The following is a 72,089-nucleotide window of genomic DNA, read 5'->3' as shown; positions in this document are numbered from 1 at the left end:
CAAATCAAATGAACTTCACAGGTGATGATAGCAATTCGTACCAATTCGTACAGAGAGTCCGCGCATGTGCAGATTGCAAGTAAACATATATGGTTAACTGTTCAATATTACAATATTCTACATTTCCCTTCAGGGTGGGTCGGCACAGCCAATCATCTGCCTCCATCTCAACACGCCAACACACACACACACACTTTCCCTCATCCATAAATCCTCCCTGGTCCGGTTCCATTTTAGCTCCTCCTCCTACGGCAGCGTCTTTTTACGGTTCCGTGGAAGCTCATTGGTGATTGGTGGAACTCATAAGCCACGCCCATTATCAGATACTACTAGCAGGGCGCCATCTTTTAAAACTATGGCCGTCACCGGTCAGATGTTTTCTGAGAACCAAAGAGCAGTGGACAGAACCAAGAGTTCGAGCTCTCCCGGCTGCTGCAGAAGGGGTTTCTATAAACACTCCTCCCAAAATAAGTGCAGAGTCGGCAAACGCTGGGGTTCTTCAGTGCAGGGAGAAGATAAAAACACTTCAACTATCTGACAGCCTGTAGTTATTATTCCATAAACACTGCAGCAGCCGCTCCTTCTTTTTGGGCGGGTTGTTTTTGATGGCGTAGCGTAAGGTGCACATCGCTCGTGTCACGCCGGTCCCTACCGAGATGCCTCACTGCCCACGGGAACTCAAGGAGTGCCGTAGTTCCAGGAATCAAGCGCAAATTCTCAGAACTTTTCTAGGAGTATCAGCGGTGACAAACAAAATCTGCCATCTTTACAACTGCAGACTTAAAACTGACAGTCTCACTGTAGTTGCAGCGCCATCTTGACCGTTCAGTGTAAGGCACTAATCTTACCGTCTGTGCAGTCTTAACAGTCTTAGCAGAGTCTTAGTAGAGTCTTTGTCCAGTCTTAGCACAACCTATAGACAAAACTGGTAACAGGAAACCTTGGAGACTAATAATCCCCAGTGTTTGGTGAAAACATGGCTGAAAGAATCTCGTTGTAGTTTTCCACGAGTCTTTAGATGTATGGAGGGCGTTAGCTGAAGACTCTACATGTCTCTACTTGAGTGAATCAACTATTAATAAGGCGCGGGTTATTCTTATTTAACTCGATTCATAAGCAGAGTTGGTCATTAGCACCGCCGCGGAAAAGCAACCTTTTTTTTTTTCGACTACGTGGAGGGATTTTATCTGCTATGAAATGGCCAGATCGCCGAACTCCAAGCAAATAACTGTGAGATCATTTCATTTTTCTTTTTTTTTTTTTTTTTCAAACACGGCTAACCCTGGCGATTAGCATGTAGCGAGGAACCTGTGTGTGCACTGAATAAATCATCCCGTCCTTATTACGCATTTAAAGCTCAAACAGCGGGATCTCGTGTCCGAAGCCGCGACGGGCAGAAACCCGAACCCCTTCCGTCGCCTCCCGTTTGACTCCGTAATGCTTTGTTTTATTTATTTTTTTTCTTTTCGTTATTGTAAAATGGTGAATATTTCAGGAATGGCGCGATGATCAATATCGGAGAGCCGGCTGGTTAATGATGTAGAACCCGAACATCATCGGGGAGAGACAAGGTTGTGGACTCGGCGTTCATTAAAAAAGATGTGATCGATAAGTACAACATGTCTCCTCGCCCAAGGGCGCTGGTTAAAAGATGCCGCCATCTGAAGAAACCGGGTTCGGATGGCGGAGCGGCGGCAGGTGGACGTTCGATTCGAGCCAAAGGAGCGAGGAGATCAGCGGACCCGCATCTCGAAATCGCGCTCCGTCTTACTGAAACATCAGACTTAAGAGATGTTCCTTCACCTCTCTGACAGTAAATCCATCCATCCACTCATCCGCTCATCAGCCGTTTCATATTTTATTCATGCGCCGATCCCGGCTGACGGACGGCAGGAGGCGGAGCCTGAGCGGCGGCCGTCGATGGCAGGGCTCCGCGTCGAGGCCTTTCACCGGAAGCTTTGAGTCGACTGCTAACCGCTAATGCTAACTTTTTTATTTTTCTTTAAATCGTCGTTCCAGCTCACGTGAAGTCGACCGATCGATCACCCGGCGGAAGGAAAAAAAAAAAGACGAATTTGTCAAAAAACAATCGAGTCGTGTTTCTTGCACGCCCTTCCCCGACTGCGGCGGCGATGGCGCCGTTTATCGTCAATTGACGAATCAATGAATGATGAAACTGTATTGTGGTGGTAAATTGCACGTGTGTGTGTGTGTGTGTGTGTGTTATGCCGTCATCAGCTCTGCAATAACGGCAGCCGCGGCGCTGAAGACGAGCGCGGCGCGCGACGCCGCAATTATTTCTGGGCGTAATAACACGGCAGTGCACGTGTTAAATTACCAAACACACACTTCAGACGTTATTTAGCTGCAAATGGCACACACAGTGATTTTTTTTTTTTTTTTTTTTTTGTCCATGTGACAAATGAACGGGTGAGCGATGGTCAGATGCTTCTAGATGACGTGTCGGACTTCCTTCTCCGGCGGCCGCTCAGCGGTTGAACCGGCTTCTCGCCCGTCGCCGATCCGGACAGGCCGCGGAATAAGTAGCGTAGATAATGGCTGCATGAATCCCGCAGGACTTTGGTCGCACGCCGCGAACGTCGTTTGAGTTTAACGCGTTTGTCGGAGCACATGTTCGCCCCCCCCGAAGGATCCGCAGCGTATAATTGGACGACGGGCGGTTTAGCGCCCGCCGCTCGTTGGCTCGGATTAGCTCACGTGCTCACGAGCAAAAGCCGCTCGGCGACGCTGACGGATCGGAAGAAGCGAACCGCCCTCCTTTCTTTTCGCTTCGACGGAGGGGCCGACTGACAACGCCGTACTTTCCACCGAAATGAAATCCGCGTTGATGAAACAGAGTCATGCTCCCGCGCCCACACACACACACACACACACACACACACACAATTCAAACGGCGGACTCTGACTTCTCCGTTTTTTTTGAAGTGACAGCGGAAATCTGGATAATTGCGTGATTGATTCCCGGGTGTCCTTCCACCACTTCACTGGGCTCGCTCTTATTTACAGGCCAATGGGGGGGGTTGGTTCTGGGGCGTCTCGAACCCAAACGCAATATGAAAAAAAAAAAAAAAAAAACACTATTTTTTTGGCGTCTGGTCCACTGCCACTTCTGCCTCAAGGAAGCCGCTGGGAGATCGCGTTAAGTGGAGGCCGCCGTTGCGTAGCTGCGTTCGGGGGTTACGGGTCAGGACGCCGGTTTGACTCCATGACGTCCATGACGATCAGAAATGTCTGGAAATGCAGTGGCGTGTCACGGGTCGGGAGGCGGACTCGAGCAGGGAACCACACCAAGGCTGGACTATGTTCGGATGTTTTATTTTTAACCATGGGATGCGGGGTCTTCGCAGGGTCGGGGTCCGATGTTACACCGGCCGGCTGCGTCCGGTCGTAACGGGGATCTCGCAGGGTCGGGGTCCGGCGGTCCACCAGGGGGTCCCGGTCTACACTCAGGGCTCGGTGGTCCACCAGGGAGTCTCACAAGGTCAGGGTCCGAAGGTCCGGGGGGGGGGGGGGGGGGGCTGGTCCACAAGGGGGTCTCGCAGGGTAAGGGTCCGATGTTACACCGGCCGGCTGGGTCCGGTCATAACGGGGATCTCGCAGGGTCAGGGTCCGGTGGTCCACCAGGGGGTCCCGGTCTACACTCGGGGCTCGGTGGTCCACCAGGGGGTCTCACAAGGTCAGGGTCCGAAGGGGGCCTGGTCCACAAGGGGGTCTCGCAGGGTCAGGGTCTGATGTTACACCAGCCGGCTGTCGTCCGGTCGTAATGGGGTTCTTGCAGGGTCGGGGTCCGGTGGTCCACCAGGGGGTCTCACAAGGTCAGGGTCCGAAGGTCCGGGGGGGGGCTGGTCCACAAGGGGGTCTCGCAGGGTCAGGGTCCAATGTTACATCGGCCGGCTGGGTCCGGTCGTAACGGGGTTCTGGCAGGGTTGGGTGGTCCATCAGGGGGTCCCGGTCTACACTCGGGGTCCGGTGGTCCACCAGGGGGTCACACAAGGTCAGGGTCCGAAGGTCCGGGGCCTGGTCCACAAGGGGGTCTCGCAGGGTCAGGGTCCGATGTTACACCGGCCGGCTGGGTCCGGTCATAACGGGGATCTCGCAGGGTCGGGGTCCGGCGGTCCACCAGGGGGTCCCGGTCTACTCTCAGGGTCCGGTCGTGACAGGGGTCGTGGGGATCCACAAGGTCAGGGTTGTTGGGCAACCACAATCCCCCGGCGCCAGGCAGAGCGTGCCGCTGCCCTTTATAGGGATCTTGATTAGCGGCCGCTGCTGCAGCTGGCGCCGATTACGAATTGGACCCAGGTGTGAAACCCTGACATGGCGGATCGGTACGTTTCACATCCAGGACTTCGGCGGCGTCCTCCCTGGATTGGAGCATCTCCGAATACCAAAACTACGATAAAATTCTACAGACACACAATAACAAGCCGATGCGTCGCAACCGGGTGTCTTATGTAGCAGGAATGCAGAAGCAAGAAATTCGATTTAGTCCATCAAGTCTCTTCTGGCTGCAGCCTCAGCTGTGCCACATCAGCAAAAACATCAATATTAACCCAATAGAACGACAGACCGTATCTTAAGAAATGCAAATAAATTCATTTTATTCACCGAAATGTGATTATTCCAACATTCTGTTTGGTTTCCCCGAGAAGAGCTGAAAGCATTCTAGCTAGCGCAGGGTGCGTTTTGCTAGCTGCGGCAGCTCGGCTCACAAGCCAATCAAAAATATGTGGAAACGCAAGCGTACGATCTGCCAGATCTGATCGGTCCAAGCAACGGCTTCATTACAATTTCTTTCAAAGCCTCGGAGGCAGATGCCCTTTAAAGGCGACGGCTGAAATCTGATTGGATAAAAACCCTGACACGAACAAACGCTGCCGCAAGCTAAGCGGCGCAAAAAAAAAAGTTTGGGAAAAAAAAAATGGAGAGAAGATTAATGTGAATATATTGAACACTTGTGAGTCAGTGATATTGATAGTGTCAAGGCCAGCAGAGAAGGCCTTGCTGGCCCTGAAGGTCCACCACTGCAGAAATGTAATATTGGACAATGTCTTCATTACTCTACATGGAGGATTCCTCTCAGCCTTTCATTGTGTTGGTGTTTATGTGTGTGTGTGTGTGTGTGTGTGATGCTACAGAGCTCACCTTATTAGTGAGGATTAAACAAAGTCTTTCATGTGTGAGTCCAATTAGATTTTCCGGACTTGTTGTTGGATGCAAAGAAGGGACGGGAGAGCGTCTCGTCGCAGGACTCTGAACGGAAGGGCGATTCCTGACGCTGTGATTCCTGCAGGTTGGGTTTGAAAGTGAACCCGGCGAGAAAAAGCCTCACTGAGGCCGTTGAAGGGAAAATGCGAAGCTAGCAGGAGGCAAAGGAACTACAAATCTGATGAGTTTACACTTTTTTTCGCTTTTTGATTTGCCTTTTTCACTTTCACAGACGTTGCATCCCGTGCCGTGGTTGCGCACATCTGCTGGCCAGTTAGGGATGGATGATGGAACAAATATATGGACTGAACAAAGGTTTGAAAAAAAAAATCCTCACACCAAGAAGGCTCCGAAGCAAAGACAGTTTATTTTGGCGTGATGTTTCAATCCACATTCAGCTCTTCTTAAGATCTTTTACTTTTCCTTTGGACTTTTCCCTTCAGGGGTCAATCAAACCTCTCCATCTAACCCTTTTCTCTGGATCCTCCTCTCTCACACCAACTTCAAATCCTCTCTTACTGCGTCCATCAATCTTCTCTTTGGTCTTCTAGACCTCCAGTTCCAGCATCTGTCAACCAATGTATTCACTATAACTACTCTTATAATCATTATTCTTCTTATTATCATTGTTATTACCAGAATGATAATAATGCTAATGCAAATGGGAATGCTAAAAATAATAAAAAATATTATTATTGTACTTATCATTACTTATACTTATACTCATACTTATACTTATTATTATTATTATTATTATCATTATTATTATTGTACTCATTACTTATTTCATACTTATACTTTATTATTATTATTACTATTGTAGTCATTACCTATATTATACTTATACATTATTATTATTATTGTACGCATTACTTATATTATACTTATACTGTGTTATTATTATCATTATTATAATAATTATCATCATTATTATCATTTTACTTATTACTTATATTATACTTAAACTTCATTATTATTATTATTATTATTATTATTATTATTATTATTATCAGTATTATTATTGTTATTGTTATTATTATTACCATCATCATCATTGTTATTATTAACATCATTATCATCATTATAATAATAACAATAATCATCGTCATTATCGCTATTATTATGATTATTATTGTTATTACTGCAAGTCTTATATCATCAATCGCTCCTTTTATCCTGGCTTTTTTTCATATTTGGTTTTGGTGCACTTTACAAAAGGCGCCTCTTATCAAATATATATTCTGAGATAGAGCCCAAAATAAATAAGATAATCTGAAAAATACATAAAGAGATTGAGCTGAACAATATTGATTTATTATTGATTTTGGGAAAAAAAAAACAATAAATAGGAGGACCTAAAACAACAGAGCATGGCAACAACAACAGCAACAACATAGATAAAATCATCTCATATCAAAATCCCCATGTTTTCTTGCAACAAAACGGAAAGGACCAGTGAGAAGCCGAGCGACTAAGAGGTCCCAGCTCTTCTGGGCGGCTGCAGTGGGATTTACATCGACGTTTTGGCCAAAATAAATGCAGAATTAGCGCACGGCAGTGCAGGGAGAAGATATAATCACTTCAGCCCGACTGATAGTCCGTGGTTATTATCCCCGCCATGTAGAACATGAACGCTGCTTTGCGTCATCTTCCTCTCCTTCTTCGGTGGCTTGTTTTGGAGCTTAATGGAATTGAATAGAACTTTATTAATCCCGAAGGAAATTCTTTTGCCGGAAGGCTCCAACGTTACATCCATTCACTCGAAACATGATATTGATTATATTGCTGTCGGGTTTCCTTCTTGCAGGAAGGGGAGGAGTGATAAAGTTTGATGGTCACGGCTGAGTGAGGCCTCGGTAGGAGCTCTGGTAGGACTTCACGGGTTGGAGGCGTCGTCCAGGATGCCGAGCAGCTCCTTCGGCCTCCTCCTCTCGGACACCTCCGCCGACGAATCCGGTTCAACTCCCAGTATGGAGCCGGCCTTCCTGATGATGCTGGATACCCTTCTCTGATCAAACATCTGCAGCTTTGCAGACGCTGAAAGAATCTCCCGAGGAACAACTAGTACAGTCTAGTTTCTTAGACAATTGGACGCCGGGTACTTGTACTCGTCTACAATGTCCCGTTGATGAAGATGGGGTTCGGACAGTGTCAAAGCGGTGGTCCAGACCTGGTCCAGACCCGGTCCCTCACTGCCATCCATCCGTCCAACTTCTGCCGCTTATCCTAAAGGCGGGTTCACCCTGGAACTGAACATCTAGTCAAGACTGAGCTCCGCACAGAGACCTGAACATCACCGTTGACAATACCGTGGTAATGCCAACCCTGACTGGGAGAAACCTGGGTGTGGTCACAGCGGTTGCACGTTCCTGCAGCTTCCTCCTCTACAACATCAGGAAGATCCTCACGGAGGATACGATGCAGATACTCATCTGGGCTCTCGTCATCTTTCTTTGGACGACTGCAACTCCCGCCTTGCCGGTGCCCCAGCGGTGACCATCAGGCCTCTGGAGCTTCTTCAGAAAGCGGCAGCCCTTCTGGTGTTCAACCGGCCCAAATTCTCCCTTCTTATGTCCCTACACCGGCTCACAGTAGCCGCCCACATCAAGTTCAAGTCCCTGGAGCTCGCCTACTAGGCAGTGAATGGTCCAGTCCCTTCTTATCTCCAGGATATGTTCGAGCCACATGTCCCTACTCGTCCCCTTGGATCTGCCACCTCTGGACGACCGTCCTCCATCACTCGGAGCCCCCGGCTGCCGTCGAACTGGTATCGGCTCTTCCCGGCCTCAGCGGTGGAACGAACTCCCGAAAAAGATAAGAACAACGGGGTCGCTGCACATCTTTTGACGTGAGCTGAAAACATACCTCCTCACCAAGCAGTACCCAACTAATCGCACCTAGCTGCCAACCCCAACCCCCCAAAAAAGAGTGTATGTATGTATATGGTTCTGAGATGGCTATTTGGTAGAGTGGTCACTTCGGACTTCCGACAACTGATACTTCGGATCTTCTGTGACGTAATTGCACTTCTTGTAAGTCGCCTTGGTTAAAAGTGTCGACCAAATGACTGGAATGTCATGTAATTTAGGTGGTCGCTCATTTACTCATTCGGGGCGATTTTTCCCCAGTGAACCTGCTACATATTTTTTTGGGGGGACACAGGGAGAACATGCAAACTCCAAACAGGATGAACCCCTTGTCGGACCTGAACCAGGGTCCTTCGTGCCGTGAAGCTGAAGTGCTAACCACTGCGCCGCACGCACAAAATACAAACGTAAAAAAATACAAAACTAAAAAGTGGCAGTTCCTGGAGGGAAATTCGAACGTCTCGGAGTCGGGGTTCCTGCTCGGGGTTCCCTGGGTGACCCGGAGGTTCGTCCTCCCTTCAGCAAAAGTTAGTTTTGCAAACCGCTGTCTGCTAACATGCCGGTTTTCTCACTCCCGTTTCCTGGAAATGAAAATGACGTCTCATATGAATCTCTGACGATTTGTTTTGTTTCCTCACAGGTTCGGACGAAACAAAGGGACATCAAATGCATCTTCATCCACCCTCTTAGTGTTTCGAGAGTCTGATTCCTGAGGTGCAACTTAAAATAGGTGCATTATTATTAAACAGATTAAAATAAACTGCAAGGGTAAAAAAAAAAAAAAAAATCTGAAAAGCTACTTTTAAGTTTTCCATCTGATATGCAAATGCTTCAAACTTGACATGGAACTGACTGGAATATCTTTATCGATTAATACTCCCAGAAAGAAAAGGAAGCGGACTCAACGTCGTAGAAGGAGGAAGTTTTTACAGTTTTGGATCTCCGCTTTGGCTCCGAGAAGATTAAAATCTTCCCTGCAAGGGAAGAACGTGAAGAACGTCGCCGCTGTCCGGGATCCGCGAGGGAAAACTGTGCCCTGGCGTTCGTCTTGCAGGCGCGAGGTCTCGGCCACAGCAACAGGTAGGATCGGCACGTGTTTGCCGACACGCATGTTTATCCAAAGCAGGTGAGTTTATCTTCAACGACACAAAAAATCCACAAATGTTGAATAATCCCGGTGGACCACTGGTGCTTGTAGGGTTTGGAAAACGTATATATCCGCGGTGATATCTTCTTCTGGCCGTGCCGGTCGCTGAAAAAAACCCTGCCGATATTTAACAGATAATGTTTTTTAAACTGTAAATTCAGAGCGAATTTGAATATTACATGAGGAACGGTGGTAAGACGCTGTACGTGTAGGAAAATGTAGTCTTGCAGTCCTAAAAATAAAATAAAATAAGGTCCCATCTGCAGGATAAGCGGTAAAGATAACAAACGAGTTAACGGATGATAAGTATACTGCTCAAAAAAATAAAGGGAACACTTGAACAACACAATGTAACTCCAAGTCAATCACACTTGTGTGAAATCATAGTGTCCACTCAGGAAGCAACACAGATTCATTTGGACTTGTTTTAAGGACATTACATCAAAGTTGGATCAGCCTGGAGTTTGTTTTTACACTTTAATTTTGAGTGTGATTCCTAATCCAGACCTCCATGGGTTGATACAATTGATTTCCATTGATCATTTTGGTGTGATTTTGTTGTCAGCACATTCAACTGTGTAAAGAGCAAAGTATTTCATAAGAATATTTTATTCATTTAGATCTAGGATGTGTTTTTTAAGTGTTCCCTTTATTTTTTTGAGCAGTGTATATAAGCCGATGATGAAATAAAAACATAATAGCTGGAGTCGTGATTCAGCAGACTTTTCCTGAAAACCCTCCCAGATCGGATCCTTCGATGACAAAACCGAAACAACCAAAACCTTCCCGGTTTGGATGTTTACCACTTCACTTTCCACTCCACCCCGTCCTTCGGCCCCCGACTTCCCACTCACTGCGCTTTCATATTTTGTTTTCTTCATAACCGAGCCGTCGGTGGTCCACATCCAGTTAATTCTCAACTCTGTCTGTGTGTGTGTGTGTGTGTGTGTGTGTGTGTGTGTGTGCGCCAATGCTATTAGAGAATAAGCCTTTTGGCCGGTTTCTGCACTCTGGCTGTATCTCTCACGGAAAAAACGCCCAGAGACCGATTCGCTTTCATAATCAGAACAAATGGGTCAAAAGGCTTCGTGTTGTCCCTCGGATTATCGTGAACAAAAAAAAAAAACAACCAGACGGGACGGCCACTTCCCCGCATCCCCGGGGTAACCTCGTAGTTTCACCCCGAAGACGCCGGGCAACGAGGACGGGGGGGGGTTCGGGCAGCCGTCTTGGGGTTTTTCTTGCCTCATCAAAGAGCTTCACCCGGGCTCTGCTTTCCCTCTCGTGAAACATCTGCTGCCAGGCGGCTCAATCAGACGCCGCAGCGCCGGTTATTCCTGAGGGTGTTATACAGTGCATCGGCAATAAGGCCAAACAGATGTAAAGGCTGTCTTTATGCGGGCTTTACACAGACCCAGTGCTACAGGCGCGCACACTGCCAAGGAGAGACAATCATTTACAACATATTTGAAGCGAAAACCGTCGTATAACCATGTGTTATTCCAGAATGAAAAGATAAAGAGTGAATAGAAATCCCCTGGCAGCTCCGCGCGGCGCGGGGCCATTTCAGATACGCCTTTTTTTTTTTTTTTTTTTTTTTAATGGATCGCACAGTGAGTCTTACAGAATACAAGGCACAAAAAAAAAAAAAAAAAAAAAAAAAAAAAGCGGCAAAGCTTGTTAAGGATGTGCGGTGCTGCAGCGCGTTTCCTGTGAAAAAAATAAAAGGGACAAAACAAACAAACAAAAAAAAAAAAAAAATCCTCTTGTTGTCGTTGCAAATTATGGTTATAAATAACAAATAATAGATGCTTGCCTAACACAGTCAGCGCCCTGTACGCTCAATGATCCGCTCGAATTAAAATGGAAATAGGCACGCGGCGAGCTCACCACCACAAACGGGGAGTATCCCCGATTTCTCCGCGCTCCGAACAAATAAACCCCCTCGCTCTTCGAATTATTATTATTATGGAGCGCTTTTTGGGGGGTTTCAGAAGAGCGGAACGGGCACACGCCATCAGACCTCCCACGAGTTACATCCTTACGCTGCGTTCAGCAACGGTTACTTTCATTTTCATGCTATCAGCTGTTCATGGACCAATGAGGAACCGGGTTACTGGTTTGTTTTTGCAACCCACCCGGGTAGTTTTCATGCATTCTCTTGTTATTGAAATCGCTTATCCAGAGTTGGAGCTCATGCCAGCGGAGTTCACCGAGGATCCATCATAGGACCACTCTGATTTGTTATTACTAATATTATTATTATCATCAATATTACTACTACTAGGATTATTATTGTGATTATTGTTACTCTTACTATCTTCTTTTCCTTTCGACTTTTGCCTTCAGCCAATCAATTTTCTCTATGTAATTCTATTCTCCGTGTCCTCCTCTCTCACACCGACTCACTTCATATCCTCCTCTCAATACGTCCATAAATCTTCTCTTTGCTCGTCCTCTAGACCTCCGATTCCTGCACCCGTCTACCATATATTCATTGTAATTAATCGTTTTATTATTACTACAATAATAATATCATATTAATAATAATATGCAAGTGATAACAGTAATAATAAATATCATGTACTTATTATTATCATCATCATCATTATCATCATCATTGTTATTGTTATCTATTGTTGTTTTTTGTTGTTATTACTATAATAATAGTTATTATTGTTGTCATTATTATTATCATAATAGTCATTATCATCATTATCACTCTTATTTTTATTATTGTTTTTATTACTGCAACTCTTATATCAATAACCCTTTTTTATTTCATTATCATTATTACTATTATTGTGTCTATTATTATTATCAGTATTATTATTATTATTATTATTATTATTAGTATTATTAGCATTGTTATCATTATAATTATAAATAATAATAATGGTGATAATAATGCTGATATTATGAATGGTATTATTATTATTATTATTATTATTATTATTATTATTATTATTATTATTTGTATTATTAGCATTGTTATCATTATAATTATAAATAATAATAATGGTGATAATAATGCTGATATTATGAATGGTATTATTATTATTATTATTATTATTATTATTATTATTATTAGTATTATTAGCATTGTTATCATTATAATTATAAATAATAATAATGGTGATAATAATGCTGATATTATGAATGGTATTATTATTATTATTATTATTATTATTATTATTATTATTATTATTATTATTATTATTATTATTATTATTATGATTATTAGCATTGTTATCATTATAATTATAAATAATAATAATGGTGATAATAATGCTGATATTATGAATGGTATTATTATTATCATTATTATTATTATTATTATTATTACGATTATTACAACTATTATTATTATTATGATCATAAGTATTATTAGCATTGTTATCATTATAATTATAAATAATAATAATGGTGATAATAATGATGATATTATTACTGGTATCATTATTATTATTATTATTATTGTTATTACTATTATTATTTCAATCTTTATTGCTATTATTATTAATACTATTATTATTACCAGTAGAAGTATGGTGATTGTTGCTGTTGTTGTGATGTATCGAACCCACCGTCGTGTAAAATTAATTTTGTTCTTCTTGAAATGCAGTCCAATCTCACTTAACACATTTTCCCAGTGAACTTTAAAACAAGAAAAACAAAGAAGCCTTACCTCGCTCTCCTCCCGGAGAGCAGCGACTCACTTTTTGGTCGAGATGCGTTTTTTTCGCTAAAACTGTGCTAAAACGGGCTAATGGTGGAAAAAAGGGAAGAGGAGTTATTTTGTGCATGAGATAAAAGGACTCATGTGAAGGTAGAGCGATCTTAGATTTATTTTCCTTTTGCCACTTTGCATTGGCTTAATGAGGGACTTCAAGAGTCGACATGAAACCCGGCATTAGTGAAGGGAAGTGGATAAGCGCCATCTCTTCCTTTTGATCTCCCCCCTCCCTCCGTTATATCGCGGGGAAACCGCCGGACTGTAAAGCTCAGGCTTTGGTCTCCTCGTTGCGTCAGGTGATTATTTTCACGCTCCCCCGGTCGTCTCACACCGCTTCTAATTTCCCCGTGCACTAACCGCGGCGTAATTAAGATTAATACGTCTTGTTCTATTTAAATATTTATTGACAGGTCCGGTTTCAGGGGCCGAGGAACCCCTGCGAATTAATAACGCCGATATGTTCTGTGTAATTGATTCGGTCGACGGCGAGGAAGGGGATTCGGGGGGCGGCGGGGAGGGTCGTCTATCGACGTCCGTCCTTAATAACTGAATAACTGCGTTTTCTTGGTTTGTCGGTACGGGGTGGGACCGCTTCTTTTGTTCGCTCCCGTCGATCCAAAGCTATCAGTATTTCTATTCGTACCGTCAACATGAACTCCCAAGGACTAGCGCCGGAGTCAAACTTTTATTTATTTCATTGTTTTCATTCTTATTATAGTTATCGCATAAGAGGAACCCGTGTATCGGTTTTAAATGTCACCGAGATCAGCCGACGCTACAGTCACAACAGAGGTTTATTTAAGAAGATTAATTCACGGCCAAAGTATCGCATATAAAGAACCGGAGATTTCAGAGGGCTCGGATCTCTGCAAATGTTTACCGGCTGGTTATATCGATCGGTTCGCAGCCCGAGCTCAAACATTCTGCATGCAGTAGCCAGAGGACAGGATTTATAATGAATAATACATATCCGACAACTGGAGGAAGTGTATAACGCTCTGATCCAGCAGGAAGTGCGCCATTGACTCGCTGTTCCGTGCTGCTCAAAAGAAAAAAAAAAAGAAAAAAAAAACTGCAGCAGAAGCTTCGGGGTAGTTTAGATCAAATACTGGAAACTATCATCCGAGTCGGCTCCGATTGCCGCGCCGACTTATTAGCTAGCTTGTTAAAGCCGAACGCGCCGACGGAACAATGGGCGAGGAGGCAACGGGAGTCTCAACCGGTAGCGAGAGGACGGGAAGTAAAAGGGCGGCGCCCGGGAAGTGGAAGGGGTTTGATCAGTGGACGCTCGAGAGGACGCTGGAAGTGCCCGTGAACGGGAAAACAAACCCCCGACCCTCCCGAGTCAGACGCCCACACAAACAAACCACATCGATAGCAGAGACCGCTTCCACTAAGAGGTACTTTACAAACCCTTCCCGTTCATATCGAGGTAGAAAATCTGTTGCGGACGCGCCCGTAGGCTCCGCCCCCTGCGGCACAGCTAACGCGCTCGAAGAAAGCCGCGGTCGTTAGCGTCAAAGCGCTACCGCAAGGTTTTTGGGACTTTGCACAATGTTCAGGCACCTCTCTCCAAAAATTGTAAGCCATCATGAGATGCATTAAAAAATGATTTTAAAATTTCGTCCACAAAACTATCCAGCCCTTTAGAAACTTCCACGTGACACTTTGGCTTTCCCACTCAATACAAATTTCCCTGCCAATCAGACGCTAGTTCTCGAAACCCAAGCCAGGACTTTCTGCATCCGATTCCTGATCAACCACTCAATAGTTCTGGGAGAAAAATAAAAGTTCAAGATGATGTGGAAAAGCCGTGAGAAGTCCCAGAGTTGCTTGAATCCCAAGGAATGTCCGAGCGTATGTCAGATGGACGTAGCTACCTTTCCGTGACTCCGCTAGCGTGGTGCCGTGAAGGAACATCAACCCCGTTCCCTATTTGAGTCGGCGTCCACCAGAGTTCTGCTCCCTCGCCCCCTTCCTGTCCAGACCGTCCACAGATAGATACATCACGGCAGCGAGAGGATTGGAAGTGAAAGGGCGACGCCCCGGAGCTGGCAGGGGTTTGATCAGAGGACGCTCAAGAGGATGCTTGAAGTGCCCGTAAGCGGGGAGAACAACCTCCGACCCGACCATCCCATCAACATCCGGTATTTTCTAACCCCGGATGAATAATCCCATCGGTGGACAGGAGATTAGGTCGCAACCCCTGAAGGATTTGTGGACGAGACGACGAGAAGGCTGAGGGCTCGGCTGCAAAGAGAGGGGGAGGACAGAGCATACAAGTCCTGTGAGGCTTTTTTCTTCCGTCTTATTTCTGAGTGAAGCGTTGCCCGGTGAACTGTTGAACACTGATTTTTCTCTGATAGAGATCTCTTGTGAAAATGCCGCCGCCCCTCCAGCCACCAGTAAAGCAGAGAAGAAAAAGACAAAGAAATGGGAAAAAAAAAAAAAAAAAAGCTTCGGGAGGTGGGGAGCCCCCGCGGGAGCTGAAGAGGTGAAACGGGCAAAAACCGACGTGATATCCACGGCGTCTGCGATCGCACAAGTCGCTGCTTTTTACCGGCGCGCACGTGCCCACCGCTATCGTTAGCATGGAGCTGCTTCTTTTGAATGTTTTTAAAAATGCCGGCGGCGAACGACTCCGGCTTCTTTCCGGTGCTACGTGTCGCTACGTAGCCCGAGCAACACGAGGCATACCGGTATTCCGGTCGGGGGCCGTTCCGCGGTTCCAGAGGTTGTTAGAAGTCGCCGGCTAAACCGTCACCGAGATCACATCGCTAACGAAACCTCCCGGACCACCTTAATCACCTCCCGAAACGGGGCACGGGCTCATCATCGAGTTGCGGCTCCATTCCCACGCAGTTTCTCAATAAACGCCGTCTCCCAGGACGGATAAGAACACAAAAGGGTTTTTTTTGTGCAACAGCAACGAGACATGCTAGGTGTAGCGCGGAATTACGTCTTCAAAAGCCTTTCCTCCCCGTGGCCAATTACCAAACATGGAAGATTCCTTGCAAACGTAATGTGACTCGTGGTGTTTTTATTTATCTCTTTAGCGCGTGGTGTTTTCGTGTGATCTCTTCCCCGCATTGGATTTCCATGCAGAGAGACTCTCGGGTATTTGTCAGCCCGTGGGCGAATTCGACTAGGTGTTCTTTATTTAGGTGGCTGGTAATGAGACATCGCGAAATATGTCTGTGTTTATCCGAAGTCTTTTAAATATCACCGTGGGGTTTTGCCTGGCGACGCTCTACCCATTAAGAGTGAAGGCATGATATATGGGGCGAGCTTATGAGAGTAACTTGTGTGTGCTTTGCCTGATCCCAAGACAATTCCGGTTTAATTGTGCAATAAAGACCGTGGCATGAGCCGCGTCATTTATTACATTGTTTATTCAGTCACCCCTTCCCCCCTTATTCCTATTTGAGCGCTAATTAATCCCGCGCAGAAATCTCAACTTCATTAACTTGGGCAGCTCTAGGCCTTAACAGGGGTTAATTACTAAAATAAAAATGGAATGGTTGTGGGCAGCGCAACCAAACACGCTTGATAAGATTACCGGATATGATTTAAAGTCGTTAAATGGGTGGTCACTAAGAAAAAAAAAAAACAAAGAAAAACAACAGACCCAAATATAGTGACAGTGCCGTCTTGGGGTTTTCAATTCCAATTTATGAAATCGCATTAAACATCACGCGACGTTCGCAGGTGGGGGGGAGGAAGGAGGCGCGGCGCTCGAGCTGCTTTTGTCGAAGAGGTTGTAAATCCAGCTGCAACAGCTGGCTTTCGTGCACAAGGGGCTTTCTGGGGAAGACGGAAGGGGGGTGGGGGGGGCTTAAACACATGCGCGAAACCGTTCACCTAGTGTATGTACATAATTATGCGCGCGTACACAGAAGCCATACAAAGAAAACAACAACAACAATAACAGCGGCAACAGCACCGAGACCGAATTGGCTGAAAAGTTAACAGCTGTATAATATCGGCGTCGGGTCTCGGCAGATCTCTCCCACAGCACCGACCGCACTATTAATTATCCCGCTGCAGAGTCCTGGCAGCCCTTCATTTTACTAACCACTGCACTCCTGCTGCTTCTTCAAAGATTAACATTTAAAAATTAATCAGCCGGCTTTTCCGCGGCATTCAAACTCCCCGACTATTTATTCCGTGAGAGCGGGTTTCATCACCATGAGCTTATCGTGATGGCGGCGGCGGCGGCGGCGGCGGCGGCGGCGGCGGCCCCAGACGCTGGGAGCCCAACGCCGAGCTGTCGCAGCCGCTTTCAACTGAAGGAAAAAAAAATGAAAAAGAAATAAGGAGCAGCATCATTGGATTGTGCCTCACCTACTTCTGTTGATGCAACCTTATCGTTTTCGACTGAAATGAGTAATGATGTCGGCGGCTGTGGATTTTAGGCCTCTGCGGCGCCGAGAACGAAACGAGAATTCTTCGCGGCCATCGGATACCTCGGTAGAAAGTCAAAGAAAGGCAAAGCTAACGTGCTACAAGAAATTGGCGGCTGTTAGCGTCAAAGCAAGGTGAGCGTTGCTGGTCTTCATTTTGGTCAATTGGTCATAAAGGTGTTTTGGGACTGATGTTCTCCTCTTCGCACATTGTTGACGCACCTCTTTCCAAAAATTGTAAGCCATTAGATAGTGTTTAAACATCTCCATAGGTGCGTTAAAAAATTATTCATTTAAAAATTTCGTCCTCAAAACTATCCAACTCTGCTTTCCCGCTCGCTTCAAATTTTCCGGCCGATCACACGGTAGTTCTTGGGCATCCCATGAGTACGTGTTGAGGAGGAGCTGCTAGCTGCGCTACATATATTCTATATTTTCATAATTTCACCGTCACTGCACGAGCTTCTGCGCTGGCGGAAAAGTGGGAATGACTCTGCTACATCGACCGCTTCACATTCCAGATCAATCACGCAGTCGATAACCCGGTGAAAAAAGTTCTTTGTGGATGACGTGTTTCGGAAAAGCTGCAAGAACTCCCAGGACCACGTCAACGTCAGGTGGACGTAGCTACTGCTGTTATTCCGCTAGCGTCGGCGTCCTCCAGAGGTCTGCTCTCTCGCCCCTCCTGTCCAGACCGTCCACTGATAGAGACATCACGGCAGCGAGAGGATGGGAAGTGGAAGGGTGACGCCCGGGAGCTGGAAGGGGTTTGACCCCCCCGATCCTCCAGATCCGGCCATCCCATTCCACATCCGGTATTTTTCTTACCCTGGATGAATAATCCGATCGGAGGACGTGAAATTAGGCCGCAATTGCTGCAGAATTTTGGGACGAGACGATGGGAAGGCCGAGGGCTCGGCTGCAAAGAGACAGGGAGGACAGAGCATACAAGTCCTGTGAGGCTTTTTCTTCCGTCTCATTTCTGAGTGAACTGTTGAACACTGATTTTTCTCTGATAGAGATCTCTTGTGAAAATGCCGCCCCCTCCCCCGCCACCCGTCCACCCTCCAGTAATGCAGAGAAGGAAAAAAAAAAGGGGGGAAGTCGGCGTCCACCAGGGATCTGCTCTCTCGCCCCTTCTGTCCAGGCCATCCTCAGATAGATCCATCGCGGCAAATTTTTGCAGGCACACCCTTGGACGACGCTCTACGCTGATGACTTCCTCTTCGCAAAATGGGCTGCGGTCGAACGTCCAAGACATGTAAAATAAATATTTGATGCGCCCGGTGGCCCTGCATGTGGCCCCGGACAGTCAAGCATATGCGAGAATTACATGGAAAGAAGATCACGCCAGAAAGGAAGATGTGCAAGAAGCCACGGGAGTAGCACTAATAACGCACAAAAGGCACAGCGGTACGACCAGGTGGTGCGAAACGACGAGATGTCGGGGTCGAGGGCTTCCCCGATCGCCTTCAAGAAGATCTGCGACTCGCAAATGTCACTCCCGATGACACCCGTGATTGAAAGAAGTGGAGATCGGGGTGCAGAAAGGCGACGGCTGCAGCCATGCGTGCTAACCGCTCGGGAAACGATGGTGACATATAAATCATTTCCACCATTATTTTTTGTTAAAATGATGACAACTGAATTTCAAACCCCAAGATCAATCCGTTCCAGGACACCGACTCCCCTTCGGGACGAATACGGAGCTATCAGACCCTCCCAAAAAGAAACGCCGGCTAACCCAGGGTGTATCTAGCCTAGGGGTGCTCACACTTTTTCAGCATTCGAGCTACTTATAAAATGACCAAGTTAAAATGATCTACCAGTCGATCGCAAAGGTAAATACTGGTAGATCGATGACATTAAAAAAATCGACTTCAGCCGATCTTCCATTCCATCACTTGATTTATATACGGGGCAGCCAATCAGATGGGATCTTCGGCGCAAAGTGCAACAAAACTAACAAGCGAGTCAACAAGTTACCTCCAATTTTTAGCCTTCGGATTTTTCCTAATAAACTTGAGAAAGGGTATAAAATGAGTGGGAAAGCTGGAACAAGTAAGAAGATAAAAACTTATCACTTTCATACGGAATGGGAGGACTTTTTTTTTTTTTAAGATGACATTTTTGTAAGTGTGTTAGCCTCATCTGCCGGACCACCGTCGCTGACAAAAATGTACATATTTATTTTGTGTTAAGCAATATTGGCTCATGTGGTCATGCAAGATCCATCAATACACATTGCACTATAAAGAATGTATTGCATATTTGTTGTGGGTAGATCATTTTTGACTTTTTATAAGTAGCTCGTATGCTGAAAAAGTGCGAGCACTCCTGATGTAGATGTACCTTGTATAACCGCATGAGCCAATATTGCACAACGCAAAATAAATATGTACCGTAATTTCCGGACTATTGAGTGCAACACTATGTAAGCCCCGCCGGCTAGCAGATCGCTATCTTGGGCGACCTCTAGGCGCGCTAACTCCCCCCCCCAAAAAAAATGTGTGTATTAACCGCATTGTTGTTTAGGTGAAAAAAGTCGCGGCTTATCGTCCGGAAAATTACGATACATTTTTTTGTCATTACCCAAGTTCACTCCGATGACTTGCACTGAATTGAATCTGCCGGGTTTTAATAAGGATGACGTTACTCGCCCGGAACGATGCTTCGGTCGCGGCTTTCGTTTTTGAAGCATGTTGTGTGAAAACTGACTGCTGTCCGGACAACTGGGATTTTAGTTCTTTCACCTTTCTCTGTCTCAGCTCGCTTTTCGGCAGGTTGTCCGTGTCGTATTTTCCATAAACAGTCCGAAAATGCCGCTCCACATTACTCTTCTTTGGTATTGCGATATTAGACCAGCAGATGAGGCTAAGACACTTCTAAAATGTCATAGTGGAAAAAAAAAAGTCCTCCTCCCATTCCGTATGAAATAAATTTTTGTCTTCTTACTTGTTCCAGCTCCCCAACTCATTTTATACACTGTTCTTAAGTTTAAGAGAAAAAAAAACGAGGGCTAAAAATTTCAGGTAACATTTTGCTACACTTTGCGCCGTTGTTTGCGCATGTGCAGTGACCTCCGAGTCAGAAAAAAAAAATCAGATGTCATCTGATTGGCTGTCATGTATATCAATCAAGTGACGGAATAAATGATTGGCTGACGTCTACTTTTTTTTAATGTCATGTGATCTACCAGTATTACCTTTGCGATCGACTGGTGAGCACCTCTGATTAGCGCCTTGCTAACTAGCGAGAGCCAATGTAGTGGAAGTGCAATTTACTTTATGGAAACCGGAAAGATGTGGAAACAGATTCTCATGAATAAAATGTATACTTCAATTTAAATTAACATCTCCGCTCTATAAATATTCTAAGCCTTATCGATATTATTATTTTAATGAGACTCTATGTGGTCAGGCGGTGTCAATACCTTCTTTTCTTATTAACCAGCCCCGACTCCCCGTTGCTCTGGTTTTAACACGTTGTGTAAAAAGTCAAGAAGTTCCCGGCGTGGGTCGCCACCAGCTGCTGTCAACGGAGAAAAAAAAGAAAAAAAAAAAAAGAAAGAAATAAATAAGTAAAAATGTAATTTGCTAAAAACGCACTGCGTTTTGCAGCACCACCTAATCAGCAACCCAAGCGGGTCTGAGCCGGTTCTACCGAGACGGCTTTGCGAACGTCAAAGTATCAACAATATAATTGGTTGGATCAGGAAAAAAAAAAAAGAATTTTTGACGAACGTCTAGTTTATATTTGAGTTTACACTCATAGGGAAAACATCGGGCTAAAAAAAAAAGGTTTTCAACTCGGGACAAAAGGAAAATAATGCGATTTAATATATTAGCAGCGATGATCTGGACCGGGAAGCGGGACTGTCGTCGGCGGATAACGCCTCGTGTTCGAAACCGGGAATTGAATTGTCGCCGAACACGATTTCCAACAATCTCCCCTCCTTCTCCTCCAGCCCTCTTCCGCCCCCCCCCACGGAGCGAGGGATGGACTGAGCCGGTGGGGGAGGAGGAGGAGGAATTATTGCAGCGGCCATTAATTTATGTCGCTTAAATATCAGCATCTGGCACGGGGCAAATGTGCCAAGGACGCGGGGAGACATTTGCTAGGCTACAATTATCCCTACCTTAAAAGCAGCAACACACACACACACACACACACACATGCACACACACACAGTATATCAATAATGGGGTGATTGTGAACAACGGCTGTAATAGGATGAAGTGATTAAGACAAGTGCGGGATTAACTGGACAAAGCAAAGGGGGGGCTTTTTAAGGGTTAAAAGCAAATGATGTGAAGATTTAGCCAAAGAAGATTATCTTTTCATCAAACCAAGATGTGTGTGTGTGTGTGTGTGATTTTTTTTTCCTTTTTTTTTCTTTTAAAGCGCAATAGAACATCAAGACTATAGGCAATCTAAAAAAGAAAAAAACAAGACGTTGAAGATCATAAAAAGACATGCACGGGATGAGATAAGTATGTCCGATATGTTGAAAATGAAACGGTACTTGGGTCCGACGAGGTTTTGTGTAATTCTTCGAATTGTAACTCAGACTTGGGCGAGTTTGGGTAGCAAAAAAAAAAAAAAAAAAAAAAGAAATGGGCAAAAAAAAAAAAAAGAGAAAGCGCTCCGCTGGGTGGGGACACCGGCGCTTTTTCGATTTGCAGGAGGGAGCAGAGAAGCGACAGGGGAAATAAAGTCTGCCGCCGGATCGGCTTCTGCCACTGTCAAATCTTACATCAGGTGCGAACCCCATTGGTGGGAACGGAGCAACACACACACACACACACACACACACACTGGAGAGTTGATGGGGAAAAACACATTCATATAAACTCCCCCAGTCTCATTGGACTCCCTGCAGAATCTCTTATTTATTTAAATCGCTCCTCGTCTTCGGGAGGCCGCGGCCAATCGCAGCAGTCTTTAGGCGAGAGGCGGGGCTTAACCCGGACCGACCAGCTGTCAATCACATCGTGACATCCGAGGGTTCACTTCCGGTGGGTAATTTACAGACTTCATCTACAGCCGATCGGTTATCGGCGCAAGTATCCGTCCAACCGTCGATAGTTTGATCGATTTAACAACCAAGTTTTTGGATGCGGAGGCGACATTTCAGATGATTTAATTTGCACGCACAACGGGATGTCTTTGTCTGAGCCCATCCGTGATTTGAAAATACAGACGTTTGGCTCCAGGCTGCCGTCAGGGTTGTCGGAAGGCCTTCCAGAAGGCAGTGAGCACCGATGGGGACTCCTTCCAGTTCCAGGCCTTCCCATGCGTCTCCTTGCGCTCCGACGGGGGTTCAACCTGAAACTCCCGGGGAGGAAATAAGGCTCTCCACGGGGGGGTTCTCCGTTTGTTTACGCCGAGGGCGCGATTTTAAATTAAGCTCGTCGGTCGGTTTAAAAATCGATCGACTTTCGGCGCACCGCCGCGCTGACACCGAGCAGCGAGATACAAGTTGAACCTTTTACGATTAACGTAACCATCCGAATTTACGGACCGAAACGTTCTCCGATTCATTAACATCTAGAAGTTGGTCCCATTTGAGAGTTAAACCGCGTAAAAAAAAAATCACTCGTATGTCTGGATCTGATCTGTCTGTCCGATCGGTGAAGAAGACGATTCACCTTTGGATCTGCGTTCCCACCCCAACCTCAGATCGCCGAAATGCGTTTCCTCCGTAAGAACTCTGTGAACGGATCGCACATTTTCCATTTTTTGTTTCGAGTGCCGACTGACAACGCTCAGCTTCTTGTAAGGTTCCTTGCCGTTGACGGGTAAAAGCGTCCGTCAAGGAAAAAGGGAACATTAGTTCGCTCTTTGGGGATGACAAAAACAATCACTATCTAATCTTTTTAAACATCATTGAAATGTGTTACATTTAATTATCCTTGCAGCTGTTAAAGGATTATCGAATTGTCCATTTAATTCTTCGTAGCCTTTTTATTTTGTTTGCGTTTGCCGATGATGTAGTAATGATTGTGACCGCCTCCAATATGTAGGTCCGTCTTGTCGTATGTCCGATTACCGTAATTTCTGGACTATTGAGCGCACCTTAATATAAGCCGCACCGGCTAGCCGATCGCTATCTCGGGCTTCCTACTGCGCGCTAAAACCGTCAAAGTCGTCTTCTTCGGTGTCGGAGTTGAAAGGACTCAGAATTTCTCGGTCATGTCATCGAACCGATGTGACGAGGATAAATGTTTTAGCGGCGTGAAGCTCGTTAACGTCCCCCCCAAAAAAAATGTCCATATATTAGCCGCAGTGTTGTTTACGTGAAAAAAGTCACGGCTTATCGTCTGGAAATTACGGTAGTTTGATCCTGTCCAGAATCCACCTTTGCTGCTCTTCGCTCACTGCTTTCGTCAGGATTTATTTTGAGTCCGGTGTTAGATTTTGCCCGCTGCTTAGCTGTTATCTGTATATATCAGAGACTTAGCAAGTTTTGTTTTTGGGATACGGTGACAGTTTGATCTGATTCTAGTAATAAAATCATTTTCCAGCAATCTCTTCTAGTGGTGCTCGAATCTGCTTGACTTCCGATTCATGGAAGTCTAGGAGATCCGAGCGTGACCTCATGTGACTTGTATGTCTCGGTCTGATCTCGATATGTGTTTGTGCGTCCGGACAAAGGAGCCCACCAGCTGGGACCCAAGAGAGGAGACCGTCCACGATCGTCACAGAGATCCTACGGACAAAATTAATTTCGAAATTAATTTCATCCGCAGGATCTCTGCAGGAAGGTCCTGGATGGTCGTCACTGTTGTGCATCATGGGGATGACAAAGACCTCACCGTTCAATCTCTTTATGAATAAGAATAAAAACAACTTTATTTATCCCGAAGGAAATTGTTGTGCCAGAGTTACAAGAAAAAAAAATCAAAATAATTAATAATAGTAGAAAAATTGTATAAACAGTAAAAAAAATTAGAGAAAATGGGAGAAAAAGAAATACAAATAAACTATAAAGTGTCTTAAGTAACAAGTGAAAGATAAGGAGTGCACAAGAGTATGACAGGATATTGCACATGGAACTTCAATGAAATATCGCACAGTTATGAACATATATACAGATAAATTATTACAGTATAAACCATTACAATTTACAGTGGGTGAGTTTTTTTTTTTTTTTTTTTTTTTTTGAGGTTTTAAGATTTTAAGATTCCCTGTGGCCGAAGGGAGAGGAATTAAAAAGTCTGATAGCTTCAGGTAGGAAAGACAATGTCGTTCACACATTGAAATAATGTTACTCTACAACGCCCGGTGCAAAAGTACCAAAAAATTATAAATAATTTGTCACAACAAACAATGACAAGTTATGCTGCGATAGATATGATAGGGTTTGATTTTTTTTTTTTTTTTTTAAGTGACTAAGCTACAGTTGCAAAGTATGAAAGTGCAGTTGCATCAACGGTTATACGGTGCATTTTTCATTGAAGTGAATGAGTAAGTGAGTCCATGAAAGAGATCTAGTGGCAGGTACTTGATGACTCCAAGTGTGTGTGTGTGTGTGTGTGGATGGGGATTCTAAGAATCCACAGTATGTGGGTGTTTAGGGGGGTGAAAGGGTAGCGAGGGCAGAGCAGGGAGGGAGTTGAGCTCCCTGACAACCTGGTGGATGAAGACGTCTTTTGGAGTTTCCCTCCTGATGGCAGCGGACTGAAGAAGCTGTCGAGGACCAAAACCAGGACACCCTGGACCTCTGGGCCAGTTTGGGAAGGTCTCGGGAAGGGATGGACCAAGTGGCCTGGGAGAAGGAAGCCTCGTCCTCCTGGCAGAAGATGGACGGTACCGTAAGACCACGCTATCCACCGATTTTATTTCCCGTCTTTTAAAAACTTGTGGTTGATTCGTCCAGGTGCTGCAGCCGGGCGCTGCTCTTCCGAAAAAAAAAAAAAAAAAAATTCCCCGTTAGCTCCGTTGCCAGACGTGGCCTCCACCCACTCATGCTTTCTTAATCAACCAGTTTTAATGATCCGAGAGTTTACTTTCCAATAATCTTTCGAAAGGAGCTGCAAACTTCTTCCGAGCCGTCGGGTATTTCACAGATGTTGGCGTTTGGCTGTCCCTGTCCAGATGCAGATTTCATAACCGTTCATTTTCGACTGGACCATTGGTTACCCCGTTTTACGAGGCCGGGGTCACGGCCATCTGTTGGCCGCTCTCCCGCCGCCTTCCTCGCCCTCCGGCGGGACTTCAATGCACATCACGAAATCTTCGTGTCGGATTTCAGGAGCGCAAGAAATAAGTGGAGGGTAACTCCAAAAGAATGTTGAAATGCTCGACCATCGGACAATCCTGGCCGCTTCGTCGTCGGAGAATGAAGGGAAGCTGCGGAATCGCCCTCCCGTCTCCGGAGACGGCGGCTCTTCAGATAAAGGGTTTAACGCTCGATCGGAAATAAACCGGCCTCCGAGGCCTTTACGATGATGTGAAAGCGGAGCGTCGAAGCCCTCCTTGCACGGATCAACCGTTTACTTGAGATGATCCGGTTTTTAACCTGTTAGCATTTAGTTACCCGGATCGCTTTTCCCTCCGCAGGGCTTCAGGTGATGTTCCTCAGAGAAACGGCGAGGAGTTTCGACCATCCCAGGTGTTGTCCCGCCTGGAGGAGACCCAGGAGAAACGCTTAGAAGAGCTGGACCAAGAGGGAAGTCCTGCTTGAGGCTGCAGATGGATGGACACTCAGAAGACTTGGAGGTAGAAACAACCTCACACCACACTTTTACCCTCCTCACTCTCATTCAAGTGTATTTACCAGAGTTCTTCCTGCTCTTTGCTCCACGTGTCGGCGGCCAACTTGAGATTTTTTTTTTTTTTTAGAGACCGGGGCTTTTTGTTTTGTTTTTGAAAAGGTTTTAAAACCCTCAGCTCCATCAGCAAGAGTGCTTTCCCTGTTTTTTTTTTTTTTTTTAAGAGCACAAGGAGCTGGTGTAAGGCTTGAGCAAATATAAAGTAATAGTGTTTTCCAAGGGGACACACACACACACACACACACACACACACCGGTATCAATAGGAGCTGACATGAGCTGCCCCCTGGTCCAGGAAACTGCTCGGTGACTCACAAAGGTATCAAACATTTATGAAGCGAGGCTACAAGCTAAGCTACTTCAAAACTGACTGGCTAATTATTTAAAAGGATGCAGCGGAGGGGTAAAGTGTCGCCGCCTCTCAAACGGCATCACATCAGAACCACCGGCCCGACCTTAAAGGATGTACGGCTGCTGATCGGCGGTCAATAATGCATGGGTGATGTTAATAGTGAACGTCAGGGAAAAGCCGGCGGCGAGTTGTTCTTTCCAGAAAGGTACACGACGCCATAACATCCTTTACACATAAGATAAGAGGTAAAAATAGTAGGAGCTGCTGCCACAGATTACCGTCTTCCAGCGCCATATTGAAAAAAAAAAAAAAAAAAAAAAATCAATAAATGTACAAAAGGAAATTAATTATCTTCCAAAAATGGATGTTCAGAGGAAAATAAACTAGTACTATATACACTGCTCAAAAAAATAAAGAGAACACTTAAAAAACACATCCTAGATCTAAATGAATGAAATATTCTTATGAAATACTTTGCTCTTTACACAGTTGAATGTGCTGACAACAAAATCACACAAAAATGATCAATGGAAATCAAATGTATTAACCCATGGAGGTCTGGATTAGGAATCACACTCAAAATTAAAGTGTAAAAACAAAGTCCAGGCTGATCCAACTTTGATGTAATGTCCTTAAAACAAGTCAAAATGAATCTGTGTTGCTTCCTGAGTGGACACTATGATTTCACACAAGTGGGATTGACTTGGAGTTACATTGTGTTGTTCAAGTGTTCCCTTTATTTTTTTGAGCAGTATACTAACACCTGATGTGTTTCCATAAGTCAGTATTCATTCATTCATTCATTCATTCATTCATTCATTCACTCGCTAGAGACATGCAATCGTTCACTCATTCGTACTGAAAACATGCAAACATCAAGCGGAGACGTTCAACCGTTTACCCTCTTATTCACACGTCTGGACAGTTTAAGGGTCTCCGCTGAATTCCCTGCACGTTTCTTGACTTTTGGACCAAAAGTGAAAAACATGGAGATTCCCTGTCAGACCTTCTGGCTCTGAGGTGTGAGAGCTAAACACAGCGGCGCTGAAATGTTATTAAAAATGTCCGCTCCAAACCACCTGAGTCCAACGCCATTTCCCTTCCCCACCTGCAAATTTTTAATTGCCATGAATAAAAAAAAAAGGATAAATAAATAGACCGTTATGCAATGCAAATGAATTTAGAGAACAATGTAAATAAAGGCTGAGATGAAAAGCGCCGTGTTTCCAAAACACAGTGACGAAAACAGCAGGACTGCAGAAGAGACGGTGCTGACATCACATGCTGCTAATAACCTTTTTTCCAAACGGCGCCGAGGACGATCCCCTAATTGCCAAAATAGATAACCTACGACACACACACACACAAACACACATTGATGGAAAAAAATCACAACCCAGCTCTGCAATGCCAATTGGTGGGGAAAAAAAAAAACAAAACAAAACAAAACAAAAACAAAACAGAGGTCTCTAATTTAGCCGGCGCTGACTCTCCTGGTTCATTTCCTTATCCCGCGGCTTCAGGAGCCGTCCCGCCGCCAATCAATTAGAGTCAATCAAATTACGACTCACCGGAAAAAGAAAAAAAAAAAAGAGAAGCCTCTTCTTCTGTTTCCGAGGTTGCAAACAAAAGCACCAACCAAAAACAAAAAGATGTGCGTAGCTATCAGGACCGGAAAGGGGGGGAACCTGCGCCGGCGCTTAATTCGCCGCGGCCTCGCTGAGGAGGACGATACCGAGGAGGAGACGCGTCGCCTTGGAGAGCAAACGGAAACTCCGGCCGTACAAACAAAATGTCGGAATATAAAGACGGACATACTGGATTTGAACACGATCCAAAAACATGTTAAGTAGGCTGCGGCAGGGACACGTATGAAGAAAGACATCATTCACTCACTCATTTGGGGAATTTTTCCCAGTTTATTCCAATTTTCCTGCTGCATGTTTTTGGACTGTGGGAGGAAACTGTTGAACCCGGTGGAAACCGGGTTTTTATAATTACAGAAATAATAAGTAATTTCAATAACAACAAAACCTGCAAGAGGAAACTCATTATAATAATGCTAAATATGGTACTCACAATGCTAATAATGCAAAAATGATGATAATACTAATGCTGATATTGCCGCTACAACTACTATTACCACTATTAATAGTAATAATAACAATTTTACTATATGTATTGTTGTTACAATTTAACAATAATAATTATTATCAATATGAATCTTAGTTTATTATTATTGTTATTATATTATATTATTATTATTAATTTTACATTACATTACATCACAGGAATGTCTCAGAAAATTAGAATATTGTGATAAAGTTCTTTATCTTCTGTAATGCGATTATAATGATATTCTAATATTTTGAGATAGGATTTTGGAGTTTTCTTAAGATGTAGGCCATAATCTGCAATATTGAAATAATAAAAGGCTTGCAATACTTCAGTTGATTTGTAATGAATCCAGAATGTATGATATTTTTGTAATCGCATTACAGAAAGAAGATAAAGAACTTTATCGCAATATTCTAATTTTCTGAAGCAGTCCTGCATTGTATCATTAATACAATATAATTATGATTACAGACACCATCATCATTATATATTATACATATATATTTATTCATTCTTTACTTGCAACTCTCACCCTGCACTTGGGATTCCCTCATCTGCTCAAATTCAACCGGAGAGCCTGGAGGACACATGAAGGCTCTGCCGGGATCTTCTCGCTCTGAGGCGGAAGCGCTGACCGTCCAGCCGATATTGATTATTGGAATTATTCTCATTATCCCAGGAGAGGCGTGGAGGTGCAGCGATGCTAACCGCTAACTCAGAGGGTTCCTGTTCGGATATCCTCTCTCTCGCCTAACGTTCTCCTACCTGGGCTTCCTCCATCTTCCTCCACTACTTCACCTCCGAGCGCCGGTGAAGGTCTTGCGGTGTTTGGTTATGACAAAACAGGAAGTGTCAACCCCTATTTTCTTGCAGCAGAAACATCACCTCCTCTCCTTTCCCTACTTTTCCCCTCCTTGTTTATCCTTTGCTCCTCCGACCACGGATTCATAGTGACTGGTTGTTAATCTCAAAGTAAAAAATAGGACAGGATTTTTGATAAAGAGAATTTCATGTTCCTTGTGATACTCAGTATTTCATATATAGTGTAGCATGTCACAAATGTTGGGGTTTTGGTTGATGCTTGTTTCTGTGTGATTTTGGGGTTAATGGGGATTTTGTGAGTGTGGTTTTGGGGTGCAAGAAATTTGGGGTGCCAGAAATTTGGGGGTGCCTGGATTTGGGCAGGAACTGGGGTATTGAGGCTTGATTGGCTTGGCTGTGGCCGACAACAGCTATCGCTTATTAAACTGACGTTTTTCCGTCAATCAAGTGTAAACGCTACGATATATATATATATATATATTTTATTTTATTTATTTATTTATTTTTTTAATTTTATTTTATATTTATTTTTATTGTATTTATTTTTAGATTATTTTACCCACTGAACTGGGTGTCATAAGTGACAAAGCGTGTCTGCATAATGCTGTATAAATTTTAAATTTGTAATATACAAACAGTTTCTATGATGCGGAGGATGAATAAGGGGGTGACGTTTCTGCCCGACTGCTGCAGGAAAATAGGGGTTGACAGAACAGGATTCATGATAAAGAAAATTTAATATTCCTTGTGATATTCAGAATTTTTATATATATTTTATATGTTTTTTTATTTATTTTTATTTCATTTTATTTATTTATTTTTTTTAATTTTTGGATTATTTAACCCACTGAACTGGGCGCTATACGTGGCCACGAGTGTCTGTGTAATAGTGTGTAATATTAAATTTTAAATCATGTAGTTATTTACAATTAAATGACTTTCTGAGGGGAAATCACCTCCAAACACCAATTCTCAAATATTCTTAAACACATCATGACCTGGATAGAAGTATAATAAGCAGTTTGTTAGGATTCATCCACCCTTCATCTATATTTTCATCTATTCATTCAATCAATTGTTCGTTCCTTCATCCATTCAGTCGCATGCATGAAGAAAAAAAACAACCATTCACTCTCTCACTGATAAATCTGGAAAATGCGAGTTTTTCGACCCCGACGAGACCTCGCGGAAAACCAACTCTCTCTTTTTCCCGACTCTCGCAGCCCAGATGATACAACATGACTTCAGACTCTGGGATTTTTATCTGCGGGCCTTTAGACAAGACAAGGCCGAGTTATCGTGCCGGCGATGGGAGCGCCGGGGAGATTTTCTGTCTTTTTTTTTTTCCCTTTCTCTCTCAGCCGGCCCGAGAGAAACTCTATTACCAGCCAGATTACAGCGAAGGAGCAGCCGTGTCTGAATCTCCCCTGAACTTTGAAAGGTTCAAACCTCTTAACTCTTGCTGCGCTCGCACTATCGTTGTAAAAAAGAAAGAAACTAGACCTGAAACCAGACCTGTACAAAAGTACAGGTGGTCGACATGGGCGCTGTGTGTGTGTGTGTGTGTGTGTGTGTGTGTGTGTTAACCTTCAAATCTTCACCTCTGCTTCATCTCCAGCTCTTCTCCATCCTGCTTATCTCTCCTTATCACCCCTGGAACTTATAATCATCCACCTTCTTTTTTTTTACTCCCTAACAATGTTATCAGCAATAACAACACAAACAAAAACAACAACGATAAAAATAATAATCGTAATAATAATAACAATAATTAATAATGATGATAAAAAAAAACACAAAAACTGCAGGAGGAAACTGATCGACTTCCCTTACAATAATGCTAACAATTGTTATTGCAATGCTAATTATACAAAAATTATACTATTAATGCTTAAAATGCTGATATTGCTGCTTCTACTACTATTACTACTTATGATAGGATGATAATAATAACAACAACAATTATAATAATACTTGTTGTTTTCATTATTATTACTATTGTATTTTTATAGAAATTAGTATCATTAGTGGTAGTATTATTATTACTATTGTGAATATTATTTTGATTATTATAATAATAATTATTATCATTGAATAATACTGATATTTGCTGCTCCTGCTACTATTACCACTAATAATAATAATAATGCAATTTTATTATACGTAGTGTTGTTGTTATTATTACTATTTTATAATAGTAATAATAATAATAATAATAAGTAATGTCAATATGAATCTTAGTTATTTATTTATTGTTATAATTATAATTATGATTATAGTTATAATCATAATTATAATTATAATAATAATAACCATCATAATAATAATAATAATCATAATAATCATTATTATTATGATTATTATTATTATTATTAGTATTATTATTGTTGTTGTTGTTGTTATTAATATTTATTCTATTTTCTTGAACTTTTTTTCATTGTTATATATATATATATATTCATTCATCCCTCCATTCATTCATCCATCTGCAACTCTCACCCTGCATTTGGGTTTCTGCTTTCACTCATCTGCTCAAATTCAGTTCAAACATTAATTGCAACCGTCGTCAGTCAATCACGGTATAATGATAATAATAATAATAATAACAAAAAGTCTGCATCTTCATCCTCCTTGCCTTCTCACTCGCTCCAGGTTTCCTCAACTCTGACTTCTCCCTCATAAAGATCTACTCATGCAAAAAAAAAAAAAAAAAGATCCCCCACAGGCAGCATCCTGCAGCGGACGCCCCCTTTTTTCCACTCGGGCCTGAGAATAAAAAACCCTCGAAACAGAGCGAGGCACTTTTCAGAGGGAAAACTAACTCCCCGCAGGTGTGACACCGCTTCCCCTTCTACCGTGGAGTCCGAGTTTCGCATTTGTACCGATCTTCTCCCTGTAGAACTCACCCGGACCCGCGCCGCCGTTTCCCCTCTCAAAGCTTTGAAAGAATGGTCGGCGCCCGGTTTATATTTTTCCTTTTTCGGTCATGTCGCGGTCGCCTTTGCTGAGAGCTGTGCTCTCGGCGCTGTTTGTCTGCAGATCTCCCGGAATAGTTCAAAAGCTCCACTAAAAGCTATTATTGGACAGAAACACATTCAAATTCAGCCACTGTACTGCATGTTTGATCAGAGCTCGGAGCGCCACAACAAACACAGCAACTGCTGGTCAGTAACACCATCGCGTAGTAATTGCTGATGCTTACCTGCAGGATACAATCCTAAAAATACAAATGCTAATACTCATAATTATGCTGATTACTTAGATTTATTTTTTTCTGACAAACATATTATACTAATGTTGTTACAACTACAATTATGATTACTACAGTAATTACTACTACTACTACTACTTCCATTAATAGTAATAATAATAACAACAGCAACAAGAACTGCTAGAGGAAACTGATTTAGTTCCCTTGTTATAATCCTAAAAATGCTAATAGCAATGCTACAAATGCTAAAAATAATAACAATGCTAATGCTAACACTGCAAATGATGCTAATACTGCTACTACTACTATTACTACTAATTCTAGTACTACTACTACTAATAATTGTAATAATAAAAATGATAACAATCTACTGGAGATCCTAATTATAATGTTAATATTGGAGGGAATACTAATATTTTCATATAACCTATTATACATTTGATATAATTTTCCCATTGTTGGATGAATAAAAAATAATAATTATTTATGTATTGTTACTAAATCTACTTACACTAATTCTGCTATTTTATTATGATCAGTGTTATTATTATTATTATTAACTATGACAACAAGAACAATTATCATAATAACTGGAGGTGAAAATTGAACATTTCTGATCGTTGCTGCGAATTTCTTGAGAAAATATCAATAAATAAAAATAAAGTTGACTTTCTCATGTTAATCATACAGGTTAAACCCTTTGGCATCTTCTCCGGCCCCGTAATTATGTGAAGGATGCAAATCTGATGGGAAAGGAACCTGCCTGACCCCCGAATCAAAGGGGATGTAGAAAATAATTCAGTTCCAAAAAAGTAAAAACATTTTTTTTTTTTTTTTTTTGTCATTTTGTTATTTCAGCTCCAGCCTTCTTCCACGATGCCTCCCCTCGCTCGCCGCGGGCTTCCCGCGACACGCTGTCCGCGGTCTTCACGAACCGAGACGGAAAACTGTTTTGAATCAGGAGATAAAAAAAAAAAAAGAAAAAAAAAAAAAAAAGAAAAGTTTCATGAAGAGCAGGATCAACAGAGCGGAAAGAGTAGTTTGAACCACAAGCCAGGGATGTGGCCATTAGTTTACTCTGTGTGTGTGTGTGTGTGTGTGTTCCAGTACGCTATTTATTAATTCAGTAATCAGCCATAATGGTGAAATTGCACGACAGCAAACGATGCCTAGCGTAACCAGTCTGGTTACATGACGGGTCACGACGTGAGTTGCGGCCTTCGCGTCACGCTTCCATCCAATTCGGTTCGGCTTGTCGTCATAGCGACCTGGACTCCAGGAGTGTTTGATGGCGCGCAGTCGGTGTTCCGCTGACCGCCCTGGACGTTTGTTCAATAAACATGGCGACCGGCTGTCAGGCTGCGGCGTGCGGGAGCGCAACGGTGTTTCAAATTAAATTCTTTGAGGGAGCCGTCCTCTTCAAGGCGCTTCTACGTATATTTTTCCCTGACGGATTGTTTTTCTCTGGACGGGGTTTGAATCAATTTGAAATCGAATATACGCCTCACCTAGGGGTCCTTGTATTTTTTTTTTTTTTGTCATTTGATGTTTTCTGTTCAGAGCCTTGAATGAAAAGAAACATTTATTTTTTTTTATTTATCTATATATGTGGTCCGAATTTACGATTAGCTTCTATTAAAATACATCACAGTGAGATATAAAAATAAATACAAAATTACTAAAATAAAAGAAATAAAATAAAATAAATACAAACCAATTAACTAAACTAAAATAAAATAAGATAAATGCAAAAAGAAATAAAAGAGCGAATAAAGAAATAAGTAAATGCAAGAATAAATAAATACATTCCCATTTTAGATTGCTTTAACTGATACATCTAATTTGTCGTTAATTAAAGACTTTTCTCTGTTGTTTCATTTGTAACTGTTTCCTGTGATATGGTTGATATTTTTTTAAATACATTTTTTATAGTTTCTTATCTATTTATTTATCTATCTTAAGATGAATCTACGTCTCTACGAGTTCTCATTTTCTTTTTTTTTCTGTAATTTTTTCTGTAAATATCTGATTCAGTCTGCTATCTCTTAAAGTTGTTGTATCATCCCGAAAAATAAAAAAAATTAGATGACCCCTATTTTACCAAAATGTGAAAATGTGTGTTTCCAGAAGACAAGCAGTCGCAAGAAGCTGAAAAATAAGACGGGAATTTCTGCAATTCTGAAATCCCTTCCTCCGAAGAAAAATAAGAAGTAGCAGAATCTGTGAGTCCGAGAAAATTCACCTTTAGCTATTTCTCTTTTATTTGCGTTCCCTCCGCAGATTCTCTTTACTTTTCCTATATTTTTCTTGCAAAGAAATCTTTTGTTTATTAACGGTTCCACGGGGAGGAGTTGGTGTCTGAAGAAGATCAGCAAATAGTTCATCCGACACCGGGACGACAACGCCGCCATCGTCATCCCGTCCGTCAGCCCTGCCGAGAAAAAAAAAAATAAAGCAAACACAAAAATCCACCCTGCGGCTCCGTCCAACCGTTCTCCCCCTGTTCAATCTGTTTTTTTTTTGTTTTTCAAAAATCTGACACACTTTTTAGCTGACTTATTGCTGCAATTCATGTTTTTTATTGAAAGGTTAGCACAATCCAGCACGATGTAATCATGCTATTGGCGCTAGCGCGATGCAGCGCGCTGGATGTGAACCACAACGGCTGTTTTTTCGGTGAGAGAAGTCGTGCGGTGATTGTTTTTTTCCTCTTCCTGGCTGAGTGCTTCCATCCAGAATCCCCCACGAGCTGCTAAAGACCTCTGAATATTAAACGCAGTCCACTTGAGATGAAGGCGTTGATTGCAAAAAAAAAAAAAAAACAGCATTTTTACGTTGCCTCCAGAATGTAAATCATCTGTTTTTTTGTTTGTGTTTTTAGGATAAGTAAAGCTTAGTACTATACTTAATATTGCAAACATGCAAAATCAACACACATTAATGGGATTAGTTTCTTAAATGCAAATTAAATAAACATATTTTTTTATTTATTGGCAGCCTTCTGAATTAAATTTCACCCTTAACCTTTTTCCACAGGCTAATAATAAATGTAAAAATTAAAAAAAAAAAAAAAAAAAAACATGATAAACCAATTAACTAATAATAATATCTTACAATGCATGTGAAACAATTCAAGCCCATGTCTTGGAGTTGCAAGAAAAAGTGCATAAAGAAAATATTAATTATACCTCCGTTTGCTACACGCTTATATACTCTGATCTTCTGCCATTCTTTTCGTTATTTTTCAAAAGGGGTAGAGCGGTGCCAGTGTTAGCATAAGGTCGCTATGACGACGGTCAACAGAGGAGATGCCGTTTCTAGGTCCTGTATTGATGGTCAAAACACCAGCAGATCATTCTGGGATTTTGTGTATTAGCGGTACATGCGCTGTAGGCTATCATACCGGCAGGCTAGCTGTAATCGTCATTTGGTATGAAGGTGTGGCTTGGCGGGCCGGAGTACAATTCACTGGCGTGCCAGAGCTTGACCCCGATGGCTTGGATGCTGGAAGGTGATTGGTCGTGGCGACCCCTGAAGGGAGCAGCCGAGTGGAAGAGGGAAGAATTCTGAATTCGTGCCCGGGCTGGTGTTTGGCTCCTGTTGTCAGGGTGGATTTCTCTCTGCATCGTTGATAAATCTGGACTGACATCCCGTCACCGGCCTTCAAATACTCAGCACAACAACAACGACAACGGGACGACAGAACAGAACTACTCGGTAACCTCTCTCGTCAGACTCACCGTTGTTTTGTTAGACAGCGGAACGTCGGCTTACGAACGCGCAAAATCGCAAACAAATCGGCCGACAAACGGAGTGTTCGATCAAATTTCGAATCGAGCTGTGAACAAGCCTCCCTGCATGAACGCACAAAGCAACCGACTAGCTATCGGTGTTGTGGTGTTGTAGCGCGTGCTACTCCACGCTGTTTACATCTCCTGTTATAACTTTCCAGTAAGTTAGCCTCATTACGGCTCCAGAAAAGGTTCCATGTGCCAGTGATGGTGGCGCTAAGAAGAAGCTAAGCGTTACGGTTGATCTGAAGAAGGAAATGATAGCTAAATGTGAGAGCGGTGTTGGTGTTATTACGACACAGCTAAGTCAACCAACCATCTGTAGCATCATGAAGAACTAAGATGCGCTAAAGACGTCTGACGTGGCTAAAGGGGCGACTTTGTTCACTGAGGAAAGGTCTCATATTTTAAAAGAAGTAAAATAGTGATTGATAGTTTAGATGAATGAAAGACAACTGGAGATAGCATTAGCATTAGCATTAGCATGAGTCTCCTGCGAGAAGGCTTCTTTTTTTGCCGATTCAGAAAAGAAAATCCTGAGGACAAGTGCTGGCAAGAAGAAAAAAAAAAACCACCAGAAACACAGGAATAATTAAGGGTATCTTTAATTCCTTTCTGTATTTTTTCCACAAATAAACCTTTAAAAAAGTTTCAAAAGAGAGCAGCATGTTTTTGGGACCGGAGAACGAATCAATGGGGTTTACATTGATGGGAAAAAAAATTGGACGGAGTCAAAGAGTGAATTAAATTGCTGAGCCGAGGTCCTACTGCATTTTAAATCTGTTTTTCATTGTTGATACTTCTTATCCCACAATCCCAGGAACACAGGAGCCAATCACATTCTGCGCTGGCTTGGAAACTGGCCAGCTGCCACTCTCTGGACCACGTGGAGAACCACATGGGGCACGAATTCTTGCTGGTTTTCAGCGTTTCCAAAACACGATGAGAAGCTGGAGCTGCATGAGAGAACTTCTGCGGGGAGAAGACTGAGACTCCAGAGAAGGAAAAACCCGGTGGACCTCCGATGGAACCTGGAACCTTCTCTGAGGTGAGAATACCCATAACTTCATGACATGTCACCCATGTTAGATCGGAGCCACGCGTTAAGATGCCGTCTGAATCCCAAAAAGCCACATCGGCTAATCGGGGCTCACAGAAAGCTAAAGGAGTTCCCTGTTCTTCTTCCACGGTAGACTATCTGGACACGCATGACCTTCTCCACCAATTTCGGATTTTCGGATTTATCTTGATAATGGTCTGGGATTTTTTTGTACTCACGTATGACGTACAAGGCGCTAACCATACCGTCGGGAGCGACTGGGCAGTTTAGTGTCTTGCCGTAGGACACTTCGGTATGTAGGGATCAGAACGCCGACTTTCCAGTTGGAGGGATGCCGGTTCCACCAAGCGAGCAAGAGTCGCCTGAAGTACTTTGCTAGTTTCGGCTACGAGACGTCCTCAGACAGCAGTGTTACGATCTGATTTGTTGCACTCTGCGGCGAGTGAAGCCTCTCTGGGTGTCTGCTAAACTAGCATGCTCGTCGGTCAATATTATCAGCCTCTCTGAAATGAATCCGAGACGAGTCGGCGCTCTCTCTATTTTGCTTTAAAAAAAAGTGTGCGGTTATATAAAGCTCACAAAATAGCGTAGGCGAACAAAATCGCTGTCATTTAGCAAACGCCTCGCCACTTCACAACAGGCATTTTGCCGAAATCCCATTTCTCCTTCTGATAAAATGTATGCAAACGCTCAAAGGAGAAAAAAAAAGAGTTGCAAATATCGGGGGGGGGGGTTATTTAATAAAGTTTCATAGTTTTCATTAAGGTAGTCACTTCCAGAATATGAATGGCTGTTTTTTTTGTTTGTTTTTTTTTTAAATAAATTTAAAGGGAAAAGAAGCAGTGCGGTTGCCGTAATGAATGGAAACCAGCCGGTCCTCTGGCTGAACCCTCCGCAGTCCAAACAACATTTCGATACTAAACAGCCATCACTTTTAGACCTCCCCTCCACCCTGACCTCTGACCTTTGCGTGACCCCATCTCATTTGGCGTGTCACGTCCGCCGCGGCGGGAGGACGACATCTGTCACTTTAAATGTCTTCTCCTGGTGAGCAGGCAAAGCAGGTGGGGTTGGTGGGGTTGTGTTCTGTTTCGGATGCCGAGCCATTAACGTTTCAACCAGCTGTCGTTTTAATGGCGCGACAGTTTAACGTAATTACCGGTGCGGATAAAATTACCCGGGTTGAGTACGAAAATAAAAAATAAAAAAATAAAAATGGGTCTCGTTTGACCCGTGACCTGTGCAGGTAATTGCTAGTTAGTCCGGTGTTGTGAGTTATTTTGGACATTACCGTCACCGAGCCGAACGTGCCGGCTGATGCTTCCCCAGGTTGGTCTTCATAAAAAGCCCTTTGGGAAGTTTGATTTTATTTTTTCTTATGCCACCTTCACATGTACCCGAAAGTGGTTAGTAAACAGTAAACTAGCCGTGAAATTAACGTCTGCGCATGATTTAATTGCCGCGCCGGTGCTTCTTCTCCCTGCAGAGCCTCGAATTCCAACAGCAATATCTATGAAAAGAAATCCAGTGAAACGGAGACGATGTTGAGCACTAGAACCGTCGGGTTTTTTTCTGCAGAGCGAAAACCACCAACAGGGTCAAATTTGCGCGCTAATGGAGCCCTTGGATATCGGAGGTTTGCCGTGGGGTTACTTTTCACGCTTCCACTTATCATGCGTTCATAAAAGGTTCTTTTGGATTTGTTGTTTCCCGTGAGAATCACGTTCCAAAGTGACCCGTGACGATTGGATGCGTTCCAGTGCAGGATGTTTGCCGCAACGTTGGCTAGGAGTCGAATCGGCCTGTTACGTAAGTGTAGAAGTGAAATATTGAAATTGAATTTTCTTATTTGAACGCTCCTGTTAGGATTAAAAATTCTAACAATACTCGGCCCACGTGACCACCTGGAACCCCCGCTCCCTGAACAGCTGACTTGCCAACTGGTGGTCCGGTCATTTGTCTCTATTTCATGACTATCTGACCAACTAACTACCAGACCACCCGGCCACCTGCCTACCAGACTACCCGTTTACCAGCCCACCAGATTATCAGCCTAACTAACTACCAGACTAACAGACTACCTGACCACCTGAAAACCTGGCTACCTAACTGTTCCCATGACTACCTGACCATCTAACTACCAGACCACCTGGCCACCTGACTACCAGACTACCAGGCTAAATGACCACCTACCCAACTACCCTCCAGACAGCCTTACTACCTGACACCCTGGCTACCTAACAATTTCCCATGACTACCTGACTATCTAACTATCAGACTACCAGACTTCAAGACTACCTGACCACCTGACCACCCAACTACCAGACCACCTGGCCACCTGACTAACTACCTACCTGATTACCAGACTACCAGATTACCCGGCTACTTGGGTACCTGACTACCTTACCACCTGACCACCTGACCACCTGACAACCTGGCTACCTAACTGCTTTCCATGACTACCTGACCATCCAACTACTAGACCACCTGGCCACCTGACTACCAGACTACAAGACTACCTGACCACCTGACCACCCAACTACCAGACCACCTAGCCACCTAACGAACTACCCACCTGATTACCAGACTACCAGACGACCTGGCTACCTGGCTACCTGACTACCTTGCTACCTGACCACCTGACCACCTGGCTACCTAACTGTTTCCCATGACTACCTGACCATCCAACTACCAGACCACCTGGCCACCTGACTACCAGACTACAAGACTACCTGACCACCTGACCACCCAACTAACAGACCACCTGGCCACTTGACTAACTACCCACCTGATTACCAGGCTACCAGACTACCAGACTACCTGGCTACCTGACCACCTGACAACCTGGCTACTTTACTATTTCCTATGACTACCTGACCACCTGACTTCCTGATCAGATGACCATCTGATCACCTGACCGTGACAAGGGACATTTTGACCACCTGACTACCTACCTGGCTGAGAGCCGGCGGGTTTGCCATACTGCATGGAGAAAAAGCCAAAGCAATGCAAGAAGCACTGTGAGGCACATTTGGACCTTGCAAATATTGTAGTAAGGAATCCAGCAGGGAAGGAAACAAGGCCCACACGCGTTCTAAGAGTCTCTGAGAAAAAACAAAATGGGGTTCGATGACCAGTGCGGATTAGTTCCCACCACCACCAGGCCAGATAAACCTGGGCTACCCACGGAGACGACCAGGCCAATTAGGGAAGGCAAACAGAAGAAAATCCCGTCTACTGACTTCTTGAAAACTCATAGAGAAAAGAAAAAGGCGGAGGTTGGGAAAAAAAAGAAAATCATGATAATAACAAAAGGGAGCCCGGCTGGATCAGTACTTAAGACGGTGGAGTCAGTCAAGCCCAGGGAGCGAAGCCAAAGCCAAGCTGGCAGAGTATCAGCCTCCATGCATCTGAGTTAGCGTACTTAATCAGGGAGATATTTGGCGAGCGGCGCGCCGAGCCAAGAAATCAAACTCCTCGGGGATCCGTCTCCCTCGCACGCGTTCTGTTGTTGTCGGGTCACCTCGTATATCCGCGGTGTCGAGGCGAATTATTCAGATCCTCGACGTGCGAATAAGCGTCGACGCCGGGGAGCGGCGGGGCGCCGGTCCCCGGGGGGAAGCCGACCCGGCGTCGGGAAAACATCACGAGCAGATGGATTTACGCGAACTCTCGGCGGTGCCTTCGGTCGGGGCGGCGACGAGAATCCGGCCTTCGGCCGCCGGAGCAGAAATCTCTTAATGGCGTATTAGCTCAAGATGCTATTACCGCTTTACTACACGGGAGCGCCGTGATGCGCTCATCAGAAAATGATATAAACTGCACATTCGCTTCGGAGCTCAGGCGCCGAGATATCCAACTTTTGTTTTTTATTTTTTGCGTCGTCCGTTCTGTCCGAGACGCTCGTTCGCACGCGTTTTCGCCCGTTTTTTGTTTTTAGAAATGACGGTATCGGCGTCCAAAAACAAGAAATATTGTATTTTACTTATTTATTTGATTAATTCGTGAAAACACGGACGCCCCGGAGCTCCCCGGATGTGAGTTCTTCACAGTCAAAACTTTACTGTTGAGATGTTTTCTGTTTTCCAGCATGTCGGAGCACCATAGGGGGAGCGTAATACGGGTGTTTTTATCGCGTTTCGCCGGTTTTGCGGACGGATCCACCGGCGAGGAGCAGGCTCGGGGGTTGTTTGACAGGAAAGGAGAAAGAAATAACATCGAAATCTCTCCTTGCTCCACCCACGTCTTAACAAAAATCCATTGCGGACAAAATTGTAATAACAACGGAGATGATCGCAGGGTGACGCTCATCGGCGTGTTCTCACAGATTCGTGAAAGAGTTAGCAGTTGTATCTTTGTTATCCACCGATCCAGGTCGAACCGTCCTTTTCGACGACAGCCGGCAACCCCGAATGTAGAATAAGCAATATAGATAATAAATGAATGGATGAATAATGCAGCTGAATTCGGCACCCGGTGCGATGCATTTCAATCAAATCAAATTTCTGGCGATATCGAAATCGCAAGAAGCCGGGACGCATGCACATCTCAGGATGATTGACGCCTCCCCTCGGCTCCCCAACCCCCGATCGTTCGGTACCGGTCCGCAAAGACAATCTTTCTTGGTGCAAATGATAGATATTTTAATGAGACCAGTGGTGTCAAACTCAATTTAGCTCAGGGGCCACATGGAGGAAAATCTATTCTGAAGTGGGTCGGGTAAAATCATGAGATATTATCTACTGTTAATGTACCGATTGGTCAATTAACCCCTGAAACCTGGTATCTTTTAGCTTTGGAAGCCGAGTTAAACGTTTGTCGGTCCGATCCGGCCCGCGGGCCTTGAGTTTAACCCAGGGATTCAACCATTCCGGTTCTTATTTCCTAAAATGACTCTTTCTGCCGCACTTTACTCCGCCGCGCCATCTCACACATCAGCTAGCATAAGCTTGCCCTCGCAAAAACAAAAGTTGCCGGAGGGCTTTTTCGGAAGGAAAGCAAGCGAACGACGAGACCGCAGAAGCGTCGCAGACTGCTGGCAAAAAGGTAAAAAAAAGTTGTATTTCAAAGAAAATATCAAGATTGCTACCTAAGTTACAGGTCCGTCGCAGCAGGTGATATCATTATTAGCAGTAAACGGCTAGCTAATGAAGCTATGAATCCCTCAAAACTGTGTGGCCACATCCAGACAAAACACCCTGTACTAAAAAAATAACCTTTTTTTTTTTTTTTTTTTTTTTAAATATACTACAACATGATTATAAATGGCTGATCTAAAGTGTAACGGTTGTACTCAGATTAAATACCGTAAGCTGACAACGATTTTTATTATTTTAACCTCCACGCCGCTAACATTTTGATGCATCACACTTTTCTCTGGTCCAAAAAAAAAGGTTGTGAACCTCTGGTTTAAATAACGGGACGCCATCCGAGCGTCCGAAAGCGGGTCTGAGCGAGGGTAAAATCCAAAATGTGCCAAAAAGCCTGCGAGATATTTATTATGTTACAGGTGTAGGTAAATGTGAGGAGCTCTGCAGAAGCCGGGAAGCCGCCTTTCTATCGACAAATCTGTTGCCATTTTGCTAAAAACCGCCGCCAGAATTTTCCCTCGTTGTCCTCGTGGCTCGAGTTTACTTACGTCCCTCCATTGTCGAGCCCTCTTCCGTGGGGGTATTTACAAATCTGCCTCATATCCGGGTCAGAATTTTTAAAAGGAGAAGCAGACGACGGTGGCGACGGGGGGGTTCGGGCGTTTTTTACGACGTGACGGCGCATCCCCGGCGGCGGGAGGCCGCCCGCGCGGCGCACCTGCACGGTAATGACCCAGCATCTGTCCGTTTGCCCGCCGTCCTCCATTCCATCAGTTATTCAACAAAATTGGGCCTCAGGTGTTGGTGAAACAGATCAGATTGCTCGCATAGATTATAATATCATTAGCACATTCTTCTGGAAACATCTCACAGCTGCGCGGGAGCAGTTTCTAACTGGATAATTTCTCTGCGTGATCAAAGGCTGTGTCAATATCCCGACGTCCCGATTATCCTTTGAAAAGGTACGGAGGAAAATCTAATTAAAACGGACAAATGCTTGTGATACAGACGGCGTTTGGATGCGGAGCTCGTCAGGTAAAAAAAAAAAAAGTTGTTCTTTGACCGCAAAGGCAGAAGATTTGGGAGTGACAGCGAGAACAAGCCTCTGCTGGAGGCTTCGCTATCTGGACCTCGAAGCAGGAGATGCATCGTATGGCTTTTGGCTGCTGTTCTTTGTTTAGGATTTTGTTTACTTTTGACTTTTGTTGATCTTGATCCATCCATCCATCCATCCATCCATCCATCCATCCAATAATTCATTCTTTCATCCATCCATCTATCCATCCATCATCCTTCCATCAAAAAATGCATCAATCCATCTATTCATTCATTCTTTCATCCATCCATCCATCCATCCATCCATCCATCCATCCATCCATCCATAAATATTTCCAACCATTTATCCATGCAAAGATCCATCCATCCATTCAAACATGCATCCATCCATCCATTAATTAATTCTTCTATCCATCCATCCATCCATCCATCCATCCATCCATCCATTCATTCATTCTTACATCCATCCATCCATCCATCCATAAATACTTCCATCCGTCGTCCAATCATTCATTCATCCATCCAATAATTCATTCTTTCATCCATCCATCTATCCATCCATCATCCATCCATCAAAAAATGCATCAATCCATCTATTCATTCATTCTTTCATTCTTTCATCCATCCATCCATCCATCCATAAATATTTCCAACCATTTATCCATGCAAAGATCCATCCATCCATTCAAACATGCATCCATCCATCCATTAATTCATTCTTCTATCCATCCATCCATCCATGCATCCATCCATCCATCCATCCATCCATCCATCCATCCATCCATCCATCCATCCATCCATTCATTCATTCTTACATCCATCCATCCATCCATCCATCCATAAATACTTCCATCCGTCGTCCAATCATTTATTCATCCATCCATCATCCATCCAATAATTAATTATTTCATCCATTCATCCAATCGTCGAATCATTCAAACATGCATCCATCCATCCATCCATCCATCCATCCATCCATCCATCCATCCATCCATCCATCTTCCTGGTCCCTCAAAGAGAGTGAATGTAGGTGAAAGAAAGGTCTCTTCTTGTCTGCAGGTGTGAATGAGAGTGTGAACGTCCCTCTGATCGGCCCAGTGATTGACAGGTGACCCCACCACCCCGTCCCTCCTCGGTGCTCCGATAATCCTGGTAGATCCACGAACCAAAACCCATGAACGAGAGCGCGTATCTCCATCCAGATTGTTGAAACCGATTCTTCTGTATCGTCTGCGTCTCCAGACCCTTCCAAACAAGCGCCGCTTATCTCGCCGCGATCGAGATGCGAGGCGCCGCAGATAACGTGGGCGGGGATACACCGCTCGCTGTCCGGCTCAGTGTGTGTGTGTGTGTGTTTTCAAGGGTAAAAGGTCTAGCGGCGGAGGAAGGGCCAAGATGGCGGGCCGCGATGCAGGAAGTGCTTCTCGTCGCGTCCCACAGGGCCGCTCTCTCAGCGTCTGCCAGAGCTGGAGACGTTTCTACAAGACAACACAATCTTTTATTGAACCTGCATTAAATTTTAATACTAAACGGCACTCCCTCGACGCGTCCTATTGTTTTTTTTTTTTTTTTTTTCCACGTGAGTAGATAGCCCTTTATTGTTTCCATGTTTCTTTTATTATCCAGGGGGCGCCGAGATACGTTCTCTCCTGTGCGGCTTCCTCTTTTCTCCAGCTGCTCCTGGCCTCCATCTGCTTCTCGCCCTCCCTCTCCCGGATTCCCGCGTTCCTCGATCTCGCTCTCGTTTTGCCTCTTCTGATGGCTCGACGAGCTGTATCGCACCCAGGAGAGCCCCAACATGATATTAAGCTAGTTAGGAGCTGACACTCTGACGCTGCACCTGAGGGAACGCGCCGGTGTCTGGAGGAGGAGGCGGCTGTGGAGGTGGATGGGGTTGTTTGCCTTTCTGATCCGAAAGACTTGTGTTTAATTTGGAAAAAAGGCTTCGCGGCGGGATCTCGGAGCCACCGGGGAACATCTCCCGATGATGAGGAGACGCCTACTTTTATTTTCTTTTTCTCCTGTGCCCGTAGCGCCCCTTGGCAAAGGAGGAACTTTTCCCGGTTCCAAGAACCTTTGCAGGATCTAGAACATTTCTCGGTGCATTGGGAGAGAAGAGGAACGTGGGAGCGCAGACCTCCATTCTTAGTTGTTACTCCAAGGAAGGCTCTTCTTAGGACTGGGTTCTCAGTGGCTGGTGGGACATTTGAATTCAGACATCACATGCTACATGCTACATGCTACAGACATCACTTTTTTTTTTTTTTTTTTTTTTTTTTACGCTACCCCACCACTCTCATTTGTGCAATGATTATATTTATATTTATATTTATATTTATATTTATAATTAATCAATATTCATGTTTATGTTCTCCTAGAATTTGTAACCATATCAATATTAATATTCAATCTATGTTTATATTTATATTACATTTATATTTATATTTACATTTTTGTCGTCATTATATTCATATTCATATTCAATTAATATTTATGTTCATGTTCTCCTATAATTTTTAACTATATCTACATTAATATTCAATCTATGTTTATATTAATATTACGTTTAGATTTAAGCCACGTCATGTTTTCTGTTCACCTGCCATCCCATAACTTTTCTATAAACATGCACAAGGCGCTTTCTTTAATTCATTTACTTTTTATTCATGTCTTCTTTTATTTCTTGTGCTTCATATTTTGTATTCTTGTGTAATTTTTTTTTTGTCTTTGTTCATTTTGTATCTATGTTTTTTATTTGCATATACTTCCATTATAACTATTTAGTTTTCTTCCTTGCAATGCTGTGGTAACAATTGAATTTGCTCATTTTGGGATCAGTAAAGTCTATCTTATCTTATCTTATCTTATCTTATCTTATCTTAACTTTTAAGCCATGCCTGCTACTAGATGTTTCTTCCAGTGTGCTTGGTGTCTGTCTTAATTCTACTTTGGTCACCGTCAGCTGTTTTCTTGCGAAAAAATGGAAACGAGCAAGAAATGGGCCAACAAAGAGGTCCTAGCTTAGCATTTTTGCTAAATACGCTAACATTAGCTGACAGCGAGGTTCTTCATACGGGGAGGGAAAGATACAAACACTTCCATCGGCCATCTGATGAACCGTGAACGCCGTGGCAGCTTCCACCTGCAAGCTGTCCACATCTTCTTCTGCAGTTTGTTTTTGAGCGCAAAGCTGAAGGTGCACGTCGCACAGGTCCCTACCGTGGTCCTTCGCCGCCGCTGCTGGCAAATTCTGAGACATTTTCTGTCCAAAAAGTTATCAGTCCACTGGATATTGAAGGGATCGCGTGGCGCCGACCTCAGATCCATAGAAGGCGCTGCAACTTTGCGAGGAGTAAAACGCCGAGGGGTTTCAATTAGGAGTGAGTGTGTCATTAATTACATATTTGTTAAGACTCATATCACCGACGCGGCCAGTCCTTCCTCCTTCCTCGGTGACTCCACCCCGTTCTCCTTCCTTGTCAGCGCGGCCCTGATTTAAGTAGCGGGGAATTTACTCCGCCGCCCTCCAGGAAGAGGGAAATCAAATTTATTAATTTGATGAATCGCACCCCTTAAAACCCTCCGTCCCCGCAGCGTCTCCTCCACATCCTCGGGTACAATTTCATCTTTGATCTAGGACCCCGACCGGGAGTGGTGTTTGAGGAGCCGGACCCCTGACAGCTCTTTAAGAGCGGCTGGGATTGAAGTGGGAGCGGGCGGAGGCGGCGGAGGAAGGCGCGGTGGCGGCGGCGGTGGGGGCGCGCGACAGATTAGTCTCTTAAATGACTTTGGGAACAATGAGCAGAGAATTTTCTTATGAAGTGGTTTATGAAGTGCACCTAGGTTCATTACTCCAACTAATTTAATTTTTCCCTTTTGTATAAATGAGATTATGGGGTCATAACTCAGCGTGGAAACCTGAGACCGGGGTTGTGGCGGGCCGACAATTCCCCAGATTTATCCGTTTGAGAGGGAGAGGCGTTAATCTACCGATATAACACGGCTAAATTTAATTAATAACATTAATATTGATGACGTCTTCGGGATGAAGCCGTGCCTTTTTCCTCGCCGATGCCGGCGGACGTTCGCCCGGTGGCCTTCGCTCCAATTATTATCATTAAAAAAAAAGACAATCTGTTTCGGGTTCAAGCTCCACTAAATACCATCATCTCCTGCAAACAAATGCTAATATATCTATAATGCTCAGTACATTTGCAGTCGCCGGGTGGTTTATTCGTGCGCCGTGGATCGGGGACTTCGGTTTCCTGATCCTCGGCCGCCGTCCGGGCGTCAGGACAGACTCTGCTGAAATGGAGGGGAAAAGGTGCTTTTATAAATGAGGCTGTCTTTGTGACATTAACATGGCTTCCAGCAAGTTCACTTTCACTTTCACTTTCACTTTCACTTTCACTTTATCTTGTTTGTTTTTTTTTTTTGGGGGGGGGTTGGTTGTTTTTTGTTTGTGCTGCTGTTAAGTTGTGACCATTCATTTCCTGTCTTGACTCCTCCGCCCCCAAAATGTTCCTCTACCTGGCTTCCCTCCTCGTTCTCCTGACTGGGTTCCCGCCATTATTCTTACTGTTTTTCTCCATGTTTTCTTGCATGGGTTTCTCTCCATGTTCTTCCATCTGGATACTTTCCATGCTCTCCTGCCTGAATTCTTTCAAGGTTCTCCACCTTCTCCATTCTCCGTCAGCCGGCTAACAGAAGCAATGGTCGGACGTCTCTCTGTGCGGCCCCGTGATTGACGGGTGGTCGCTCGATGTTGGAGGCCCCGCCTCTCGCCCGGGCGTCAGCCGGGATTGGCTCCCCGCTCTCCCTCTGCCTGCGAGATAAGACGTATTTCCAATGAACGGATGCTATCAGCGCCCCTTCATCGACTCCGCGTCTGCGGTTTCATCCCCGGAGCAAATATCGGAGCGACGGAACAACAAAACTCAAATCTCCCGTCAAACAGTTGGAAGGAATTCGCAGTTTAGCTAGAAACACTTTAAGCCAATAATAGAAAACACAAAGAAATGATAGCGTGGATATGCATGTAGGAGTCTATTTTAAACACAACAAAGAAACGGTCGCCGTCAAGACGCTCCGTGTTGATATGAAATAGAAATGTCTCCGGTCCAGGAAGCGCTCTATCTCCAAATTGAAGTCCCCATTCGGAAAGGCTTTCATTGCAAGAGGCGGGAGGCGGGGGCAAACCCCGAATCTTTCACCCGTCAATCACAGTGGCGTCCGTCCATTCACCCTGTCATCCGCGGCTGCTGATGGTCGGCGGCGAATGTAGGCAGGAACGAGCTTCTCAGATGCCTGTCCTTGAAAGCTTTCAAGACTTCAAACCTTCAAAATCATGCAATTCTCTCCCTTCTCATCTGCTGGTGTTGGAGATCACCCGCCACCGCGGTCGGATCTATTAACCGCCCCGCGACCCCGTCTCTCGTTAATTATAAGACAAATTCAGAGTGAGCTTTGAAGGACCTCACGGAGGAGACCGACACAAAGGGCTCTGCTTTGGCAGGCGTTTTTATATGCTTTCCCTCCCAGACAGTGAGGCCACCTGTGCCCGCCTGCACGCCGCTCCGAACACGGTGGGTTTATTTACACTCCTCGCCCAGCACAATGTGTCTGCGGTGCATTTCATCTCGGACTGAGACCTCAGACCAAACCGGAGCTTCTTTTCTTAGAGCGCCATGTCTTGCTCTTTCTGGCGAGTGACCAGGATAGTTTTTAAAAAGGGCGCGCCACAGTCTGGAAGGGGTATCTGGTAATGGTCGTCGCTTATGAGTTCCACCGATCACCAAACCTTTATGTTATAGTTCCAATAGAACCAGTTAAAATGGTTCTAGGAACTGAATTTCAAGTTCCTAAAAGCACAAAAAAAGAACTAATTCCCGAAAAAGTTCAAGGAAATGCAAAAGGTTCCTACAGTTGAAAAGCGGCCCATTGACAAAAGCCTAAATGATATGTTGAGAACGTGAGGCACAAACACACACACACACACACACACACACACACACATACTCTCCGATAAGAAAAAAAACACTCTTTTTGGGTTAACTTGCTCAACTGGATTCTTAGGAAATCAAATTCCGCAGGTGGTTTAGGACAGTTCCCTTCCATTTACCTGGAAGCATACAAGTCTTGACCCGGAAAGTAGAGGTCTGGACTGCTGGTGTGCACACATGAATGCAGGGTGGAGTTTGATGCGGCTGACTCAGGGGCCGAACCCCTGATAGGATGCTGGGTTGAACCTGGGAAGGGTGGAAAATGTTTAAAATCAAAGCTAAAAGTAAAAATTCAGGTTATACCGTAATTAACCCGAACAGCAGAGGCCTCGCGCTCCTCTCGAATGCTGACTTAAAGATAACCGGCGGCGCCGGGCGGTCCCTTCCTTTGGCAAACTGTAAAGGCAGCGATATTAAACCGCCGGCCCGGTGTCACACGCGACCGGGTTCGGCGGACCTCAATCCATTTTATGCATATTAGATCAAACCCAATACATATGTGAGGCAGATAAGGGCCGCGCCGTCCTGCCCACGTGCTCTCCCGTCGTTAAATGAGATTACAGCGGCCGGGGGTTCAAGAGACGCGACCCCTCCGACGCTGCCAGTAATAAAAAACCCCGGCAATAAAAAAATCGGGTGCAGTTTAATAAACGATATCTACCAGAGCGGCGATTGAAACCTCCGGCTAGTGCTTCGGCCGGGTCGCAGCACCCGAGCCTTCGGTAGCGTCCGGCTGCAGAAGCTCAGCGTCCAGGGTTTTCCGGTGGATTTCACTTTTGGACGTCAGCCGAACTGTTAGCCAGGTTTCGGTTTCAAATCCTCCTTCGTACCAGTGAAAGAAGAGTCGCTGAATCTGACATGTGAAGAATCTTTGGATCTTCTTCTTTGATATGAGGCGCGAGGTGCCTGATCGGCCAAAGCGCTCCGAGGCGCCGGCGCACTTTGAATTTTTTTTCGGAGATCTGCGTCACGCAAATGAGGCCCGACGAGAACAAGGCGGCCGACCCGCCGCGCTCGGATGGAGCCTTGAAAGCGGGAGGTGTTGATAAAATATGAAGCTTCTGGACGTCTTTTACAAGTGTGTCTTCGCCGAACATCTGGCTTGAAAAAAAAAAAGTTGTTATTCCTGATGTAGCTGCCATGTTGGATCTGAGGGAACAGAGGAGACGATTTAATATAGAGCTCACTAAACAGGCTGCTTCCTTTGATAGGGTTTAGTCATTCATTCATTCGTTCATTCATTACTTGTACTTGTTATGCTGCGTTGATGGTCGCCAGGGGGTTGGGGAGGCGGAGCCTATCTCAGCCGTCATTGGACGAGAGGCAGGGTTCACCCTGGACAAGCAACCAATCCAGGGTGACTGGCCAACGACGAGACAATCAAATGTCCTCTAGAGACATACAGCATTCAAACTTTCATTAACATGTCATATGGAAACATATTCATTCATTCATTCATTCATCCATTCATTCATTCATTCATTCACACCTCATATAGCGATATATGACTATTTTTATTCATTCAAATCTCATGTAGAAACATAAAACAATTCATTCATTCATTCATTCACTCATTCATTCATTCACATGTCATTTCCCTTATTTGATTAATTCATTGCTTGAGTAATTAATTCATTCACTCATGAAAACATCAAATAAAGACATACAACCAATCATTAATCAATTAATTAATTAATTAATTCATTCATATGTCATTTAGAGAAACAGGATTACTTATTTGATTAATTAATTCATTGATTCATTCATTCATTTCTCATTCATTCATGGAAACATCAAATAAAGACATACAACCAGTCATTAATCAATTAATGAATTCATTCATTCATTCATTCACATATCATATAGAGAAATATAACTATTTTCAATCAATCAAATCTCATGTAGAAAGATAAAGATTCACTCATGGATTCATTCATTCATTCATTCACATGTCATTTAGAGAAATGCAACATTCACTCATTCATTCATTCACATGTCATTTAGAGAAACATGATTTGTTCATTGATTAATCAATTCATCAATTCATTCATTTGTTCATTCATTTATTCATTCATTCAACATCAAATAGAGACATACAGCCATTCAATCATTGCTTGATTAATTAATTAAGTCATCCATTCATTGACTCTTTATTCATTCATTCATTCACACATCATATGGATAAATATAACTATTTTCATTCATTCAAATCTCATGTAGAAACAAAAAAATGTTCGCTCATGGATTCAATTATTCATTCATTCATTCATTCATTTACATGTCATAAAGGGAAATGCAAAACTCATTCATTTATCCATCCACTCACCTGCATGTCATTTAGAGAAACATGATTTGTTATTTGATAAATTAATCCATTCATTCATTCAGTTAATTCAAGGAAACATCAAATAGAGACATACAACCATTCATTAATCAATTAATGAATTCATTCATTCATTCACACATCATATGGAGACATATACCTATTTTCATCATTCAAATTTCATGTAGAAACATAAAACCATTCATTCGTGGATTCATTCGTTCACATGTAATATGGAGACATAAAACCATCCACTCATTGCTTCATCACACTTCATAGAGACAAACGCAAAAATTCATTCATTCACGCAAACGTCATATAAACATACCAACATACAAACATTCACTCATTCATTCACTCACACATCCTAGAAAGAAATATAACCATTTTTAATTCATTCATTGATTCTTTCACATGTCTGAATTCCCCGCCGTACTCAAACCCCCCCCCCCCGCGTCCTCACGGTCAGGGGGATTTCTGAGGATCACGGCTTCCGTGTGCTCGCAGGCTAACGGGCTAATCCCCCCCGCCGAACCAGCCGCCATTCAAAGTCACGGAGGATAAGCCACCGGAGGCCCCGCCGACTTACCGGCACCTGCAAGGCTCAGGAGAGCAGAGCCGGGCGGGAGTGGACCTGATGAACCCGGGCCGGAGAACATGGACTTCACGAGATGGATATCAGAGGAGGCCTCGGGGAGAAGCAGACCCGGATGGACGGGAGCCGTCGGAGAGTCAGGATTTGAACGGATCAGGACCGAACGCTCCGGACAGACGGTCCATTTCCTTCACACCTTCTGAGGACTTCCATCGACTGGAGGGACAGATGGAGAACCTGGAAGGAACCGGGGCAGGAGAACATTGAGGAAACCAAGGCGGGACAACATGGAAAGGGAACCCAGGAAGAAGAATGGGGGGAGAACCGAGGCAGGAGAACATGGAGAGAACCTGGGTAGGAGATCATGGAAAGGGAGCCCGGGATGAAGAACAGGGAGAGAACCAAGGTGGGAAAACATCAAGAACCAAGGCGAGAACATGGAGAAGGAGCTCAGCAAGGATGTCATGGAGAGAACTCAGGCTGGAGAACTTGGAAAGAACCCAGGCATAAGACGATGGAGATAACCCAGCAAGGAGAACATGGAAAAGGAACATGGAGAGAACTCAAGAAGGAACTTGGAGAACATGGAGACTCCACAGGAAGGAGAACCAAGGAAGGAGAACATGGAGAGGAACCTGGGCAAGAGAACTTGGATGGACCTCCAAGGACATCATGGAGAACTCAAGGTTTCCAGTTATCAGGTCTTCTCCAGCATTTTCCTCTACATCATCTTCATCCAACTTTCTTACACTGGAAAAAGAACAACAACAACAAGCTATAAAAAAAAAAAAAAAAAATCCCGTTCACTTTCGCTCGCCATCAATTATTTTCGGGATCAGAAAATTAAAATCCTCGTAAGCTGTTTTTTAACGGCTCGCGCCTGCTGATTTGTGGAATTGGATAATTACAAAGTAAATGGAAGATCAGCAGGTGGTTCGCCGGTGAAGATTCAGGTTCTCGTCTCATAAATAATAAAAAAAAAAAAAAAAAAAAATTAAAAACAGGGCGCGTTCGCCGTCCCCGGACCTGCCCGGGATCCATTTTTATTTTTCCGAGCTAAATCGCGCGCTCGCGGCGGCAAAGTCATTTCACTTGTTAATGGAAGTCGATTCGGGAAAAAAAAAAAAAAAAAAAAAATTAATGAAAAAGAAGAAGAAAAAGCTAATTAAAACCAGCCTTAACTGTGAGCGTGCACGTCATCGGCCTCCAATCTGGAGATGCGATTGCGTCACATCCAGGTTCCCAAACCTGGTCTGATGAAATTTCATCTTTTTGTAAGAAGGTCCCTTATTTTTCCGCCAATGAATGAATGGATTCCTTGCTGTTGTTTTTTTTTTATTTACTTTATTTATCCTATTTTTTTTTGGGTGGATGTCTTTTGTTATCTTTTAATTAAAACCATCCCTTCTGTAGAGTCGCTGTATAAGACGTGAAAAATAACACAAACAAAAAAGGCATTTTTCTGTAATCACCACACATGTTGTACGTACGCGCTTCTGCTTTTTGCACTTCTGACTAGATGCTAACAGCATTTTGTTATTCTGTATCTTTACATGTGTAATGACAATGAAGTTGAATCTCATCTAATTATCTCATAAATATGAGTATATTTATGCTCATATTTACTGTTGTTGTTGCGCTGCTGTCTTATCTTATCTTATCTTATCTTATCTTATCTTATCTTATCTTATCTTATCTTATCTTATCTCTCGTTCATGGGTTTTGGTTCTTGGATCTACCAGGATTATCGGAGCACGGAGGAGGGACGGGGTGGTGGGGTCACCTGTCAATCACTGGGCCGATCAGAGGGACGTTCACACTCTCATTCACACCTGCAGACAAGAAGAGACCTTTCTTTCACCTACATTCACTCTCTTTGAGGGACCAGGAAGATGGATGGATGGATGGATGGATGGATGGATGGATGGATGGATGGATGGAAGAATAAATGAATGGATGGATTGATGCATTTTTGGATGGATGGATGGATGGATGGATGGATGGATGGATGGACTGATCGACAGATCAACACATGGATAGATGGATGGATGGATGGATGGATGGATGGATGGATGGATGGATGGATGGATGGACTGATCGACAGATCAACACATGGATGGATGGATGGATGGATGGATGGATGGATGGATGGATGGATAGTTGGACTGATCGACAGATCAACACATGGATAGATGGATGGATGATGGATGGATGGATGGATGGATGGATGGATGGATGGATGGATGGATGGATGGATGGATGGATGGAAGAATAAATGAATGGATGGATTGATGCATTTTTGGATGGATGGATGGATGGATGGATGGATGGATGGATGGATGGATGGATGGACTGATCGACAGATCAACACATGGATAGATGGATGGATGGATGATGGATGGATGGATGGATGGATGGATGGATGGATGGATGGATGGATGGATGGACTGATCGACAGATCAACACATGGATAGATGGATGGATGGATGGATGGATGGATGGATGGATGGATGGACTGATCGACAGATCAACACATGGATGGATGGATGGATGGATGGATGGATGGATGGATGAACAGACAAAGAAATGTATGGACAAATTGACTGACGGCTAGATGGATGGACAGAATGACGTACGGATGAAAAGATGGATGGATGAATAGATGAATGAATGAAAGAGGTGCTTGTGACCACTTTGAGGATGAATCCCTTCAGCTCTCTGCATCCTTCAGGTTTCCTCCAGGGTGAGAACGTCGTCTGCAGCCTCCTGCCGCGTCCAGGAGGAGCCGGGTGTTTCTGCAGATCCTCTGCCGGCCTCCAGCTCAGCGCCGGGGGATTGAAATGTCAAACCGCTGGAGATCCGGGCCGTCGCCGCCGACGCTTGTGTCTCCCGATCGAGGCTTCGTAAGTGTCAATATGATGTGTGCCTTTGCAGATTTAAATACAAAGATATTCATCCGTGTCCACGTTTTCAGGACAAAGTCTCACGGTGTCGAAGCAGACACATGGAAATATTTTTCTCTATTTAATTATCTTTTTAGTCATATTCCTATTTTTTTATAAATTGATTAATTCATTGACTTAAATTCGTTATTCAATTATTCTATTTATAATCTTCATATTATATGATTTTATTTTTTTTATTATATTATCTATTCTTTATTTCACTTTTTATTCTTTATAACATACTTTTTATTTTATCTTTTATTTGTTTATATCATATTTTTTATAAATTGATTAGTTCATTGATTATTTTTATTCATGTATTTATTCTATTTATATTCATATCATATTATTTTTTGATTATATTATATATTCTTTATTTTATTTTTTTATTCTTTATATTATATTTTCTTAATTCTTTAATTATGTATTTATTCTATTGATATTCTATTTATATCATGCTCAGGCCCCTGAAAGCAAGAACTGCATCACGGGTGGAGATGTGCACGCTAAGGTTCGACTTTGGTCGTCATGTGAGTTGAATTCAGCCTCATAAAACACACACACACACACACACACACACACACACACACAAGCAATTGTTTTTGTTTTTGTTTTTTAAAGCAGGTGATATCTGAACATGTGGAAGATCAAACAGCTCCGTAGCATAGCAGGACGCCAGTCAGCTGATCATGATGTCACCCCTCTCTTTCACACACACACACACTCACACACACACACACAGACAGACACAGACACACACGCCACCCTGTGTCTGCTTTTGGGCTAATTTAAGTGTGATTTGCAATTCCTTTCAAACGATCGCCGGGATTCATTAGCGACAAAATGTTGACGGCTCTCCTTGTTTTCTTCTCTGTCAAGCGGCGCCATCTGCACCGCCGTCCTGATTAATGAGCAGGGAGAGCTTCCACCGTAGCTCGGAGAGAGGAGAACAAAAACAACGAACATGATTAGTGATTTTTATTTAATTTTCATTCGTTCATTATCTGTACCGTTGTCTGGTCCATCAGAAGGTCTACGTGAGGAGATGTGGAACCACGATATGGAGGCTCCATGTTCCTGCCGGAGGTCCTTAGTGTTGTGAGGCAAATGCGCTAATATTGCTATTTTATGTATATATGTTTGTAGTGTAATTTTCTTAAAATGCATTTTTGTTTTTTGGAAAACCAAAAAAAAGAGGCATATGTTGGATAAGATATTGATTTAACACTTTTGACATTTAAAATGAATTAACCCTTTTTTTTTTTTGCCTTTACGCCATGTATGAACAAAACATGTGTTGCATTTTTTTTTTTTAAACAATGAACAACTGCAGAGAAAACCAGATTTCATTTCTGCATGCAACAAAACATTTTGAACTCCAAAAAAAAAAACAAAAAAACATTAATTTGAAGCAAAATGCTCTCAATGTATTTTGCAATTACTGTTCTGTATATTTCCTGTGCATCTTGTATTTGCAAGTGTTATTTGCAATCCCTATGTCCTCTATTGTAAGTCGCTTTGGATAAAATCGTCTGCCAAATGCAATGTAATGTAATGTAATGTAACTTATTTAAAAAAAGCTGAACTTAAATAATCCACCGCCAGCAAATCCAAAAATGCCGTCCTCTCTCTGTCATTCTTTTACAGGTGCGTGTAGAAAGAGCGACAAAAATATTTTAACACGTTTTATTTGGATGTTACAGGATCACCATAATTTTCAAATGTAAAATACACTTATCTGAAAATAAACAAAGTACAAAAATATATATTTTTTTGATGAAATACACATTCATTATTTTCAAAAGCTACAGAGAGCTGCAGTTTTGGCGATCCCTGATTTAGAAAAAAAAAAAAAAAAAAAATGTGTCATGGTGAAATCTTTTTCTCCCGGACTTGAATTTCTTCCCTTGGAAACTCGTCCGAGAAGCTTCTTCAGTTCTTCAGTTGCCACGACAAGAAGATTTTGATTTAAAAATGATCGGGCAATTATTTTACAAGGTAACAATTTTTTGCACGTGTTCTTGTATTTCCCTGAAAAGCCTCTCCTGGAAGAAAATTTTTGCAGCTCAGGAAAAAGAGACAGTCCAAGATTTGTGGCCTTTTCTCTTCACCGCTTGTTGTTTCCTTTTTTAACACTAACCATTTCAAACGGCGTCTCACATGAACTTCACCTGCAAGTCGGCAGGACACGGAAATCCTCCTCCCCGCCGGCAGGAAGGTGAAAAATAAACCATCACAACTGACGGAATATAGGATTTTAAAAGCAATCGCGGCCGTCCGGGTTTGACAAAAAGAAAATAAATAATGAAAAATGGATGAACGCTGCAGCTCGGAGATCAAGAATCGTGCCGGCGCGATGTGAAATTGCACCTGATGATTATTGGCAATCGGCTGATTGATGCCGCAATTAATTCACCACAACGAACGCCGAATAATTGCCCCGTTCGTATTCCAGCCGGTTATTTAATCGTTTTTTTTCCCGAAGACAAAAGCGACGCGAGGACGTCTGAGCGGCAGGATATTAATCTCATCTAAATAATGACTCATTTAACCGGGTTTTCCTTTTTCGTCTCCTCTTCACGCTCTCTGGATTCGGAGTCCCAGAGCAGCTCCGGTCGCAACCGAAACTACGTTTCCCTTCCACGCGTCCGCTTTCATTTGTTTCACTATCGGGTTATTTTTGCTCAATCTCTTTTTCCTCTCTAAAAGTCAGATGAAAGGGCTGGGGGGGAAAAAAAATGGACGGCTGTTTTTGACGGGCGGACGTTTCCGCGTCTGTCGATGTAAACAGAAGTTTCCGAGGAAACAAAGTTACAGCAGAAAAACATCGGTAAAGTGTTATGTCATGTCGGGTTTTATTTCTACGGCGAAAAATGACGACCCAGTCGTCTGGTGACTCTCTCCACGACTTTAAGATTATCATTAGCGAGAAAACATCATCTTTTTCAAGGCAGGAACCACAGGCAGGTCCCTGCTAGCTGGATCAATGCTAGCTGCGCTAGTGATCTTATGCTGGTATTAGCAGCAGCGCTAATGTTTACACAATTCCAGCTGACATGATAGGGGCTAGCCATATAGCATTAGCTGAATTGATGCATTAAGATGTCAAGAGTTGTCATTCATTGCTTCTTTCATCAATCCGTCATCCATCCATCCATCCATCCATCCATCCATCCATTCACTTATCTGTCCCCCCGTCTATTTGTCTTTGTTCATTCATTCATTCATTCATTCATTCATTCATCTATCAATCCATCCATTTGTTGATCGACAGATGATCCATCTATTCGTTTATCATTCATCCATCCATCAATACACCCATCCAGTCATTTGTTAATCCATCCATTCATCTTCATCAATGGATCTGTTGATCAACAGACCATCCATTCATCCATCCGTTTGTCTATTTGTTTATCTATTCATCCATCCATTTGTCTTCATTCATTCATTCATTCATTCATGCATCCCTCCATCCATTCATTTGTCAATCCATCCATTCATCCCTCATCACTGGATCTGTTCATCGACAGACCATCCCTTCATCCATCCATTTGTCTATTGGTTTCTCTGTCCATCCATCCATTTTTCGTAACGCTTTCATCCATCCATCCATTCGTTCCTCATCATGGATTTGTCGCTCAACAGACCATCCATCCATCCATCCATCTTTTATTTGTCATTCGTCCAATTGTCTTCATCCATCTGTTCATCTTTCATCAGTGGATTGGTTGATCAACAGACCATCCATCCATCCATCCATCCATCCATCCATCCATCCATCCATCTGTTCATTCATTAATCTGTCCCTCTGTCCATTTGTCTTCATTCATTCATTCATTCATCCATCCATTAATCTGTTAATCCATCCATTCATCCTCCATTAGTTGATCTGTTGATCAACAGACCATCCGTCCATTCATCCATTCGTTTATCTGTCATCTGCCTTCATCCATCCATCCATCCATCCATCCATCCATCCATCCATCCATCCATCCATCCATCCGTTCCCAATATCAGATTTCTATTCTATCCATATTTTCATTCTGTCCCCTCTGGTTGATTTTCCCGAACATGGAGCTCAGCATCGGCACGACAGAGGATGTTTTATTCCCAGAAACACCTGAGTGGGATCTTGTCCTTGTCGGGCCGAGGAGGTGGCGAGACACATTAATTCATTCATTCATTCATTCATGCATTCATTCATTCATTCATTCATTCATTCATTCATTCATTCATTCATTCACTCTCCTACACATCCACCATAGTTGTTGCTACCACCACCACAAGCCTGGCTGTTGTTTGCTGCTAGTAGCCACATTTGCACATGTTTATTCTCTTTTTATATTGTCATATTTTTCAGGTGCAACTTGTTCATAAAAGCCCTGCCTGTTCATATTTATTGTTCACACTGTTTATTGCTTATACGTTGTTTTTCAGGTGCAGAGAGGATTTTATCAAACCTACGGTGCGCCGGGAAGATCAAGTCGTCGAGGCCAGCGAGCGCAAAAAAGCTTTTGGATCAGCCATGTAGCCTGGAGGTGGAGTTTCCAGGACGTTGGAATTCACCGTCAAGCCTTCTTGAGGTGTCGTGGGCAAAACTCCACGAAACACAGATGAGGGACGGTGCCCACTTCAAAACCCCGATGATATGTTTCAGGCTGTTGTTGGCTAATGTAGGTAAGCAGTGGGGTGTTAGCCTGCTGCTAGCTTGTTGTTATGGATAGCTTCTCTACAGCCTGGATGGGGCTTCTAGACGTGTTTTTATCCAGGGTTTTGCATCAAGGGACAGTAACACCTTCTCCTGTGTATTAAAGACTGTCTTGCACTGGCCACATTCTGCTGTGGGATGATTAAATGAATAGTTATGAATATTAATATATTCTCAATAATATATGAAATGTTCTATTTGCACACATTATCTGGGGTTGAGAAAGTAAAAGATCCGTCAAATCTTGTCCATCTTTGATTTGTAATAGACTCCCAAGCGAAGTGTGGCCGGCCTTTTGCCTCGACTGGCGGCGTAGAAGAGCGGCAATGCAGTAAATAGCAGTAATGCTAAAAGTTACATGGTTCTAGCTAACATTATAAAGTAGCAGCTTTAAAATTCATGACAGAAATAACAATGTTGGATATCTTGCAGGACTTCTACAGGAGATGGAAGAGGGTGAAATAAGAGCGTCCGGAGAAGAGGTGCACCACGGTGAGGCTATGGCGGCAAAGCTAACGCCTAGCTTGGCGCTAACTGTGAGCTATCTGAGAAAAGAAAAGGCGTGACACTAAAGTCACGGATGGCGATCGGAAGATGGTTCCACAGAAGACGAGCTCGGTCGTCCGTCCTCAGCGTTCCATATTCGAGCCGTTAATCCGGGTTTAGGAGCGCGCTCGCTAGCCGCTAATCTCACGCTAGCGCCGTTGCCATTAGCGACTGGCAGCAAGTAGCTGGTGTTTACAAAACCCGCACTTCATGAAGGTCATGTGAATAACTTATGCAAATGGCGCCCCTGAAAGGAAGCGCCGCCATTAAAAAAGAGCGTCGCGGCGGCGTGCACGGGCACACGCGCGCACAGCTGGAGTCGCGGTACCGGGCGCGTAAATCAGCCCGGCGGAGGCGCGGCTCTATTAATATATACAAAATTGATACCGCGCAGGTGTTTGTTCGTCGGGAAAAAGGCCTCACGCAATAATTTAGGGGCGCTGGTTTTTAATTACTTTGGGGATTCGCTCATTTGCATCCCGCTCTAAATGCCTCTCGTTGACACGGGGAAGTGTGTAAATGTGTTTATTTATTTATTCTTTTTTTTTTTTTTTTCTTCCCGTCGTTGCGGCGTCTTGTCCAGGAGTGCGGCGCGTGGTTGCAAAGTGATTTGACGGCGGCGGCGGCGGCGGCGGCGGGATCGATGGAGTTTTAATGGAAACAGGATGTCCTCAGGTGAAACACCAGACAAACCGCCGCGTGGAATTCGATCCGTTTCTCTTTTTTTTTTTTTTTTTGATGTATATCGGACGACCGCCTGAGCGGAGGAAATATAAGGAGGGGGAGGGGGGGAGTCCACGCCGCATTTTTTTTTTCTTCTCGAAGGTCAGAGAGCTTGTTATGGAGCGTCGGACGTCCAGCAGATCCGCCTCCACCCTCCGTCCGAACCCCCAACCCGTAATTAATCCCCGCTTCTCATCTGGTAAAACTTGTAAAAGGCCGAGCGCGAGCGCACGTCTATCCGAGAGTCAATATCTCCTCTGAACTTCACAAGGTGATGAGTCCGGCTGCTCATTCTTTATTTAAGGTCCGGGCGTCCGAGGAGAGCATCCTTCAGCACCTCCTCCTTCAAAGAGATCTTCTTTTCCTCAGCATTTTTTTTTTTTTTTTTTTTTTTTATCGACGCGGTTACGTGATGGAACGCGACGGGGAAAACGAGCACGGGATTTATTTTTTTCTCACATTTGGAAAGTCGAGTAACTCACAGCAACGAGTACGAGGGGTTGAGGTGACCTACAGCAACTACAGGAGGATGAAGGTGAAGATGAAGGTACAGGTGGAGGTGAGGATGATGGTGATGGTGAAGATGATGATGGTGAGAGTGAGGATGGCGATGGAGATAAATATGAAGATGAAGATGAAGACAAAGAGAAAGACAAAGATAAAGATGATGGTGATGATGATGGTGATGGTGAAGATGGTGAAGATGGTGAAGATGGTGAGAGGGAGGATGAAGATGAAGATAAAGTTGATGGTGAGGATGATGGAGAAGATGAAGTTGAAGGTAAAGGTGGAGGTGATGATGATGATGATGATGATGATGATGATGATGATGATGATGATGGTGAGGATGAGGTTGAAGATGAAGATGAAGATGAAGATAATGGTGATGGTGGTGAGAGTGAGGAGGAGATGAGGATAAAGATAAAGATAAAGATGAAGATGAAGATGAAGATAAAGATGATGGTGATGTTGAAGATGAAGATGAAGATGATGATGGTGTTGATGATGGTGAGAGTGAGGATGAGGATGGAGATAAAAATGATGATGAAGATAAAGATAAAGATAAAGATAAAGATAAAGATAAAGATGATGGTGATGATGGTGAGAGTGAAGATGAAGATGAAGGTGGAGACGAAGATAAAAATAAAGATGATTGTGATGGTTAAGAAGAAGATGAAGAAAAAGATGAGGATAAAGATAAAGATAAAGATAAAGATAAAGATCAAGATCAAGATGGTGAGGATCATGATTATGGTGATGGTGATGGTGAAGATGGTGAGAGTGAGGAAGAGGATGAAGATAAAGATAAAGATGATGGTGATGGTGATAGGATGAGGATGAGGATGAGGATGAAGGTGAAGATGAAGATGATGATGATGATCGTGATGGTGGTGAGAGTGAGGAAGAAATGAGGATAAAGATAAAGATAAAGATAAAGATAAAGATGATGGTGATGGTGATGGTGAGGATGAGGATGAGGATGAAGATGAAGATGGAGATGATGAGGATGAGGATGATTGTGATGGGGATTTAGATGGCAGTGACGGTGTGGATGAGGATGAAGGTGAGAATGAGGACGGTGATGTGAGAGTGAGGTTGAAGATGAAGATGATAATGATGGTGAAGATGATGATGAGATGAAGATGAAGATGATGATGAAGATAAAGAAAAAGTGATGGTGATATGAGAGTGAAGATGAAGGTGAAGATGGAGATGATGATGGTGACGATGAAGATGAAGGTGACGATGAAGATGATGATGATGGTGACGATGAAGATAATGATGATGGTGATGGTGAGCATGGTGAAGATGAGGATAATGATGAGGAGGAGCTTAAGGAGGAGGAGGAGGTTGAGGACGTGGTGGAGGAGAATGATGGTGATGAAAAGGATGATGAGGATTCAGACGCTTTGATTGTGATGAGGAGGATGAAGATGATGAAGATGATGAGGAGGATGAAGATGATGAAGATGATGAAGATGATGAGGAGGATGAAGATGATGAGGAGGATGAAGATGATGAAGATGATGAAGATAATGAAGATGATGAGGAGGACGAAGATGATGAAGATGATGAAGATGATGAGGAGGACGAAGATGATGAAGATGATGAAGATGATGAGGAGGATAAGGAGGATGAAGATGATGAAGATGAGGACCACGAGAATGATGGTACAGATGATGAGGATGATGAGGAGGATAAGAAGGATGAAGATGATGAAGATGATGAAGATGAGGACCACGAGAATGATGGTACAGATGATGAGGATGATGAGGAGGATAAGAAGGATGAAGATGATGAAGATGATGAGGAGGACGAAGATGATGAAGATGATGAAGATGATGAAGATGATGAGGAGGATGAAGATGATGAAGATGATGAAGATGATGAAGATGATGAGGAGGATGAAGATGATGAAGATGATGAAGATGATGAGGAGGATGAAGATGATGAAGATGATGAAGATGAGGACCGCGAGAATGATGGTACAGATGATGAGGATGATGAGGAGGACGAAGATGATGAAGATGATGAAGATGATGAAGATGATGAGGAGGATGAAGATGATGAAGATGATGAGGATAAGGAGGATGAAGATGATGAAGATGATGAGGATAAGGAGGATGAAGATGATGAAGATGATGAGGATAAGGAGGATGAAGATGATGAAGACGATGAAGACGAGGACCACGAGAATGATGATGAGGATGCGAGTAGTGATGAAGATGAAGACGACGACCCTTTTAAAAGGGCTCCTTTTATTTGAATGGAAATGCTGATTTACTCCTCAGAGTATATTTGTTAAAAGCGCCTTCGAAGTCTAAATATTATTTTTAGTGATTCCGATATTTTTTCAAGTATTTGTTAAAATATGCCTTACAAATACGACCATTGAGTCCGCTGGCGTTTAGGTATTTAAAATGGAAAACATTGAAATCTGGATCTCATAGATTTTTGTTTCCCTTAAGTTGTGTATTAAGATGCAGCACGGCATGTGCGCACACCACACACACACACACACACACGCACACACACTATTTCACAGTCGAACTTTAATTGCGCCCCATTAATAATGTTTTCTGAGTGAGCTGTGCATTTGCATGCAAGTGTGACCCACCGTTGTGATGTGTGGATGCAGAGGTTTCTTCTCACACACACACACACACACACACACACACACACACACACACACACACGCTGCAACACTGCAGGCTCAAAGACTCCAGTTTTCAATGTGCACCAAGGACACCGGGGTGTCTTGGTTCTTGCCCAAAGCAATGTGTGTGCGCATGTGTGTGCGCATGTGTGTGCGCATGTGTGTGTGTGTGTGTGTGTGTGTGCAATCTTTGTGAGTTATTTGTGTGATCTTTTCTTTTTGTGTTCCAGTCCTTGTGCATCTTGATCTCCTGCTTGTTACAATTTGAACTTTGGTTGTTTCAAGAGCCACATAACAATTTCATTTTTTTTTTACCGACTCCTTTTTTTTTTTTTTTTTTTACAACGACCTTCGACGCGGCCCCGTCTCTCATTCCCGGCCATTTTCCCGAACTCGGGTCCGGTCTCTGCGATCCCCGGCAGCCGGCGAAGCAGCGAAAAGCCATCGCGCGACTGCAAGTAAATAACGCCATCGTGCGTGGAGTGTCGTGTTCTCCGCAGGTTCTCCGTCGTCCTCCGACGGTCTGAGAGCAGGACGCCGGTTCGTCGACGGCTCCAAGTTGCGCGTGGGCGTGAACGAGCGGCTGAATGGTGCATTACGTGACGGTATGTACACACAACACAACAACACACCCATCTCAATATGGCTGACCTCCCTCCTCAGTGCCCCTGCAGTTTTTAATGAATATAAATGAGTGAGGAAACACAAAATACCCCGTCGGACATGTCTTTATGGAAGGTCACATTTGTAGGAGTGTTGCGTTTGGCCCGATCTGTGCTTGACCTTTGACCCGCCGGGGCTGTTTGTCATCGCCGCATCGAGATGAGAGCGTCAGAGGTGCGTTTAAGACGCCTCTCGGCAAGATGAACACGCCGTCGAGGCGTATTGACGGGGTTGTTGGGAGGACGTCGTGACAGGAAAAGGGCTGCCGCATCCTCAAGGCTTCGTCAAAGTGTGCAAACGCTTAATAAAGCTCGGTTTTCTCGACGGAAACGGGGGGCGATGCTCGTTCGGAAGCCCGTCGTCACGTGTCAAGAGGTGTCGCGTGACCGTTCTTCCCGTGTACGGCGGGTCTGGACCGAAATCTTCAAGATGATTGTTGATGAATGTTTCTCCATAAGTGGGCACTTGGCGACAGTCGCCAGGAAACACCGACGCTTGGACGGCTGCCGGCTTTACGGGAGAGGTAGAAAGAAAGAGCGATGCAAAAGCATGGAGAGATAGAAAGTAAACATATAGTAGTGGTGGTTGTTGCTAATAATGCTAATATTGACAGTATTATAATGCAGCGGTCCTCGACTTACCACGGAATTCCATCCCTACCGCGCAACGTAGCTTGATTTTGGCAGTAAGTCGGAACTCTCATGTCCTCCTCTCTCTCTCTCACACACACACATACACACACACACATACACTCTCTATCGACCTGCACTGCATACACTTTAAAAAATCAAGGTGCAATAAATCACTGTCATAGGTGCAATAATAATAATATAAACCTCCTTTCTTCACAGGTAAATTTAGCGCTGACAGGGCTTCAGCCTTCAGTAAATTGTCGCTCTTACATGTTTACGTGTTCACATTTTACTCTTATTTCTTAATTTTGCTCTTTTATCAATGAATTTATTTATTTATTTATTTATCTGTTTGTTTGTTTATTTATTTATTTTTTATTTTTTTATTATTATTTGTGTTTATTTATTTATTTTTTTTTATTTATCTATTTATGTTTCTATTTATTTAGTTTATGGCTTGGACCAGACCTGGGCACAAATTTCGCACCACATACTGTAAGATGTGCTGGTATGACAATAAAAGTTCATTGAATCCATGTGCGGTGACGAAATATGTCAGATTATGTCAGTATCTAAGACATAAATACACTTTAAAATCAAAATGAATTAAATTAGAAAAAAACACTTGCCATGATCAGGAGCAAAAAGTTTCTAAGTGAATGCAGCAAAAACGCAATATGGGGCACAACCGGCGAATGTGAACAAAGCAGTGTTGGTCTTACGGCAGGGACGTCCAAACTTCTTGCAAAGATGGTCATATTTGGTAAAAATGTGTGAGAGACGACCATTCAGCCTGACATTCTTTGAAATCTTAACATTAAACGCAAATGAAATATTTCTTTTTTTTTTTTTTATTGCAAACGGCATACTTTTCACTCACAAAAGTTTTTACCAAAATCACTCTGTCTTTCATATCTGAATAACATAATATGGAAAAAAACAAAACAAAACAAAAAAAACCTTCAGAAAAATTAAACATAATCATTACATATCATCCACTTTTAAATGCTCGCTATGCACTTGTAAATTCAAAACAAGTGAATCAAAAAATAGCACTGATATTAACAATAAAAAAAAACAGTGATATTATTGAGAAGTACAAAACATTACGAATCCTTGTATTACTCCTTATCAGAAAGAATAAATGCAGTGTGCAATACGGTACCGTATTGTGAATGTACTAACTTGTTTTGGGAGTGCAGCTTCATCTAGTGGATGCATAACACAACCCCAACCACGACTGTAGTTTCTGTTCTACGCGCCATATAATGCGGTGCGCCTTATATATGAAAACAGTTTTAGAAAAGGCCATTCATTGAAGGTGCGCCTTATAATCCAGTGCGCCTTATAGTGTGGAAAATACGGTACATGTAACTTAATGTAATATAAAATAACTGTAACTACTCCTTCATGTTAAATAACTCTGAAAATACTCATTCAAATCCAAAATGTGACTTATGCATTCCCATCATGCTTGAAACAGCCATTGGACTTTTAGGGGATCATTTGTATTTTCACAACTCCACAAATCGCATCGACATTATTGATCCCCATAGGGGAGATTCTTTTGTCACAGCAGTGTAACAGTTATAAGTGTCAGATAATATGAATATGAATATAAATCGAGAGACAATTAGGAAAAAAAAACTAAAAGACATCCACAAATAAATAGACAGCAGAGAGAACAACAGCAGCAACAACGTCGAAGATACACTGCGATTTCATGGCGTCGTTTGACTTATTTATTTCAAGACAATTGGACCTTTTAAGATGTTCTTGCGAGGAACGTAAAATGACGCGACCTTGAGTTTGTAGTTAGGGATTCAGTTTTTGTAGAATAAGGATTTTACATTCTTCTCAAATCTTGCGCTCTGGAAGGATATCTCTTTTTTTATATAAAAATACAAAAAAAAAAAAAAAAAAAAAGACTGCACAGATCATGGAAGAGTGTGAAGCATCCCCCGACCAACGGGTTCACATTCTGACCGAATCGCAGCTTAAGAGAGACAAAACACACACTTAAATTCAACATGAAGGTTGGATGTGAGGCTGTATTTTTCTTCTTAAGGAGCCCAACCTCCAGCAGCTGCTTGCTTGGTCGCCGCCGTCCACCCTAATTTTCGAGAAAACAAATAACGTCCCTTCTCTTCTCGCTCCTTTGGTTAATCGTCATGCCGCCGAGGCCACGGCGGCGCCGGCAAGCCTCCGGGGAGCCGTTTCTTCCGACCTCATCAGTCCGCTGACGGGGGGGGGGGAGTCGCTCAGGAGGACGGAGGAGGCCCCGAAAATACAATCACATGTCCTTTTTGGCTGCGAGGGACACGGACAAGATGTGAGAACAGACGCTCAGCGGGGAAATAATTAAAGCACTTTCCAAAATGGAGAAAGGAGCTGCCGGATCCTCGGCGAAATGTTTCATTCTGATCACTCCGGCTACATCTCCTCCTCGCTGGTTGGCGTCCGAGTCAGAGGACAGGAACATCGTTATCAACGCGGAAAAAGGGGGGCGGATGTTGATGACGGGGCCGAATCTGTCTCCGGTGTGACAGTAGACCTTTCCACGGCGTAGGAGCCTTCGGCAGAGCCTTTGCAGGAACAAGACGGTTTCTTGGTGCTTTTGGACTGCAGATGAACCACAAACTGCAGCTCCCTTTTATAGCTGGAGGCATTTCCGTTTCTGAAGGTGCTTGGTGACTCCTTTGGACCACGGAGAGCCATTTTTTAATGCCCATGGTGGTCACCAGTCAGCTTTTTTACTGCAACAAGATGGACAGAAGCAGCAGGAAGTGGAGTAACGAAGACATCCGAGCTCCAGGGGTTCCAGGGCTCGCACAGGAACGTCAACATTTGGGTCGAAGCAAGCTCACGTTAGCTGCACTGCTTTGCAGAGAGTAGACTCCTTGCAAAGCAGCGCAGGGAGAAGATAAATCAAACTTCAATCATCTGAGGTGATAGGACGCATCACCGGCGGAGATGAAACGGCCTACAGGATGGAGGCGGCCAGTCTGGAGTCATGGTGTTAGGAAAGCAAAGGACAAGACCAAGGACATGATAGTGGACATGAGGAAGGAGAGTCTGGTCTTGAGGTTGAGCAGCTTCAAATTCCTGCTTGTCCACATGAGCGAGGACCTCACCTGGTCCCTCAACACCAAGGAGACCATCAGGAGGGCTCAACGGCGGCTGTACTCCCTTCGGAGGCTCGGGAGGTTTGGCACGTAGCCTAAGATCATCAGCAACTTCTACCCTGCCTTGTTGAGAGCATCCTGAGCAGGTTACGGCAGCACCTCTGCACCGGACGCCTGCAGCGAGCGGTAAGGACTTCAGAGAGAAGCTACAGGAGTGTGAAATGTAGAACGACACGACCGAAGAACTAACCGACTGGCATCAGATTCGTCTTTTTCTGCACTTTACATGCAACTACCACCGTTCAAGCTGCACTCATCCTTGCACCTCAACTTTGTGAGTTGCACACCCCGATTTCCATTACCTTTGCACTGCCCACACGTTCACATTTATAATAATGTTTACACAATCTATTGATTATCAACAAATCCAATTGCACCGCAAACAGCAAAGTACGAATTTTAATCCCACAAATGACAAGAAACACTTTGTAAACACTTTGTTGTGTCATCTTCTTCTTCCTCTCCGAGGAGCTTAAGGTGCAGATGTTTGCGTCACCCCAAACCCCCCCGTGGGAACGAGAAGGTCCCCTGGAGGAGGCGACTTCCTGGAGCCCAAAACAAGCTGGAGGCATCTCAGAACATTTGCGTGCAAACTCATCTACTATAACTTCTGCTTTCCGTCATCCCTCCCCATGTGTTTTCTCCCGCCAGGGACGCGTCTGGACTCCAGAAATAATAATAATAATAATAATACATGGGATTTTTATAGTGCTTTTCAAGACACTCAAAGACGCTTCACAAGTAAAAAACAGAAGAAACAGAACATACACAGAGTTATTGGGAAGAAGTCCATGATTGCAGATTGTGGCGATGAGCGCCAGTCCAGGGACAAGCTGGAGGAGCTTCGCCGGTGTGCAGCTGAGTGTCGCGCTGCCGTGAGGAGGCGAGTGCTGGAGCTGGATGTCGGAGATGGATTTTTGGTGGAGGGAGAGATGGTGGAGCAGGAGGAGCAAGAAGATTTCGGCCGATGGAAATGCCGTCTTGCTAGGCGCCATTGGGATCCGGAGTTCCGAGAGGCTGGCCGGCTAGCTAGCCAGCCGGCTAGCCTGCTCAGGTCACCGTCGGGATCCGGAGTTTCGAGAGCCCAGCTAGCCAGCTAGCCGGCTCAGGTCACCGGCCAGAGTTTCGAGAGGCTAGCCGGCGAGCTAGCCAGCCAGCCAGCCTGCTCAGGTCGCCGTCGGGATCTGGAGTTTTGAGAGGCTAGCTAGCTAGCTAGCCAGCCTGCTCAGGTCGGCGAGCTAGTTTGGTAGCTTGCTGGAGATTATCCAGGTGAGCCTTTGTCTTTGGTTTGGTTGATTGGTTGGAGAGCGAGAAGCGTGAACCCTGCATGTTGTTACATCCCGCCAAGTCACTGGATTGTGATGGCGGCCATTTTTCATTTCCACCCGCCTCCGCAGCGCCGCTCATCACATCCCTCCATCCTCGCCTGCGTCCGGGGTTTTCGGGCCGGCTCTCGCTAATCATAACGGGTTTTAGCGCCCGCGCATGAACCGCTTAGCCGCGTGGCGTCGGCTTTGCCGCCTCCTCCCCTTCCCGTTTTGCTCTTATCAACGCCGGGGCTTTACTTGTTAATGAAGCCATTGTGTCGGGACGACGTTCCTCTTTTGCACGAATCAAAACCAAAAACAATGTGCCGCCGCCCGCCGGGGAATCTCCCGGCGGCGCCTCTTAATTCACTCGTATCAAACGCCGGCGCTAACTTTGAACGAATTTCTGTCACTTTTTTTGTTGCATATTTTATTCCCCTTTCATTCATTATTAACGTCTCAAGAGCTTTCTTTCAAAGATGACTTAAATCTTAATTTAATATATATATGTACTGTCTTATGTCTGGTTTAAAGGGAAAGCGAAGGGGGAGCCGCATCACGTTACTCGAGCGGGAAACGCCTCCGTCGGACTAATTCAAACAACTCCTCGTCAGGACTTTCTTGCCGCGCGGTGATAGGAGAATAAAATCCCCCCGGTGACAAATAAAGGGAGGAAAATCCTAATAAATGTCCATTCATGCGAGCATTCGCAGGCATGTAAGAGCATTACGGGGTTTTGCATGACTTCCAGTATTCATATTAGTGTTGTGTCTTCCTACTTAGTGTAATTTTCTTTGATTGGGTGTTCATTAAATGATAAAGGTCACCTCCGTTTAAAACAACGTCTGCCAGTATTCTTACATTTGCGAGGCGTAAATAGGCAGATTATAAGCCTTCATACACACACACACACACATACGCACACGCTCACACACACACACACACACACACACACGCAGAAACACACACTCCGTAGGCGGTGCATTGGTGAGCACAGCCGGCACACAGCGAGTGACTTCCTGGCACGGTTCGACAGGGTTTTCTCCCTGCGGAGTCTCCATCTTCTCCAAGTTGCTTCTTGGGTTCTCTCCATGTTCTCCTTCCAGGGTTCTCTCCTTGTGGTGTCTCCATGTTCTCGGAGGTTCTTGCCAGGGTTCCCCCCATGTTCTCCTACCTTGATTCTCTCCATCTTTTCCTTCCTTGGTTCTCTCCCTGTGGTGTCTCCATGTTCTCGGAGGTTCTTGCAAGGGATCTCACCATGTTCTCTTACCTTGTCTCTCGCCATGTTCTCTTTCCAGGGTTCTCCTCATGTTCTCCTTCCAGGGTTCTCTCCATGTTCTCCTACCTTGTTTCTCTCCCTGTGGTTGCTCCTTGTTCTTGGAGGTAGTTGCCAGGGTTCTCTCCATCTTCTCCTACCTTGGTTCTTTTCATGGTCTCCTTCCAGGGTCTCTCCATGTTCTCCTACCTTGATTCTCTCCTTGTTCTCTTTCCAGGGTTCTCTTCATGTTCTCCCTCCAGGGTTTTCTCCCTGTGGTGTATCCATGTTCTCGGATGTTCTTTCCAGGGTTCTCCCCATGTTCTCCTACCTTGGTTCTCTCCATGTTATCTTTCTTGGGTTCTCTTCATGTTCTCCTTCCAGGGTTCTCAC

General features: G+C 43.9%; 2 long non-coding RNA genes across 2 annotated transcripts; both read left to right on the top strand.

Annotated features, from left to right (window-relative positions):
• Nucleotides 1-25,949: 25,949 nt before the first annotated feature.
• LOC147235968 (uncharacterized) lies at nucleotides 25,950-45,402 on the top strand. The gene is made up of 4 exons (XR_015104230.1): nucleotides 25,950-26,103; nucleotides 34,786-34,880; nucleotides 37,270-37,497; nucleotides 45,282-45,402. It is a non-coding gene; the product is annotated as an uncharacterized LOC147235968 (long non-coding RNA).
• A 9,955-nt stretch (nucleotides 45,403-55,357) lies between these two features.
• LOC147235967 (uncharacterized) lies at nucleotides 55,358-60,094 on the top strand. Its single transcript, XR_015104231.1, has 3 exons — nucleotides 55,358-55,478; nucleotides 55,984-56,050; nucleotides 59,958-60,094. It is a non-coding gene; the product is annotated as an uncharacterized LOC147235967 (long non-coding RNA).
• Nucleotides 60,095-72,089: the final 11,995 nt, after the last annotated feature.

Source organism: Fistularia commersonii, chromosome 3, assembly GCF_037954325.1.
Source record: "Fistularia commersonii isolate RoL2024-O1a breed Wild chromosome 3, RoL_Fcom_v1.0, whole genome shotgun sequence".
In the NCBI taxonomy this organism is placed as follows: Eukaryota; Metazoa; Chordata; class Actinopteri; order Syngnathiformes; family Fistulariidae; genus Fistularia; species Fistularia commersonii.
The sequence above is the reverse complement of the archived record's forward strand: the minus strand, read 5'-3'. Positions and strand labels throughout refer to the sequence as shown.